The following is a 72,089-nucleotide window of genomic DNA, read 5'->3' as shown; positions in this document are numbered from 1 at the left end:
TTATCTATCAGAGTTATTTTAGAGTACTTTTGTTTTTGTTGTTATTGCATCTTTTAAAATGACTTTCCTGGGGCTGGCTAAAGGGGAAAAAAAATGCTTAATTAGATCCTGTTAGTTGTGGCTTGGAACAAGACTTTACAAACTTTTTCTAGAAACTTTGAAGAACGTAAAAAGTTCAGATCCCTGCCAAAACTGAGAAAGTGTCAATACAGGGGTCCCCAGAAATTGCATAATAGATAGATACCTCAGTCTCAATGGATAATGGGTAATATAATGAATTCAGCAATAAATTCACTAAATAAACCAGGTAAGGACATAGCAAGTTTATGGATATGACGTCTTTTAAACTTACATAGCACAGGTTTTTAGTAGGATATATGTTCTTCACAAATGGCTTTTCCCCCAAGCTACACAAATTTAATTCAATAATTAGTTATCTCATTTCATTTTCCTGCATCCCTCTCCCAAAAGTACTTCTAACACTTTATTTGCCTGCAGCCAAAATCTAAGGAAGATCATTGCAGCTGGTTCTTCTGATGACTGCAATTTAGGGAAATAGTGCTTCTGGAAATATAATTGTATTTCTTTGTATTCTTTGATAAGGTCTTTGGTGAACTAATTTGCAGTTGCAATGCAATGCCTTTTCTCAAAGTTAAAAATGAAAAGTTCTTGAAGATTTTATATATATATATATATATATATATATATATATATATATGTGTGTGTGTGTGTGTGTGTGTGTGTGTGTGTGTGTGTGTGTGTATGTGTGTGTGTGTGTGTGTGTGTGTGTGTGTGTGTGTGTGTGCTATATATTATATTGACTGTGAGGTTATCAAAAGAAATTGTTCATTTAAACACTATATAATATCATTCCAGATGTTTAAAATTATTTACAGAAACAAGGCACCTGAAACTCATCTTTATGATGTCACCTGTTTTCTAGTACATGATAGGCCTCCATGTGTTTTCTGCATGAAATTTTACATTGTGAGTGATTCACAGCTTCTTAAGCAAATGCCAGTCTACTTCCTCCTCGGTTGCTCTTGGTAAAATGCATAAAAATGACACAGGAAGTCGTTATGTTATTTATTTCAGTGCTTGATGAACAATCGATGATATACGGACAATTTCATCTTTTTTCTTTGCATCGTTAGCATAGAAAGAGACCAAGAAAATTCATAGAGACTTTAAATACGAGATTAGCTGAGACAAATGGCGCATGTACTAAATATAAATTTTGGAATCCATGAACAGAATCTATACTTACAAAGCTGAATGAGGACAACTAGTCTGTAGAAAAGACAAAATCAGAATTTGGTCCTTTTTTATATATTTTTATAAGATCCTATGAATGTGTTTATAAAAATATATGACACAATGTTATCCACCATATATTTGCAACCAGCTGACCTTTTGCATGCATTGTCTCCTTATTCAGGCATCTATACTAATACAGTAGAGGCTGGACAGGGTATATGTCACAGACTTTTAATGCTCAAAGTGTTGTCAAGTGAGCAGTTAACGTAAGAGTTTAGCATAATCTGATGACATGGCTGGTTTTGTTTCCCTACCAACCTGTTGTTATTTTCTGGTGAAGAGTGGGATAATACTTTTCTCTTTTTAAGACGGATTAATCCAATTTACAATGCCTCACCACCATAATCTAATTATTTGCAAATAAAAAAACCTGAGTAGTAGATATCAACATATATACTCTGTGAAGAGCAACAATATTTAATATAATAGTTAGCATCTGTTCTTTCAGTTTGTAAACTTTCATCTTTCATTTCATATTTTCACAATGGTCACTGTGATCAGACTATAACCAATGTTAATAGTTTTTTTTTTCTTTAATCTTAAATTCCAAAATGAAAAAAAATATTAACATGAACAATTTGACCAAATATTCACCTTGACATATATTTATAATGACAATGATACACAAGCATTCTACTACCCAAAGCCTATCTGTGTGTTTAAGTGAGCAGACTGCCTATATGAAGTCCTACAATGTGTCTTTTGATCTCATGGTCCTGCTTTTGATATCTTTTTGCTTGTTTGTGCTTCTTGGTAATGCCATGATTGAAGAGTTTGTTTCTACTCTACAAAGATATAAAGAACCCTTGCTCTAAGATAATACCACAAATGGAACATCACGAGTCCATTCAAGTACCTCTTATTCGGTATTGTAAAAAATATTTCTGAACACTGGCCTTTCTTTTTTTACTGCATGCCTTATCTCTCCTTTTCAATTATTCATAGCCTCCTAAGGACCACTTTCAGTATAAAATAACATCTATGGGAGGCAAAACCAGCAAGAAATGTATTTCTGAATGGATTATGGGGAATATCTATTTAGAAATTTAAATGTATGTGATCAACATACAAGATAAAGGCTCCAGTTTAGTAACTCTGTTAGCCTACAGTGCTCTACACACAGCCTATTTGAACCTTTTGATGTTCTTCCTAGGGCATTTATGTTTCTTTTTTTGCTTTTATTTCTTTTTATGTTCAACTTGCTTTTCCATTGTGAAATTTGATGTGAATTGGAAGAATTTATTTCTTAGTGTTTTACTTTGTACTGTATGTAGCAATATTTTGAAGTGATTTAGGATATGTATTGTTTCTGTTACCATTTGATGGCACTCCAAAGAGTGTACTCCTGCTCTGATGGTTATATTAGACCTAAAGATATTTTAATGCATTTCTAACTCGTCCTAGATTTTTTTAGATTATTTTATTTTTTTACATTTCAGTTGTTGTCTCTCCCTAGCTGCCCCCCACAGTCCCTCATCCCATTCCTCCTACCCCTTGCCTCCTCGAGAGGGTGCTCCCCCTCCCCCGACATTAGGCCTCCCCCTTCCTTAAGGCCTCAAGTCTCTCCAGGGTTAAGCACATCTTCTAGCACTGAGGTGAGACCATGCAAACCTCTATTACAAATGTGCCAAGAGACAAGGGCTACCCTCTGTATGCTCTTTTTGGTAGCTCAGTCTCTGGGACCACCCTGTGGTCTGGGATAGTTGAGACTGCCAGTCTTCCTCTGGGGGTTGCTCTCATGTTCAGCTCCTTCAATCCTTCTATTAATCCAACCTGACTTCAGTCCAATGGTTGGGTATAAGTGTCTGCTTCTTTCTCAGAAGCTGCTCATCGATCATCTCAGAGGAAAACTATCCCAGCCTCATGTCTGGAAGCATACCATAGCATAGTAGTATCAGGCCTTGGTATTCCCCATGACATGGATCCCTATTAGGCTGGTCTTTTCTCCATTTTTGCTCCTGCAGTTCTTTTAGACAGGAACCATTCAGGGTCAGGAATTTTGATTGTGGGTTAGTAACCATGTTACTACACTGAGGCCTGTATATCTACTGGAGGAGGACTTTTTGATTTCCCTTTCCCCAGTGTTGGGCATTTTGGCTCAGGTCACCCCCTTTGAGTACTGAGAGTTTCTGACCTCCAATCCACCAGATTTTTTATATGACACTTTTATTCATTTATACTTTCATTATCTACACTTACAACGTTCTATTTTTAATTTTAATCTATAAATTAGTTTTAGGACAAAAAATGATGGAAGGGACATAAAATGCTATATACCCAATGACTAGACGTTAGTTAAGTCGTATAAACCATATAATTGAAAAATTAGTCCAAAAATAAGTGTAATTCTGAATATTATAACAATCTTTTGAATTTTGGCAATTTTGTGTGAATCAATCAAATTTCTGTCTATAAAAAGAAATGAATTTTTTTAAGTAAAATTATTGAAAGAAGAAATAGAGAACAGTATAATGTAAGGTTGGTTGAATAAAACAATCTTCTGAGTATTTTGTATATATTTCAAAGCAGAATCTAACATGTATTTATGATAATAATCCTTGACTTGCTCAAAATGACGTCTTTCTTTTTTTATTGGATAATTTATTTACATTTCAATTGTTATTCCCTTTCCCAGTTTACCCTCCGTAAATGCTCTATTCTATCTGACCCTTGCTTCTATGAGGGTGCCCTCTAACAAACCTACCCCTCCCTCCTCCCCACACTGACATTCCACTACACTGGAGCATTAAGCCTTGGCAGGATAAAAGGCTTCTCTTCCTGTTGGTGCCCAACAATGCCATTCTGTACTACATGTGCAGCTGGAGTCATGGGTCTGTCCATTTATACTCTTTGGATAGTGGTTTACTCCCTGAGAGCTCTGATTGGTTGGTATTATGTTCTTCTGGGTTTGCAACACATTCAACTCCTTCAGTCTTTAACTCCTCTATTGGGGACCCCGTCGTCAGTGCAGTGGTTGGCTATGAGCCAATCATTTGTCAATGTCTGGCAGCACCTCTCAGGGGACAGATATATCAGGATCCTGTACAAGTACTTCTTGGAATCAGCAATATTATCGGGGTTTAGGTGTAGTATATGGACTGGATCTTTAGGTGAAGGAGTCTCTGGATGGTTTTGCTTCAGTCTCTTTTTCAGTCATTGTCTCCGTATTTCCTCTGTGGATATTTTTGTTCCCCAGTCTGAGAAAGATGAAAGCATCTGCACTTTGGTCTTCCTTCTTTTTTAACCTTCATGTGGTCTATCAATTGTGTCTTGGTTTATCCGAGCTTTTGGGCTAATGTCCACTTATAAGTGAGTGAATACCATATGTGACTTTTTGTGGTTGGATTAGCTCACTTAGGATGCTATTTTCTAGGTCCAACCATTTGCCTAAGAATTTCATGAAATCATTGTTTTTAAATAGCTAAGTAGTACTTCATTGTGTAAATATACAACATTTTCTTTTTTTTTTTACTTTATTTTAAAAAACAAAGATAAATGTACAAATTTTCACCATTTTTGTATAAAAGTATACAAATATATTTTTTAAGGTTGTAATTAAGTATTTGTGAATATATATACATACACATATGTATATATGTAACAAAAATATAGGAAAAGAGGCTATTAATTTGAGAGGATAAGAGAGAGACTAGGAGGGGCAGTATGGAGGAAAGGGGGATGTGATATATTTCTATTTTAATTAAAATATATATTTTTTGTTGAACTTCACACAGTCTGTGAGTTGTTTCTGGGCTGTTCAGAGCTTTCTGGGGTTAGGATCCCATTATCAGTTACTGCATATTATGTGTGTTCTTTTATGACTGGGTTATCTCACTCAGGATGATAATCTCTAAATGCATCCATTTTTCTAAGAATTTTGTTAAGTCATTGTTTCTGGTAGCTGAGTAGTACTCCATTGTGCAAATGTACCACAATTTTTGTATCCATTTATCTACTGAAGGACATCTAGGTTCTTTCCAGCTTCTGGCTATTATAAATAGGGCTGCTATGAACATTGTGGCACATGTGTCTTTGTTGTATGTTGGAGCGTCTCTGGGGTAAATGCCCAGAAGTGGAATAACTGGGTCTTGAGGTAGAACTATGTCCATTTTTCTGAGGAACCGCCAGTCAATATTTTCTAAATTCCTTCCGCTGTTTAAGAACATCTGGAATTTTTTGCAGCTCCTCGCTACTATAAATGAGGCTGCTATAAACATAGTGGAGCATGTGTACTTATTATATGTTAGAGCATATTTTGGGTATATGCCCAGGAATGGTATAACTATGTTATCAGATAGTACTATGTCCAATTTTCTGAACAACTGCAAGATTTTCATAGTAGTTGCAACAGTTTGCAACCCCACCAACAATGGAAGTGTGTTCCTATTTCTCCACATCCTAGTCAGCTTCTGCTGTCACCTGGATTTTTGGTCTTAGTCATTCTGACTTTCAATTAATTGAACCAGCATTATTTGTTGAAAGTGCAATCTGTTTTCCACTGGGTGGTTTTAGCTCCTTTGTCAAAGATCAAGTGACCATAGGTGTGTGTGTGGGTTCCTTCATGGGTCTTCAATTCTCTTCCATTGATCTACCTTCTCTGGACAAAGACAATACAGTTTTTATCACAATTGCTCTTTAATACAATTTAAAGTGAGGGGTGGTGATTCCCCCAGAAGTTCTTTTATTGTTGAGAATAGTTTTTGATATTTGTTTGTGTTAATTTTATATCCAGCCATATGGCTGAATTTGTTCATCAGTTGTAGGAGTTCTCTGGTGAAATTTTTGGGGTCACTTAAGTATAGAAACATATTATCTGCAAATAGTAATATTTTGAATTCATACTTTCCAGTTTGTATCTGTTTGACATCATTTTGTTGTCTAATTGCTCTGTCTATGACTTGAGTACTGTATTGAAGAGGAAGGAAGAGAGTGGGCAGCCTTGTCTAGTTCCTGATTTATTGGCTTTCTTCAAGTTTCTCGCCATTTACTTTGATGTTGTCTACTGGTTTGCTGTATAAAGTTTTACTATGTTTAAGTATGGGCCCTGAAATCCTATTTTTCCAAGACATTTAAAAAGATTGGATGTTGAATTTTGTCAAATGCTTTTTCAGCATCTAATGAGATGTTCTTCTGGTCTTTTTCTCTGAGTTTGTTTATATAGTGGATTACATTGATGGATTTCAGTATATTCAGTTCTCCGTGCATCCCTGGAATGAAACCTACTTGATTATGATGGATGACCATTTTGATATGTCCTTTGCTTTGGTTTATAAGAATTTATTGAGTAGTTTTGCATCACTATTAATAAGAGACTTTTGTCTGGAGATGTTTTTTGGTAGGATCTTTGCCTGGTTTAGGTGTGGTATAATTGTGGCTTCATAGAAGGAAGTGGGTAATTTTCCTTCTGTTTCCCTTTTGTGGATAAGGTTGGAGAATATTGATATTAGATACTCTGTGAAGGTCTCATAGAATTCTGCACTAAACCCCTTTCCTGGGCTGTTTTAGGTTGGGAGACTTTTGATGACTGCTTCTATTTCTTAGGGATTATAGAGAACTTTAGATGGTTTATCTGATCCTGATTTAACTCCTGTACCTGGTATTTGTTTACAAAATAGTCGATTTCATCTAGATTTTTGAATTTTCTTGAATATATGTTATTGTAATAGTATCTGATGATAGTTGAATTTCCTCAGTTTCTGTTGTTACATCTCCCTTATATTTCTGATTCTTAATTTGAATACTGTCTTGGTTTTCTCTGGTTACCCTGGCTCAAGGTTTATCTATCTTGTTGATTTTCTCAAAGTATCAATTCCAGGTTTTGTTAATTCTGTGTATAGTCCTTATTGTTTATACTTGGTTGATTACAGGCCCGAGTTTAGTTATTTCATGCAGTCTACTCCTCTTGGGTCTATTTGCTTCTTTTTGCTATAGAACCTTTAGGTGTGCAGTCAAGCTGCTAGTATGTGCTCTCTATAGATTCTTTTTGTAGGCACTCAGAGCTATTAGTTTTCCTATTAGCACTGCTTTCATCCTGCCTCATAAATTTGGATATGCTGTGCCTTCATTTTCATTATACTCTAAAAAGACTTTGATTACTGTCTTTATTTCTTCTTTGACAAAGTTGTCATTGAGTAGAGCATTGCACAACTTTCAGGTGTATGTGGGCCTCTGTCATTTTAGTTGTTATTGAAGAACAGTTTTTTTAACAACTTTATTTTACAAAACAAAGATAAATGTACAGATTTTAAGCACTTTTTGAATAAATTATACAATACATTTTTGTCAGTACTTTTTTTTTAAGGATTGATAGTGTGATAAAGATCCCACCAGTAACAATGAGCATAAAGTACATGTAAAATCAGGGACCCTACAAGGCTGCCCACTCTCCCCCTACCTATTCAACATAGTACTGGAAGTCCTGGCTGGAGCAATTAGACAGCAAAAGGAGATCAAGGGGATACAAATCAGAAAGGAAGAGATAAAAACATCACTCTTTGCCAATGACATGATACTGTACTTAAGTGACACCAAAAATTCCACCAGAGAACTCCTACAGCTGATAAACAAGTTCAGCAAAGTGGCCAGATACAAAATTAACTCAAACAAATCAGTAACCTTTCTATACTCAAAGGACAAAAATGTGGAGAAAGAAATTAGGGAAAAGGTACCCTTCAAAATCGTCACAAAAACTATGAAAACCTTGGTGTGACTCTAACTAAGCAAGTGAAGGACCTTTATGACAAGAACTTCAAACCTCTAAAGAAGGAAATTGAGGATGATCTCAGAAAATGGAAAGATCTCCAATGCTCATGGATTGGAAAGATCAACATTTTAAAAATGGCCATCCTACCAAAAGCAATCAACAGATTCAATGCAATCCCCATCAAAATACCAACCAAGTTCTTCATTGAATTGTAAAGATCAATGTGTAATTTCATCTGGAATAACAAAAGACCTAGAATAGCGAAATCAATAATCAACAACAAGAAAACATCTGCAGGAATCACTATCCCTGACATCAAGCTATATTACAAGGCAATTGTGCTGAAAACTGCATGGTACTGGTACAGAAATAGGCATGTGGATCAATGGAATAGAATAGAAGATCCAGAAATGAGTCCTCACATATTTGGTCACCTGATTTTTGAAAAAGGAGCTGCAAACATTCAATGGAAAAAAAGGACAGCCTATTCAACAAATGGTACTGGTCCAACTGGCACAAAGCATGCAAAAGAATGAAAATAGACCCTTTCTTATCTCATTGTAAAAAGCTCAAGTGTAAGTGGGTCAAAGATCTCCACATTAAACCAGATACACTGAAACTATTAGATGAGAGTGTAGAGAAAACCTTAGAACACATAGGCACAGGAGAAAATTTTCTGAACAAAATACCACTGGCTCAAGCTCTATGGTAAAAGATTAACAAATGGGACTTAATGAGATTGCAAAGTTTCTGTACGGCTAAAGACATTGTCAAGAAAGCAACATGGCAGCCAACAGAATGGGAAAAGGTCTTTACCAACTCCACATCAGATAGAGGCCTAATATCTAAGGTATACAAAGAACTCAAAAAGCTAGACACCAGAGAATCAAATAACCCTATTAAAAAATGGGGTACAGAGCTAAACAAAACGTTCTCAGCTGAGGGATATCGAATGGCCGAGAAATACCTGAGAAAGTGCTCGACATCCTTAGCCATCAGGGAAATGCAAATAAAAACAACCCAGAGATTCCACCTCACACCAGTCAGATTGACCAAGATCCAAAACTCAGATGACAACAGATGCTGGTGAGGTTGAGGAGAAAGAGGAACCCTTCTCCACTGTTGGTGGGGTTGCAAACTGAAACAACCACTCTGGAAATCAGTCTGGCGATACCTAAGAAAATTGGACATAATACTACCTGAAGACCCAGCTATTCCACTTCTGGGCATATACCCCAGAGACAGTCTAGTACACAACAAAGATATATGCACCACAATGTTCATAGAAGCTCTATTTATAATAGCCAGAAGTTGGAAAGAACCCAGATGTCCTTCAGAAGGTGAATGGATACAAAAATTGTGGTACATTTACACAATGCAGTACTACTCAGCTACCAGATACAATGACTTAAAGAAATTCTTAAGAAAATGGATGCATCTACAGAATATCATCCTGAGTGAGATAACCCAGTCATAAAAGAACAGATATAATATGCAGTCGCTGATAATGGGATACTAACCCCAGAAAGCACTGAACATTCCAGAAACAACTCACAGACTGTGTGAAGTTCAAGAAAAAAAAAAAGAAAGAAAGAAAAGAAAGAAAAGAAAAAAATCATTATGCTCAATCCTTATACACCAAGAAAACGTTAACTAATTCCGGGTTACATCCTGTTTTACATGTACTTTATGCTCATTGTAACTAGTAAGAAATTAATGCACACTATCAACCCTTTGGGAAAAAAAGCCAAAAAATTAACAAAAATGTATTTGTATAATTTTTTTGCAAAAATCCTTAAAATTTGTACATTTATCTTTTTTTCTTTAAAATAAAGTTGTTCAAAAAAAAAAAAAAAAAAGAGAGAGAGAGAGACAAATCAGTGCTCATGGCTTTGCTGTTGGGATTATCCTTTCCTTTTGTGGTACATTCAAAGAAATATGTTACTACAGGATTTTAAATTGAGAAGCTCAAAAATTCTACAAGAATGCAATGGACAATTCCATTCAATCTTGGAATGCTGATAGAAATGCAGAAAATGGAAGGCACAGGCAATTTTACAAGAGAGGAAAAATACTCTAAAGGTGTTAAGGCTATGTATATCCTAGCAACAAGTGTTATTATGTTCTGTGCATTAAAAATGGGTTGTGATTAATAAAAAAAGCTGTTGACAGAAAAAAAAAAGGAAACCAACATAATATTAGCCTCAAAAATGAGTTTGGTAGTATTCCATCTGATTCTATCGTTTTGATTAGTTTGAAGAGTATTGGTGTTATGTGCGCAATAAATGTCTGATAAAATTCTGCACTGAACTCATCTGGACCTGGGCTTTTTTTGGTTGGGAGGCTTTTGATGACTTCTTCTATTTCTTTAGGTGTTAGAAGGTTATTTCGATGGTTTACTTGTTTCTGGTTTAACTTTAGGATCTGGTATCTGTCTAGGAATTTGTCCATTTCCTCCAGATTTTCCAATTTTGTGGAGTATAAGTTTTTGTAGTAGGATCTGATGATTTCTTGAATTTCCTCAGTTTCAGTTGTTATGTTGCCACTTTCCTTTCTGATTTTGTTAATTTGTATACTCTCTCTTTCCCTCTAGTTAGTTTGGCTAGGGGTTTATCAATCTTGTTGATTTTCTCAAAGAACCAACTCTTGGTTTTTTTTGATTTTTTCAATGGTTCCTTTTGTTTCTATTTGGTCTCTTTCTGCCCTAATTTTGATTATTTCTTGCTGTCTACTCTTCTTGGGTATATCTGCCTCCTTTTGTTCTAGGGCTTTTAGCTGTGCTGTGAGGTTGCTGATGTAAGCTCTCTCCAGTTTCTTTTTGGAAGCCCTTAGGGCTATGAGTTTTCCTCTCAGTACTGCTTTCGTTGCATTCCATAGGTTTGGGTATGTTGTGTTTATGTTTTCGTTGAATTCTAGAAAATCCTTAATTACTTTCTTTATTTCTCCTTTGACCCTGCTATCCTTTATCAGAGCGTTGTTTAGTTTCCATGTGTATGTGGGCTTTTTGTTGACTTTGTTGTTGTTAAAGACCAGCCGTAGACCATGGTGATCTGAGAGGATGCATGGGAGTATTTCAATCTTCTTATATCGATTGAGGCTTGTTCTGTGTCCAATTATGTGGTCAATTTTCGAGAAGGTGCCATGGGGTGATGAGAAGAAGGTGTATTCTTCTACTTTAGGATAATATGTTCTGTATATATCTATTAATTCTAGTTGATTCAAAGTCTCTGCTAGTTTTGCAGTGTCCTTATTCAGTTTCTGTTTCGATGATCTGTCCATTGGTGAGAGTGGGGTATTAAAGTCTCCCACTATTATTGTGTGTGGTGAAATGTGTTTTTTGAGCTTTAGTAGGGTTTCTTTTATGAATGTGGGTGCTTTTTTATTTGGAGCATATATGTTAAGGATTGAGAGTTCCTCCGGACAGATTTCCCCTGTAATGAGTAAAAAGTGTCCTTCCTTATCTTTTTTGATAACTTTTTGTTGGAAATTTACTTTATTCGATATTAGAATAGCCACTTCAGCTTGCTTCTTGGGGCTTTTTGCTTGGAAGTTTTTTTCCCACCCTTTCACTCTGAGATAGTGTCTGTCTTTGTCTCTGAGATGAGTTTCCTGTAGGCAGCAAAAGGCTGGATTTTGTTTATTTATCCAGTCTGGTAGCCTATGTCTCTTTAATGGGGAGTTGAGTCCATTTATTTTAACAGATATCAAGGAATAGTTGATTCTGTTTCCTGCTATTATTGCTTTTGTGGGTTGAGTTGTGTTTGTGTCTTTTTCTTCTTTTGGTTTTCTTGTTTAGAAGTTTTCTTGTTTTTACTAGGCTGTATTTTCCCTCATTGTATTGGGTTTTCCACCTAAAATTCATTGTAGTGCTGGGTTTGTGGTCAGATATTGTGTAAATTTTGATTTGTCTTGAAATATCTTCATCTCTCCATTTATGGTGATTGATAGTTTTGCTGGGTATAGCAGACTGGGCTGGCACTTGTGCTCTCTTAGGGTGTGCATGATGTCTGTCCAGGCTCTTCTAGCTTTCATATTCTCTGTTGAGATATCGGGTATGATTCTGATTGGCCTGCCTTTATATGTTACCTGACCTTTTTCCCTTACTGCTCTTAGTATTCTTTCTTTGCTTTGCACACTTGGTGTTTTTACTATTATGTGTCGGGAGGTATTTCTTTTCTGGTCCAACCTATTTGGAGTTCTGAAGGCTTCTTTTATGCTGGTGGTCATCTCATTCTTGAGGGTAGGGAAGTTTTCTTTTATGATTTTGTTGAATATATTTACTGTGCCTCTTAGTTGATACTCTTCTCCCTCTTTTATTCCTATTATCTTTAAGTTCGGTCTTCTCATTGTGTCCTGGATTTCCTGGACATTTTGGGTTAGGAGCTTTTTGTTTTTTGCATCTTCTCTGGCTTTTTTGTCTATGTTTACAATGTTTTCTTCTGCCCTGGAGATTCTCTCTTCGATCTCTTTTAATCTATTGGAAATGCTTGCTTCTGTGACTCCTGATTTCTTTTTTAGGTGTTCTACCTCTAGGATTATCTCTTTTAGTGTTTTCTTTATTGTGTCAATTTCCATTTTAAATTCCCTCTTCCATTCCTTCATCTCTTTGTTTGTGTTTTCCTCTAGTTCTTTGAGTGTTTTTTTTTGTTTCCTCTTTAAAAGCTTCTGAATATTTTTGCTTTTCCTCCCGTTCTTATATAAGTATCTCTATCAGCATCTTGAGGTATGATTTCAGATCAGCATCTTCTTTTTCTGGAGTGTTTGGCATTCCAATGTTTGCTGTTATGGGAGAGCTGGGTTCTCGTGTTGCCAGGTTGTCTTGGTTTCCTTGGGATATACTCTTTCGCTTTCCCCTTGCCATTTTGTTGTCTGTGATATGTTCTTACCTTTCGCTTGTATCTGGTCTGTGTCCCTGGATCTCCAATGGTCCAGGTGGCAAATGGGCTGAGCCCTGTTCTATGCCTCAGAGTCGCTGGGTGGGAACAGAAGTTCCAAAGTTGTGTTCCTGGTCCCTGGATCAGGCAAGCCAGGGCGGGGGGGGGTGCACTTTCTGTGTGCACTCCGCAGAGATCTCTCTGCTCCCTGGCTGCCTAGATCTCCTACTCACCAGTTTTTCAACCTTTAGGAGCTGCCAGTCTGGGTGGCAGATGGGCCGGGCTCTGTTCTGTTCTGCCTGAAGAACAATTTCAATCTGTCATGATCACAAGGGATGCATTGGATTTTTTCCATCTTCTTGTATCTGCTGAGGCGTCTTTTGTGACTGAATATATGGTCAATTTAGGATAAGGTAGCATGAGGTGTTGAGAAGAAAGTATTTTCTTTTGTTTTAGGATTAAATGTTTTATTGGTATCTGTCAGATGCATTTGGTTCATAACTTCTGCTTATTTTCACTGTATGTTTGTTTAGTTTCAGTTTCCATTAACCTTCCATTGAGGAGAGTAGGGTGTTGAGGTCTCCCACTATTATTGTGTGAGATGGAATGCTTTTCTATTTGAGCTTTTGTAAGGTTTCTTTTATGAATGTAGTTGCCCTAGCAATATATATGTATAATTTTAAAATGGAGTATCCCACTTATTTTCCTGAGTCTTGAATGAACCTTGGTGTTATCATGGTTCAGTTTGTCCTGTAGTCTATACAAAAAGGGGAATATGTTGTACATGTTTCTTTCTGGAAAGGAATAATGATAACACAAGCTAGTATTAATTATGTGAGTTTATGATAATATGATTTTAAACTTTGTAAATGTGGATATTCAACCATTGCTTTTAAACAAAATAAGTTGAAAATATAAATGTAACCATGGCAAAAATATGTTTATAAGACCATACAGCTTGTTCTTAAAAGACAAAATGCAGTGGTTTAAAAACACTTGGCAAATGTACAATGTATTTGTTCATCGCAGAAATTGAAACTTAAACTACTGTGAGTTTTCATCTTATTGCAGTAAGAATGGCTAAGATTAATTTTCAAAGAAAAAAATAAGAAGAAAAGAAGGAAATAAAAATGGAAGCAAGAAAAGAAAGGGAGGGTTCATGGAATTGAGAAGACATGTTTGTTAGAGGTAGAACTGCAAACTGGTACAGGCACATTGAAAAACAGTATAGACTTTCTCAAAAAGCTGAAATTATGTTTCATATGATCTCCAACCACATTACTCTTGAATTACTCCACTAATAACAGCCATAAACTAGAAAATTCAAAATCATATAGAGGTATTTATAGCCAATGATATCACATATAATAATAAACAATATTATACAAAGAGTTGCAGAATTTTGAGTAATAAACAAAGAAGTTTTTCTGTTACATTTTCCATTAGGTTATATGCATCTTAACAAAGGATATATCATTTTCTATCTCATATTTTATAAATATGGATATATTCTTAATTAATCAATCCCCTTTAATCAGTTCATCACCAGATTTATTGTAGTTATGCTCACGTTAGAGAAATTTGGTTGTAAGAGACTGTAAGATTCATCTGATTCTATTAAATTCTACACTCTGCCTTGCCTTAGATTTGGTCAAAATTCCAAGTCTTGGAGATTTCAAATCTCTTTGTGAACAAGAATTCTATGTTCTCCAATGACTTGGTCAGAGTATTTTAAAATTATAAATAAAGTTGTATAAAATTATAAATAAGAAGATGAGTTTTAACAATCTACTTTTCTTGCCAATATGTTCAAAATAAATATTTCTCTAAACAGAAGGACACATTTTCCTCTACCATTATCAATGTATATATTCATAAACCATCAAAAAATAAATGGCTCTTTTTTTTTTAACCTCGAGTATGGTTCAGGCATAAAGGAATTTTATTTTATACCTCAGAACTTTGCTATTCCTCACAATAAAAACAATTAAAACACCTATCAATTAAAGGGCATTATGACCCACAGAATTGTTAGCTTGCTTTTGGTCTAAGCTAAGACATTTACAGTACAATAAATGTATTCTGGGAAATACTTGAAAGGTCTAGATTTCAGGGCAAAGAGCTCTCTCGATATTGGCTATATGTCAGAGCTTTCTTTGTTGGGATTGACAAACTGTCACTAGTGGCTGTGTGGCTTAGAACTATGAGACTCTGACCATTTGTCACCAACAGCAATACACTCACAGAGAACAGTAAAAGAAATGCCTATTAAAAAAAAAAAGTATTTGTTTTTGTAATGCATCTCCATACTCCATCTTTTAGTATAGTGATACAATTAAGGGATACATTTTATTTTTGATTTCCAACCCTAGATAACTGGAAACTGACATTGCCAATCATAAGCATAACATGGATATAAAGCAAGTATTAATTACTTCTCCTAGGTTCCCAACTCCTATAGTGAAGCAATTGACATTTATTAATTTTACATTAATTTCAACCAATTTAATGTATCTCTATTTTTTCCAACATATATAGTTTAAAAATAGTGTTTTATGATTTTATTCTTGATCGCAAACTGTTAATAAAGAACATAAGTTGAGAGAAGAGACAGAAAGAGACACAGAGAGAAAGAGACACAGACAGAGAGAGAGACAGAGACAGAGACATAGACACACACACACACACACACAGAGAGAGAGAGAGAGAGAACATGAAGAGTAAAAAGAAGGGAGAGGAGGAGGAGAAGGAGGAGGAGGAGAAGGAGAAGGAGAAGGAGACGGAGACGGAGAAGGAGAAGGAGAAGAAGAAGAAGGAGGAGGAGGAGGAGGAGGAGGAAGAAGGAGAAGAACAAGAATAAGAAGAAGAAGAAGAAGAAGAAGAAGAAGAAGAAGAAGAAGAAGAAGAAGAAGAAGAAGAAGAAGAAGAAGAAGAAGAAGAAGAAGAAGAAGAAGAAGAAGAAGAAGAAGAAACAGTTGGAGCAAAGAAGGAGACGAATATCCTCAATGCTTGAGAGCATAAAAAGCATGTTTTATTTTAGCATTGAGTGGACATGTGTACCTCGTGATTTTCTTGTGGTTCTTTTTTTGTATTTTTTTGTTTTGTTTTGTTCTATTCCAATATGTTTTTTTTTTGTTTCATCTTATTGTATTATAATTTTTAGATGACAATTTTTTTTTCTAACTAGAGACAGAAAGATTGTAGATTCCAATGGGAGAGAATCAGTGGAGGATCTAGGAGGAGTCAGAGAGAGTAAAAACCATTATCTTAATTGTGGAAAAACTCTATTTTCAATAAAGAGAAGAAAAAAAGAATAAGGAAAGGGTCTTATCACTGTCCCTCTTGACCTAACATTGCATGGTGGCAACTTTGTTAAAAAATGTGCAAGAGTTTCAGAGAGCATTCTATGTAATGTCCTAAACTCAATAATAAATTAAAATGCAAGTGAGAGAGAGAGAGAGAGAGAGAGAGAGAGAGAGAGAGAGAGAGAGAGAGAGAGAGAGAGAGAACTTTAAGGTTGGCTTAAAAAACTTTCTTATATGAAAGTGAAGCAGACATACAAGTCACTGCTGGAAACTTCATTTACTCATCAATAACCAACAGCTAATCTAAGAAGTGACTGCCCTTGTTTTATTCTTTATAATCAGCCAAACTGGGTATTTGAAGAATAAGATAAAACCAAATAACTCTTCCCTTGTCCAATTACAAAATTAAAGTAGTAAATTTATTCACCCTTCTGAGAAAGAGAAATTGAATTAAAAGATAGTGAGTCAGAGGACTGCCAGAATACCTCATTTTATGATCTCTTGCTTACAAATTCATTCTAATAAGAGAAGCTTCCCTTTATATATTTCTAATAAATCTTTTTCAAAATGTGCCTTAGGTAAGTTTTAATTATTTTGTTCCTATCCATTCACAATGTGTATGTTCATGTGTGATGATGTTAACAGATGACTAAGTTAGTGAATCTTAAATGCATTATATTTACTCTCTCTCTCTCTCTCTCTCTCTCTCTCACACACACACACACACACATAAACAACACACACACATACACACACACACACATACACACACATACACACACATACACATACACACACATACACACACACATACAAACACAGATACATACATACACACACACATTAACACATACATAGAGACACACACACACACACACAGAGGCACAGGCACTCATGCATGCACACACACCATATACACACAGTCCCCAGGCACGTTCACACAGATACAATGGTGGTTGTGATAACACATACACACATATATATGTATGTATACACACTCATACATGAGCACAAACACACATATTAATATGCAAACATATAGTATAATTACATTATTCTGCCTGCCTATAACCTTCCTTCTTTTCCTATTAAGCAAAATATTCTATAGAACAGCTATTGTTGCCCAGAGTGTTCACTTCATCTCAGTAAGTTCTCTGCTGAAATGCAAAACCCGCCTGTTCCTATTTTGGGAAACTGAACACAGGCTACCAGTGAATTTGACTCATGAAATGTAAATGTCAACTCCCATACTCATCTCGTCTGGCATAATTGAGTTAGTTAACATTGACACATACATGTTAGTACATCTACTTTTTATAAATTATTGGATATATTTTATTTACATTCTTTATCATTTCTTTGCATATCCTCTCTATTTACATTTCAGATGTTATCCCCTTTTCACCCACTCTCATCCCCTTGCTTCCATGAAGATGATCCTTTTCCCAATGACCCACTTGGCTCAGCTCCTTGGCATTTTCCTACACTGGGAAAATGGGCCTTTACTGGACCAAGGGCCTCTCCTCCCATTGATGCAGGACAATGCTATCATCTGCTACATGTGAAACTGGAGTCATAGGTCTCCCCATGTGTACTCATTGGTTGGTATTTTAGTTCTTGGGAGCTCTGGGGGGCTTGGTTGGTTGATAATGTTGTTCTTCCCATGGGGTTGCAAACCTTTTCAGTTCCTTCATTCTTTCTCTAGTTCCTCCATTGGGGTTCCCGTTCTCAGTCTGATGGTTAGCTGCAAGTATCTTCAACTGTATCTATATGACTCTGGCAGAGCCTCTGAGGAGGCATCCATTTCAGGCTCCTGCCAGTAAGCACTTCATTGCATTGGCAATAGAGCTTGGGTTTGGTGGATGCATATGGGATGGATCCACAGGTGAGGCAGTCTCAGGATGATCTTTTCTCAGCCCCTGCTGCTTTATTTGTTCCTGTGTTTACTCAATTGTTTTCCAGGTTTCCCCTCCATAAACCCCTATCATGGATTGGCAGGATTAGCATAGTAAAACTTACCATCTTGCAAAAGCAATCTATAGATTCAATACAATCCTCATCAAAATTCTGACTTGATTCTTTAGATATTTAAAAACAACCAATCACAAAAGAGCAGACATAATATGCAGTCATTGATAATTGGATAATAGCCCTAGAAAGCTCTGGGCACCCCAAAAACAACTCACAGGCCATATGAATCTCAAGAATAACAAAGGTCAAATAGTGAAAGCCTCAGTCCTACTTAGGAAAAAAAATAAGTGTATAGCACCTTCTCAGAGTGTGGTACACCTAAACCTTAAATCATTAATAATCCAAGAGCTAGGAATATAGCCTTGTGGCAATTTTTGGTATTCAAAGGTCATTATGTTTAATCTATACACACCATTTAAACTCTGACTGTTTCCATGTTACATTCTGTTCTACATGTACTTTTGCTTATGGTAACTAGTGGGATTTCAATGCATACTATCAAACCTTTAAAAGAATTGCCAAAATGCTTTTAAAAATCTGTACATGTATCTCTCTTCTTTAAATAATATTGTAAGAAAAAAAACAACCATTTGCAAATTCATTTGGAATAACAAAAACAAAAACAAAAAGACAGGATAGCAAAAGCAATTCTTAATAATCAAAGAACCTCTGAGGAAATCACCATCTCTGACCTCAGGCTGTATCACAAACCAATAGTGATAAAAACTGTATGGTATCAGTACAGAGACAGGAAGGTAGGTCAATAGAATAGAATGGAAAAAGCAGAAATGTACCCACACACCTATGGTCACTTGATCTTTGACAAAAGAGCTAAAACTATCCAATGAAAAAAGGATAGCATTTTCAACAAATTGTGCTGGTTTAGCTGGCAGTCGGCATGTAGAATGCAAATTGATCCATTCTTCCTTTGCAAAGCTCAAGTCTGACTGGCTCAAGGTCCTTCACATAAAACATGCGAACTAATAGAAGAAAAAGAGCTTCCAACACATGGGCACTGGGAATAGTTTTCTGAACAGAACACCAATGGCTTATGATCTGAGATCAAGAATTGATAAATGGGACCCCATAAAATTGCAAAGCTTCTGTCAGGAAAAGGCAAAGGACACTGTTATTTGGGCAAAATGCCAAACAACAGATTGGGAAAAGATCTTTGCCAATTCTAAATTGGATGCTGGCCTAATATCTAATGTATACAAAGGACATCTACTTTTTAATGGATCCCGAAAGAGCAGTTTTCTCCTTTGCTTCTGATAATATGTGTCCTGTGTCTTCTCAAATATCCGTGTTGAATTTATTGTGTATTCTGAATTTCTTAGTTTGGAGGACCATTAAGAACATTCTCTACAGCTCTGGAATGTGTGTGTGTTCACTTTCTCTTTTATATGCCTCAGCCTCAGAACTGAAATTATCTTTTAATAACTTTCTGGGAGGGTTTCCTTGAAAATCCTTAGACCCAGTTACTGCCAAAAAAACACACATTATTTCTTTTTTAGTCCTGCCTAAAATGGCACAGGTGAGGCATGCACACTATAGGACAAAACCAGTTTCTTCTAAACCTTGCCTCTATTGTCCCATTTCTCAGTTATTTGTGTGCCCATTTCTTCTGTGCATTTCATGAGGACAATCATTGTTGGCTTTGGAAAATATCATCATTATATTATTCCACTTAATTTGTGTCACAAAAACATAGTAACCTAGTCTCTATAGCCCTCATGTCTGTGAAGTTCAAGATCACTGTGCTAATACATTCATGCTTTCTCTAAATATCAGGTAAGCACACTATGTCAATAGGGGCAAACCATCTTCTCTTTTACTCTTCCATGAAGTACTTAATCATGTTTAGAGTGACTCTGTCCTATAATCACCTCAGAATGAGCCTATCATGTGAATAATATCATGTGGAGATCAGATCCAGTATGCAAATTTTTAGGGAAATGCAATTATTCCAGTCTTAAGGAGAAAAAAAATCTCTGATGATAATTCAATCAGAAGGTTCTGAAAAACATCTGTAAAAAATGCTTGACCAAAAATCTAAACAAAAACCAAAAGAAGCAAAAAAGGAAAGAAAGAGAAAGAAAAATGAGAGAGAAGTCAGACTACAAGGAACAAGCATGATACCTGCTTTTATCAGATACATCTGGAAAGATGTGTGTGCATGAACAGAGACAAAACAATAAACATGAACTATAGCATGAATGCATAGGTGCTCTTATATAACGTCCGAGTGTCATGAGTGTAAAATAATATTAAAGAAAATAACTTCATTTAGGCATATGCTTGCAATTAGTTTATTAAGTTTTAGGGAAATGGCCCTATTCTTCATAAAGCACTTTACTTTTTCTCAGAGGTTCACTGGTTAAAGCTACCTTTGTTTAAAATTTATTAACATTAATATTATGTGAGTATGCAGAAATGCTTAAAATCTGTACATTTATCTTTGTTTTTTTTTAAATAAAGTTGTTCAATTTAAAAAATAAAAAGAAAAAAAAGAAAGAAAAATAAAGACTATTATTGTATAATAATTACTCAGAAAGTCAAATCCCATGTGAGGCTGGCATCCAAATAAAGCAAGGAAAATAAATAAATAAATAAAAATTCGTCTATTTACAGCATAATCACAGAAAAACTCCCTCCCCTCTCCCAGTCCCACTCTTAAAACCTGATCCAATCCTCCAAATTCCCTTCTCCTCAGAGAAGAGGAACACCCCACCTTATGTACCCACCCACCCTGGTACATGTAGTCACAGCAAGAATAAGCAACCCTCTCACATTTTGGCCTTACAAGGCAGCCCGGCTATGGAGAAAAGATCCAAAGGCAGACAAAAGTGACAGCCTCTGCTCTAGATGTTAGAGAACCTACATGAAGAACAACCTGCAGATCTGCTATAGATGTGTAGAGTGTTGAGGTCAAGCTAATGTGTGCTCTTTGGTTGGTGGGTCAGTATCTGTGAGCACCCTGGTGTTAAGGCTTATTTACTCTGGAGGCATTCTTGTGGTGTTCTTGGCTAATATGGCTCCCTCATTCCTTCCTTGAACTCTTCCCCAGTACTCTGGGTCGATGCATTTGTTTTCATCAGCTGCTGAATGAAGCCTCTCAGAAGAAAGATATTCTGCCTACATTCCTCCATCACTATTCCAGCTTTACCCTGCTCTTCTTGTAGGGAAGACAAATTCTGAGTGGAAAGTTTCGTGGGTGGGTTGGTGTTCCCTTTCTTCGACTGGAAGTCCCACATGGGCAGAGGACATGACCTTTTCAGGCTCCATATCCCAGGCAACTGGTATTCTTAGGTGGGATTCTCCCCTAAAGCAACACATGATTCTCTTCCATCACAGCATTGTACTCCTACTAATAAATGCTCACATCCTAGGCTTCCCAGGGACCGCAGGTATCACAGGCTTCTCTTACCTGATTTCCACCAATATTCTCTCACTACCCCGTCACTCATGGAGTTATTTTGTTTATGACCCAGTGATCACTGAGTTGTTCAGTGTTGAGCAGTTTGGAGGCTTTCTTTCCTTCTGTTCTTACTGAATTCCAGCTATAATCCATGGTGGTCTGATAAGGTAAAAGGAGTTATTTCAATGCTTTTATATCTGCTGAAGCTTGGTGCCAACCATTTTGTCAGTTTTGTAGAAATTTGTGAGAGGTGTTGAGAAGATATAATCTTTTGCATTTGGTTAAATGTTCTATAGATATCTAGAAGGTCCATTTGATTCATAAGGTCAGTTAATTTCATTATTTCTCTGTTTAGTTCCTTTGTCAATGACCTATTCATTGATGAGTATAGAATACTGAAGTCACCCTCTATTAATGTGTGGTATATGATATATGATACACATTTTATAAATGTTTCTTTTATAAATGTGGGTGTCCTTGCATTTGTGGCACAAATATTCATATTTGAGACATTACTCTTAGTAGATTTTTCCTTTGATGAGTCATTCTTTATCTCTTTTGATTAATTTTGGTTAGATATTAAAATAGCTTTTACAGCATGGCTCATGTTTCTACTTTTTTGGAAGACTTTTTCCAGCCCTGTTCTGAGGTAATGCCTATCTTTCTTCCGTGAATGTGTTTCTTGTATACATCAAAATGTTAGATTCTGATATTGTAACCATTCTTTTAGCCTGTGTCTTTTTTTTTTTTTTTTTTTTTTTTTTTTTTTTTTTTTGAAAGCTGGAGTACACTTGTATTGAGAAATATTAATTACCAATAACTTTTAATTTTTCCTGTTTTCATGGTGGTAAGTGTGTGTGTGTGAGACAGAGGGGGGAGGAAGGGAGGGGAAAGAGAGATGGGAGGGAGGGGGAGAGAGAGAGAGAAAGAAAGAGAGAGGGAGGGAGGGGGAAGGAGGTGGAGGGAAAGAGGGAGGGAGGGGGGGAGAGAGAGAGAAGGAAAGAGAGAGAGAGGAGGGAGGGGAAGGGAGGCAGTAAGGGACGGAGGGAGAAGGAGGGATGGAGCTAGGGTGGGAGGCAGGGAGAAAGAGAGAGAGAGAGAGAGAGAGAGAGAGAGAGAGAGAGAGAGAAAGAGAGAGAGAGAGAGTTTTCCTTCTTTTGATTTTGCTATTGTATTTTAATTTTGTTAGTCTACAGTAAGATTTTGCTGAGCAGTGGTTTGGGATGGCATCTGTTTTCACTTAGAGACTTTAAGACATTTACCCAAGCCTTTGTTGCACCCTTGTGGCAATTCTTTATATTTAAAAATCATTATGTTTAATCTTTTTTTCTTAAAGATTTATTTAATATATGCATGTGAGTACATTGTAGCTGTCTTCAGACACATGAGAAGAGGGCATCAGATCTCATTACAAATGGTTGTGAGCCACCATGTGGTTGCTAGGAATTGAACTCAGGACCTCTGAAAGGGCAGTTAGTGTCTTAACTGCTAAGATATCTCTCTAGGCCATTATGTTTCATCTTTACACATCAAGAAAACTTTGACTATTTCCACATTACGTTTTGTTTTATATGTACTTTGTCCTCATTTCAACTAGTAAGTTTTCAATGTATACTATCAACCTTAAAAAAAATCAGGTACTGACAAAAATATATTCATATAGTTGTATGCAAAAATGTTTTTAAAATTTACATTTATCTTTTTTTAAAATAAAGTTGTTTAATTTAAAAAAAAAGAAAAGAAAAATAGGGAAAAAAATAAGAGAGTCTCTGGTGAGAAGTCCAGGTGTGCCTTTTCTGTTACTTTGTTTTTTTCCATTGCAGCTTTAAATATTCTTTCTTTGTTCTGCACATTTAGGTTTTGAATATTACATGACAGAGTTTATTTTCCAGTGCTCTGTAGGCTTTTTGTACACTTATAATCGTCTTTCCTTAAGTTTGTAAAATTTTCTTCTACAATTTTGTTGAAAATATTTCGGAGTCTCTGAGCTGAAAAAAAATCTTCTCATTTTTTCTGTTCATATTATTCTTAGATGTTTTCATAGTATCTCAAATATTCCGATGCTTTTGTGTTAAAAACAGTTTAGGTTTAACATTGTCTTTTATCTTCTTGTGTTTTCTTTATAGATTCTATCTTTCTTTTCAGGTCTTTAACAGTTTTATTCATTTCCATCACCTGTTAAATTGTATTTTCCTGTATTTCTTTATAGAATGTATTCATTTCCTCTTTAAGAGCCTCTTATCATCTTTATAAGATGGTATTTAAAGTAATTTTCTTCTGCTTCAGATATGTTAGATTATTCAGGGCTGAAGTAGTGAGATAAATGGGGTGGGGTAGGAGCCATATTTCCCTGGCTCTGGGTGAATGTGTTCTTACAGTGGCCTTTAGTCACCTGCTTGTCTTTAGTGTTGTCAGCACTGATAGTCCTTGGTAGCAGCAGACTTATGGTGGTTCCCGATGGGGACTGACCTATGTGAATGCAGGTAGAGCTTTGCAGTCTGTTGTTTGGCTTACCTGGAGGGGAACTGGCAGGCAGAGAATTTTGCAATTTGCAGAAGGGACTCATCTGTTATCCCCTGATAGCAGCAGATCACTGGAAATGCAGGTAGAACATAGAGAAATTCATCACTGCTGGGCTTACCCAGAGAGGACACAGAAGACACTGAATTGTGTCAAGAGGTCTCACCTGGTAGTGCCAGAAGTCAGCAGGCCTCTGGGACTACAGGATGAGTTATGATCCAGGCAATAGAAGGCACAGGAACAGGAAGGAGCCATTTGCTGCAGGGTTTATCCAAAGGGTGTGAGTTTTTAATATACGTAGATAGTAATTTTTCTTTTCGCATGCAATTTATCTATATAGTTATATAAATCTTTTTAATTATGTAAGATGGTATAAGAGAGAAAGTATTGTAACATTGAAAATGTTAAAAAGTATTTTTAAGCTTTGATCTTCATTCCAAAGTAAATCCCCAATATAGATTAATTTGAATTTCCCTATGAATATATGAGATGTTTTAATATCCACCTTGACTCTAGGCATTACTAAATTTTTAATACTTTTCTCTGCATTATGATTACACCTTAAATATTTTAAACCTAGACATTCAAAGTAGTCAACATGTAGTTTTATAGCATAACCAAATCATTTTCATTCTATATTTAAAAACTAATTAATGGCTGTCATATTAAATCCTCATTGTCATATCAAATCTGCACTCATTATCTTTTCTGTTCATGGAGAATCCTGGCAACCTTATTTCTTGAATTTAGACAGATCATGAAAAGAAACAAAGTAGTATAGAGAATATAAGATGAACCATCTTAACTAAAAATGTTAAAAATTGAAAAATAAACTATACACATCATTTTTTGCAATTTCATCTAAATTGTAGTGGCAACTCTCAGACATTAACTTATGACTTGGAATCTCAATGCATTCAGGAGTTGATCAATCTACCTGAGATCATAAACAACTTACACACACACACACACACACACACACACAGAGAGAGAGAGAGAGAGAGAAACAGAGACAGAGACAGAGAGACAGAGACAGAGAGACAGAGAGACAGAGAGACAGAGAGACAGAGACAGAGAGAGACTATATTAGAACTTCAGAGACTTGGGCAATGTCTTAATCATACAGGACACTGAAAATTATGTTACGGTGTAGTTTTTGATTTTGTGATGTACTCAAAGTTCTCTGGATAGTGGTCAGAGCCTAGTGAAATGGTTTTTCATAAGGTTTCAATGATAACTTGCTGATAAGAGACAGATCCAGAAAGCGATGATGGAAGCAGAGTACATGTGAGGTGATGGAGGCAGAGTTGGCTAAAGGTGTGTGATTCTGAAGGAAATCATCTTTCTGAGAGAGACTACAGTGCCTAACTCAATGTAATCACACTTGCAGTACATATCATACAGAATATTTTACTTTCTTTGATTTTGACATTAAAATATCATAATGGGAAGCCCAGAGGCAATTATATCTAATTACAATGAATATGCAGCGACATTTATTAACCACCTACATATATGAGCTTAATAAACCCGCTATGTATTCATATTTCAATAGTTGGCTAATAACATAACTGTTATGATGCATTCAGCCACGATTGGGAACACAACTTTCCATTGCATGGAATAACAGAGTCATTATGATGTACCATCTACTACTACACAGTGAAATCACAGTAGCATTGAATATAATCTTACAAATTCTTTCATTATATTTTAAATGAGTACATCCACATGATTAGGGTGGATCACAGAATGGACTGATAAATGAATGAAATTCTCCACCAACTCCAAATTTTCTCATTATTCTCAAGTACTTTTGAGGCCTCTAAGCACTGTGTACTCTTTGTAATCATAGGATAATTATCCCTGTACAAGGTTTAGTTTTCAAGTTTACTAATATTGAATAAAAGGCCTTATGATCATTCCAATACATAAGATACTCCTTGAAAATATTTATGATTATAAGATGCTTCAAAATATTACTGTTAATAAGATATCATTAAAAGTCACTTTGCAGGTGGACCAATGTTTTCTCGAGGGAAGAAAAGAATTTAGCTATTTGTTGAATCTCTGACTTTTCTAATGAGGAAGTGAGTCATACCCAAAAAGAAACTAAGAAAAACAAATGGAAGAAGTTCTTGGCTAAGTCAAGTAAATCTGATGCAAACTCTTTGTTTCATCGTTTTATTTAGGTTTTATGTTCAGTCACTTTTCTCCTTCTTTGTCAAGCAAATTAATAAATAAATGGTCCAGGTGGCAATAATAGAAGCATTGCATCAGCTCAGTAAGAGACAGAATGTCTCAGAATATACTCAGAATGTGTGATCTGGTTAAATTATAACAATTTCTAATCCTATGTCACTTCCTCATATTCTAAGCTCTGATTATGAAAGCTGGTTAATTATACTAAAGGCCCGAGCTTCTACCGACTGTAGAAGCAGCAGTAGTTTTCTTTAGTGAAAACAGAGATTATAGATGCATGAGTCCTTCTCACATTCTCGGGATGTAGTACTTCTGCAAAAGTATACATACAACACCCGCAACCATCACATTTTCTGCAGCAGCAAATCTAATTCATGAACCCATCTTACAAGAAATAATGCCTGCAATTCTTCCATGCTTGTGAAATTCACCAGGATTCTTAAATTCTCGGTCATGCAGAAAGTTAACATAGTAGAATTGTGGAATAGTCTTGAACATTTAATTACTGTTCCTACTTGGTGGTAACACCTTACTGGGCAGGGATGAAATTGGGTAATATGCAAGATATGATGCTGTTTAGCACGTAGCATATTATTCTCTGCTTGCCCAAGGCTTAGTCAGGGATCTGAAAACTAGGATGTGTGAAATAATAGGAATGGATCCTTTACTTAATAACCCAAAGATCTGGTAATAAATTCTTGTTTCTTCTCTTCATGACTATATTCCATGTGGTTGAGATTTATGGAGATAAGAAGTTTTATCTGGGGAAATAAGATGAAAGAAAACTAGAAATTAGACAGCTATCAGGTCACATTTCATTAGAAAGAAGCTGAACAAACTCATACATTTACAATGGAAGACGTAGTACAGACATAAAAAAAAAAAATAGTCCATGTAATTTGTTCCTACAATCTACTCAGGAAATAAACAAAGAAATAACTAAACTAACTGACTGCATGACACAAATAGCCTTAATATATAACTATAGAACTGTAGGGAGCCGCTTGTGCCACACCCAAACATGGCGCCGGCTTCCCGCCGAGAACTCAGCAAACAGAGCTGTTGCCCAGCCAAGAGACTTAATGCGCATGCGCCACATACATCATAGCCTGCTCTCGGGGCATACTATTGAGTTACTGGAGGGTGCACCAATCAGGTAGCAACACAAGACTCCTAGGCATATATAGCAGTGCATTTCTCCCCCACAGAGAGGAAGATAGTGGAGAGGAAGATAGTGGAGAGATTGTGGGAGACCCCACGGGGAGGGATGGCAGAGAGATACCATGTGGAGAGAGACCCGATAGGAGAGATTGCAGGAGATCCCACGTGGAGAGAGACTGGACAGAGAGATCGCACATGGGAGACTGCGCGTGAGAGGTCGCCTAGACAGTAGAAATCGGTAGGGAGTCCGCGGCTCAGAGAGAAGTTTCCTGCTCAAGAAGTCCCCTGCTCAAAGTGCGGTACAATAAAGGTTATCCGTAGAAGAATCTGTTTGTTTGTTGCACGCCTGTTCCTATCAGCGGGAAGCTTGGGCGCGTGACAATAGAACATTTCACCCCAAAATATAAAAAAGATATGTTCTCCTCAGTAACACAGGGAACCATCTCAAAACTGACCACATGGTCAGTCACAAAGCAAACCTCAACAGATGTAAAAAAATTGAAGTAACTCTTTGTACATTACCAGCCCACTATGAATGGAATAAAGGTGCATTAAAAAAGAACCATATTATTAAAATATCATTATGTTAAATCTATACACATCAAAAAAAACTTTGACTATTTCCATGTTACATTTTGTTGTACATGTACTTTATGCGTATTGTAACTAGTAAGATTTCAATGCATACTATCAATCCTTTAAAAAATCAAGTACTAACAAAAATATATTCTTATAGTTTTATGACAAAATTCCTTTAAAAAGTCTGTATATGTATCTCTGTTATTTTTAAATAAACTTGTAAGGAAAAAGAATAAAAAAGAAAGAACCATACATATGTGTGTATATATATATATATATATATATATATATATATATATATATCATATATATACATGTATATATCATATATGTGTGTATGTGTGATACATATATATGCATATATATTGGTTGTATACACACAAAGATATATATATATATATATATATATAACCAATGCATATGTGAGCATATTTGACCTTCTGCTCACATTATTATATCATGAGACATGTTACTAGTTTATATCTCATCTTGTTGTTTGGTTAAATTATAACAATTTCTAATCTTATGTCATTTCCTTATATTCTAAGCTCTGATTATGAGAGCTGGTTAATTATACTAAAGGGATGTTTAACCCTTTTTTTGGGTTGATTTTTCATAACATATGCAGAAGTCAACATCAAAACCACTATCTAGAAAAAAAATTTAAAGGAAAATGGAACAGAATTCTTCTGAAGAGGATGAAAAAGTCTGGTTTTATGTGGGAAATTTAAAGCATGATAGAAGAAGAGATGGTTTTTCTCTCTCATGATACATGCATGCAGTTACCAAGTTTTCAACCAAGGAGATATATGTTTAATAGACTATACTGAATTTCTCAGAAATTTTCCATTGATGCCTCTGATCAAAGTGGAGTATAAAAAATTCTTGTAAGATGTAAAAATTATATATATATATATATATATATATATATATATATCACCATATATATGGTGTTCGAAATAGCACAATCCAATTAAATGAATCATGAGTATCTAAACCAAGAAATGACAAATATATCTATGTCTCAATGTTTGTGGGAGCAGTGAAGAAGAGACATTTTACATACAAAAATATTATTTCAAAACAAAGGATAAATTTTAACATTTTAAACTAATAAAACATTGAAAACTCTCACGAACAATAGTCATAAAAAGGAAAAACATAAGTCTAGAAACTATATTGTTACTCAGTAAACACCCACCTATAAATAATCCTTAAAATGGCCAACCAACAACTGGCCCAACTTGAGACCTATGCCATTGGCACCAATCCTTGATATTATTAATGATACACTTAAAGCCTAGCAGAGAAGTCCAATGAGTGATTCTAGAAACAGTGACTGAAACAGATGCAGATACCTACACCCAGACATTGGATTTAGGTCAGAAACCACTATAAAAGAGTTGTGGGAATGATTGAAGAAACTGAAGGGGATTGCCTCCTGTCTTAGTTGTGATTTCTGTTCCCGCACAAATATCATGACCAAGATGGGGAGGAAAGAGTTTATTCAGCTTACCCTTCCATATTGCTGTTCATCATCAAAGGAAGTCAGGACTGGAACTCAAGGAGGTCAGTGAGCAGGAGCTGATGCAGAGACCATGGAGGGATGTCACTCACTGGCTTGCTCTCCCTGGCATGCTCATCCAGCTTTCTTATAGAACCCATGTCTACCAGCCCAGGAATGGCACCACCCACAACGGGCTGGCCCCTTCTCCCTTGATCACTATTTGAGAAAATGTCTTACAGCTGGATCTCATGGAGGCATTTCCTCAACTGAAGCTCCTTTCTCTGTGATAACTCTAGCTGTGTCAAGTTGACACAAACCAGCCAGTATAGCACCACACAGAAAGACCAACAATGTCAAATAATGTGGACACCTAGGAGCTCTCAGATACTGCAACACCAAGAATGAACATACAGGGGCTGAACTGAGATACCAGGCACCTATATGTCAGAAGGCTGTCCTGTCTATCCTCACCTTCTCAGAGTCAAAGGGAAAGGTAAGAACTGGGGAGGGATTCTGTGAGGAGGAGACCTTGAGGAAGCAGCATTTGGAACATAATTAATTAAAAAAAAATAGTCCTTGGAAATGTTTGCATGCACATGGTATATTCACCTCTCCCTCCTCTCTGAGGACTCTCTCTAGAGAAGGCCATCATTCTGACTTCCTGCTCTCCTTTATTATTTGTTTATTTATTTATGTCTACCCAACAGTCCAAATACTGTTCCTCATATGAGTGTCACTGAGTGATCCTCTGAAGTAAACCTCAAGTTCTTACAGAAAGAACCTGTTTCTCTGTCTTGGAAGCTGGCTCAGCAAATAAAGTTATCCTGCTGAGAAGACTGTCAACCCCTGTTATTTCCTGGGAATGACAATATCTGAAAAGCAAGAACTGACTCCTGAGTTTTCTTTAACTTCCATAAAAGGACTGTGATGTGCATTTGCCCCACACACCCAAATTCACACACATACAGTACATGAAAATGAACATAACAGGTTTTCAGGCTTATACACACATTTTCATTAAAAAAATATTGATGGTTAGGCATAAAAATTATTACAGTTTATTTGCAATCTAGCTTGGCATCTAAGAGTCATTCAGTATTTCTGGTCTTTACTCAGTATCATTTTTATGGTCATTGTGATGAAATGATGCACACATTGGTAATATCCCTTTGAAAAAATTCGAGAATCAAAAATTATAAATTTCATTTGTACATTTTGTTTCACAACAAAATATACTAATGATTTGATTGTGGTGTGTTTATTTATTGAATTTTACTAGCTAAAAGTGTTTTGATAATTTATGTTAAATCAAATATTTAACAAAGCAGCATATTAAATGCATATAATTTTTATGTAACTTTATCAATTATCCAAAATGTTTATATTTATTATGTGTGTTTATCACTCAGTTTAGAGGAACAATGTCTTTGAAGAAATTTTACGAATTAAAAATTGAGTAATATTGCATGGTGCTGGTACAGAGATAGACACATGGATCAATGGAATAGAATAGAATATCCAGAAATAAACCCTCATATATGTGGTCACTTGATTTTTGACAAGGGAGCTGTAAACATTCAATGGATAAAGAACAGCTTCTTCAACAAATGGTGTTGGTCCAACTGCCACTCAGTATGCAGAAGAATGAAAATAGACTCTATCTTATCTCCTTGTACAAAGCTCAAGAACAAGTGGATCAAAGATCTCCACATTAAACCAGGTACACTGAAATTATTAGAAGAGAAAATAGGGAAAATCTTAGAACACATAGGTACAGGAGAAAATTTCCTGAAAAGAACACCAATGGCTCAAGCTCTAAGGTCAAAGATTAACAAATGGAACTTAATGAGATTGCAAAGTTTCTGTAAGGCTAAAGAAATTGTCAAGAAAACAAAACAGCAGCCAACAGATTGGGAAAAGATCTTTACCAACCCCACATCTGATAGAGGCCTAATATCCAAGGTATACAAAGAACTCAAGAAGTAAGACAACAGAGAATAAAACAACCCTATTAAAATGGGGTACAGTGCTAAACAAAAAGTTATCAACTGAGGAATATTGAATGGCTGAGAGACATCTAAGAAAGTGTTCTACATCCTTAGTTATCAGGGAAATGTAAATCAAAACATCCCTCAGATTTTACCTCACACCAGTCAGAATGACTAAGATCAAATATTCAGATGACATCAGATGCTGGCAAGGATGTGGAGAAAGAGGAACACTTCTCCACTGTTGGTGGGGTTGTAAACTGGTACAACCACTCTGAAAATCATTCTCGAGTTTCTTCAGAAAATTGGACATAGTACTACATAAAGACCCAGTTATTCCACTTCTGGGCACATACCCCAGAGAAGCTCCAACATACAACAAAGACACATGTACCACAGTGTTCATAGCAGCCCTAATTATAATAGCCAGAAACAAGAAAGAACCCAGATGCCCTTCAGTAGATGAATGGATACAATAATTGTGGTATATTTACACAATAGAGTACTACTCTGCAATCAGAAACAATGACTTTATACAATTCCTAAGAAGATGGATGCATCTAGAGATTATCATCCAGAGTGAGCTATCCCAGTCACAAAAGAACAGACATAATATGCAGTCACTTGTAATTGGATAATAACCCCAGAAAGCTCTGAACACCCCAGAAACAACTCACAGACTATAAGAAGCTCAAGAAAAACAAAGGCATAAAAAAAGAAAGCCTCAGTCCTCCTTAGGGGAAAAAATATATATAGCACCCTCGCAGAGTGTGGTACACCTCCACCTCAAATCATTAACAATCCAAGCACTAAGATAATAGCATTGTGCAATTTTTGGTATTCATTGATTATTATGCTTAATCTATACCCTATAAGAAATCTGTTTCCATGTTATGTTCTCTCCTACATATACTTCATGCTTATGGTTACTAGTGGCATTTCTATGCATGCTATCAAACCTCTAAAATAATTAAGTACTGAAAGAATTATTCATATAATGTTATGCCAAAATGCCTTTACAAATCTGTAACTGAATCCCTCTTTTTTAAAAATAAAGCAGTAAGGATTAATAAAAAAAAGGATTATCCCAATTTGATGAATGTTAGTTAAATGAATAAAGTGGACTATGTTTCAGCCAGGAACAACTTTATTGAGATTACATATTGAATGGAAAAGAAAGATGATTATGATATATTGCAGAATGGAACAAGATAACTGAATGGCAGATAATGAGATAGGAAGAACAATGTAATCCTGCATTCTAGAAGTGCAAATATGTGTATATATATATGACATATATTACATAAATGTATATATATGTGTGTGTGTGTGCATATATAATGTATATGTGCATGTATATAAAACAATATACACAAACATCAAAAAATTGAGTAATATATGGAAATGAGTGTATCTCAAGTATTTCTAAATATATTATTTAATAATATATGTATTGGCCCACATGATGCCAGATTGGTGCAGGTATTAGCTTCTTTCTTTTAGTTTAATTATTCATTACATTTGTTTATATTTCATATGATACCCTACTTTCTAGTTACCTCCCCATGAAACCCCTATGACACCTCCACCTTCCCCATCACCTTTGCATGTATGAGCATGCCCCTCCACAACCCAACTGCTCCAGCATTCCCCTACACTAGTGCATCAAGACTCCCAGGGACCAAGGGCCTCCATGAAGAAGCTGCTTCGAGCACATATATGATATAATTAATGGGCAACACTTATGAATTCTAAAACAACAAAATTTCAATAAGTAGCCTTTCATCTACATCAATTTCTGGTGATATATCTACATATCTTAAAAGACATCTCCATGGTACTTTACCAGTTCACTTGAAATCTGCCTATGCTTAATCAGCAGATGACTGGGTCCTAGGATTTCACTTATTTTAGCCTCTGCACAGAAGGTAGTGTCTGGCCTATAGTTAGCCTTAATAATCTTACATTAATAAACTGGCTGAATAATAAACTCCCAAGTGTTTCTTCAAGCCAAACAGAAAGAAGCCTTCTTAAAATTATTTTCACTATCACTTCTTTAGCATAAATTTTTAAAATTATGATTTTTTCTTTACTACAAAATAACAAATATTTTATTTTCTGCTAAGCAAAATAAACTAACCTAAACATTAAGTTATTTAGGTAGTGAATTATTTTTAAATGAAGGTTAGCTATTTGTCTGTAGAGATGAAACTAAATTGTAAATCTACACAAAAAATTTCTTTGTATCTTTAAAATTACATTTAATGGCAAAATCTGAAATATTTAAGTGCACAAAACATACTGATTCTGTTGTACCATTTTAGTGAGATAGTGTCAAGTGGATAATTATTATAACAAAAATTCTATGTGCCATCCTTTGAGAGGAGGTAGAAAGGTTCAAGATAAATGTTCTGAAATTTGTTCATCCAAGGGTTTGCTTTTTATTGGGGGGGGGGATAATTGCTTCTACTCTTTTTTTGCAATCATTTATTTTTATTTAGTATACATTCAGATTATAGCCATGCTCCCTCCTATTTTCCCAGTCATACACAAATAAATTCCTCCCCTCTTGGCCCCTCTCCTTATTCTCAGAGTAGGGGGAGCCCTCAATAAGTACCACCCTTTCCTGGGACATCTAGTCCTAGCAAGAAGAGGTACATCCTGAGGATCCTCTTGCTTTTCTCCCACATGGCAAAAAGTGGAAGCTGGCAAAACCTCATGTGAATGGTCTTTTATCAACATGCTAACTCCATTAGCCAAGGCAGACTCCAAATGACCTAATCAAATGCTAGCAGCTCTTTCTTTGAATGATCTCATATTGGCAATGCTTGAGTTTAAGAGAACTGTCATTCAAACTACAGAAAATAGCATAGCAGCACACACCTTCATAGCTATAAATGCATTGAGCAATATAGCAACCTAAAATGTTTTAATAAATGTCTGAAAATGCCATGACTGTTAGACTTCTTTAAAAAAAATGATTCCATGTATTGTGGACTAGGTATCTGATATTAATACACAACATGTCTTTGAAAGATTTGCATTTGACCTCTTGATTACACTTTTAAAATAACTTATTTGTCTTATGTCAAACTTAGTATAAATTTCTGAAAGTTCATGAGTTACGTATTTCTTTGCCCTAAAGTTATCTTTTCAATAACAAGAATTTTACTCTGTAAGAGCTACAATTGATCACATAATATCTCCCCCATTAACCCGAATGTTCACAATGCTCTCAAGTGTTACATATGGATATAAGCAAGCAAATATAGCATAAAGACTCAAAATGTATAACTTTAATACATCAGTCTGATCTGTTTTCCTTTAAAGATACAATACGCATTCACATGGAACATTTTATTTAAACTCAAGTCTACATGATCAGAATTATATACATAGATGAAGTTTTATAGTTTGTGTACATTTAATAAAGGTGAATGTGCGGCCCTTATTTGCTTTCAAGTTTAGTACCTCCCAAGGATTTTTTTTTAATTGAGTAATGTAAGCTCAAAGTATTAAATGTGATTTAATAGAGGTAAATACCCAGGAATCAACACAGAGAGAGACTGAGAGACAGAGACAGGGACATAATGAGAAAGAGAGAGACAGAGATAGAGAGACAGAGAGAAATGTGTCATCAAATGCAACAGCAGAAGGAAATATTGATGTGGTTTAGGATGTTGTCCAGTAAAGCTTAAAGTTGAAAGGTTGGGTAAGGAGAAGTTCCATGGGTTAAAGTTCATGGCGGCTGCATAGTAAGAACTATTTCAGAGGGGTTCAGGGGGAGAAACAGACAGACAGGCAGGCAGGCAGGCAGGTAGGCAGACAAGGAAACCCTGTCAGAGGTTGGGGTGTAGCAGATATAGAAATGGAGATAGAGCTGTGTTAAATATTTGCTGACTAAAGAAAGTAAATGAATACAAGAGGAAAACAATGTGAATAATGAAATTATTTTTCAAAAGTAAAAGAAACATGATGGCAGTCTATATTTTGAATTTTAAATTTTTGAAACAAACAAACCAAAATCCAAAAATTATACCTTCTCACGTAGGAGCAAATAAGAATTAAAGGCCGTTTTATGCTAAATATCAACCCTCTGAATATATACATATACATATACATACACATATACATCATATACACATACATATCTGTTTATATGTATGTGCATATATATTATATATTTGAAGGTATAATTATAAAATATAAAGTAGGTTTATTGATTTATTGGTAGAGATATATGGATATATACATGTATTATGAATCATATAGAAGATGAATGGATACAAAAATTGTGGTACATTTACACAATGGAATACTACTCAGCCACCAGAAACAATGACTTAACCAAATTCTTAAGAAAATGGCTGCATCTAGCGAATATCATCCTGAGTGAGATAATCCAGTCACAAAAGAACAGACATAATATGCAGTCACTGATAGTGGGATGCTAACCCCAGAGGCTTGCACTGCCCCAGAAACAACTCACAGACTGTATGAAGTCCAAGAAAAAAAAGAAAACAAAACAAACAAAAAAAAAATAGCCATGCTCAATCCTTACCCACCAAGAACACATTGACAAATTCCGGGTTGTACCATGTATTACAGGTACTGTCTGCTCATTGTTTAAAAAAAAAAAAAAAAAAAAAAAAAAAAAATCTTTACACACCAAGAAAACTTTGACTATTTCCAGGTTGCATCTTGTTTTACATGTACTTTTTGCTCATTGTAACTGGTGGGATCTTGATCACACTATCAAACCTAAAAAACAAAAAGTACTGACAAAAATGTATTATATACTTTTATGCAAAAAATGCTTAAAATTTGTACATTTATCTTTGTTCTTTAAAATAAAGTTATAAAAAATCTTATAGAAGATAGAAGAAATGGAAATGAAGACAAAGCCAAAAAACAGAAAGAACAGCACTGTAGGTTTCAGCTTATGTTTTGAGGAAAGCAATGAATGTTAATTCATTGCATATGAAAAAGAATGAAGTAAGGAATTTAATTCTTTAATATATTTGTTCAGTTTAATCATTCAAAGTGGTGCAGGTATGACATCTCACTACTCAGGTGACTGAGACAAAGAATTTAGAATTAAGCAGAGTCTCTGTGTTGACAGAAAGCTTTCCCATGCTCTAAACAACTTCCTACTCCCTAAATTGGTGATTTTTTTTTTTTAGGCTCTGCTTGCCCTAATCTTTCAAGCAACTTCAGAGCCAGTTTTGAAGGTAAACAAGGAATGAAACAAACTGTGCAGCAGCAGGCATTCAGTACAGAATGAAAAATGGCATTCTCCAGTCAGCACAAAGCAGTTGTTCTGCACGTGTATTAGAATGATGTGAGACTGTAAGGCATATGGAGAAAATTCAGATCATGGAAACCAGGCCAGGAATGTATTAGACATGTTGGTTTCTGTTATTTTAATTATTTCCATTTCAAATGTTATTACCTTTTCTAGTTTTCCTTCTGAAAATGAAATATCCCCATTCTATCCCCTCCCCTGCCTCCACTAGGATGCTCTCCCACCCAACTACCCACTCCTACCCCACTACCCTAGCATTCACCTACATTGTTGCATCAAACCTTCAGAGAACAGGGCTTTCCCTCCCATTGATTCAGGACAAGGCTATAAAAGCTGTAGAGAACATATCCAGAGGTTAATCCCAGGCCCTGCTGAAAAATGAGGACACCCACACTTCACAAAATTTTAACCTAGAATGGCTCCTGTCAAAAGGAAATACTGGAAAAAAAAGAGTGAAGCAGAGACTGAAGGAAAGGCCAGCCAGAGACTTCCCCACCTGGGTATCTATCCCATATGCAGCCACCAAACCCAGACACTTGCTGATGCCAAGAAGTGCTTGCTGACAGGATACTGATGCGGATATCTCCTGGGAAGTTCTGCCAGAGCCTTATGGATACAAGTATGTATGCTTGAAGCCAACCATCAGACAGCGCGTGGACCTAATGGAGGAGTTAGAGGAAGGACTAAAGGAGCTGAAGGGTTTTGCAGCCCCATAGGAAGAATAACAATATCAGCCAACCAGACACCCCAGAGCTTCCAGGGACTAAACCACCAACCAAAGAGTACACATGGGGAGACCCATGGCTCCAACTGCATATGCAATAGAGGATGGCTTGATTGACTTAAAGATGCAGATTCCACTTACCTTTCTATGAGACTACTTCTAAAACCACTTGAGCTATTCAGTAGCCTCTTTACCTTCATTGATTCTACAGCCACGCATATTTACTGTGTCCAGAGTAATGTGAGCCTCAGTAATTGGCTTGTGAGATGGTAGGTTCCAGATGACCCACCCTTTCTCTAGGTTACCCATTCCCCATCTCTTTGATTTACACCATAATTCTTTGTTCCTTCCTGATTAAACCTCTCTACTTCCAAGTATTCTATACTTCCACTTCAGTTTCTCTCTAATTCAGTCTTGCTCCTCCCTAATATACTTCCCCCAAGGCTCTATTTCTAGTTTCCTGGCATTGATTAGTGTTCTAAGTTAATCATACAAACAGGATATTTGAAACTGGAATCAGCATGTAAGAGAACATTTAGTGCTTGTCTTTTTAACCATGTGTGAGCTCACTCAGTCAAAATACACATCATCTTCCATAAGCTGGCCATAAATTTAAACGTTTAGACTTGTTTGTTTTTGTTTGTTTGAACTAGAATCCTCTACAGAGACCTGGAGAAAAGAGGTCATGCATGGTGGAAGGGTGACAAGAGAGGAGTGTTTAATGGGTGGGGACACTGTGGAAAGAGAAAATCAATAGTTAGGAAGGCAAGGCTTAAATTGGAATAGCAATAGTTTCAATGGGAGTATGATATTTTGAAGCACAATTAACCGAAAATAGAATATTTGAAGAAGTTGCATGTACATGTACCACTTTATAATCTCACTTTAAAATAATTAACAACAGCAACAACAACAACAAAAACGAATTTGAACTGTGATACCACACATGAATAATTCTGAGTTCAGAAGACAAGAGTGTTACAATCACAAGGCCAACTTTCAAATATGTCCCTAGAAATATGCCCCAGATGTTTTAGACAAACAACACCAACACATACATTAATATATTTCTGATGACAATTAGATGATAAAATATTCATAGGATCTCACAAACCTTGATGTAGATAAACAATGGTGGTCCTGAGCCTGAAAGCCTGTATTCCACCAATCAGCCATCACAATGACAGAAATTATTGGGAAAGCCAAGACAGAGACAGTCTTGAAAGCTTTTGACCTTTTCTGTTATAATTCTAACTTTTGATTTGCATGATGCTGCTAACTGATACAATAGTTGTATGATTTTTATAGAAGTAACCGATTGATTCCTAATAGGATCTGAGGTCTTCTCTAAAGAAGGGAGCTCATGAATAATAATTTAGATCTAGTCTTTGAAGGCCTGTGAGAGACAGTAGAAATGAGCCTAATACTTCAGTTATTTAACTCGACATGGTGTCAAGTAGCCCCATGAATGATTGTTTATACCCATAGAGTAGTGTCATGTTTGTTGGTTTGTTTGTATTTGGCTTGTTCATTAACTTCGAATAAGCTAGACATTCCTAGGAATAGAATACTCAGTTGAGAAAATGCCTCCATCAGATCACCAATAGGTCTTTTCATCACTTCATGATTGATGTGGGAGGCCCTGCCCCTAGGAAGGAGGTCCTGGAAGGTGTAAGACAGGGAACTGACTGAGGGAGGATAAGGAGAATTAGCATCAAGCAGGACACCTTCACAGCATCTATGTCAGGTCCTACCTCCATGCCCCTTCCTTGTGCTTCTTTCTAATTTCCCTCCATGATGGTTTGTTACCAGGATGTGTAATCAGAAATAAACCTCCTCAACAAATCCATTTCAGTCATGTTCTTTATCACATCAACTGAAAACTGACTTAACTGACCAGTGCAGTTGGTCAAGGAAACCTCTCTTTTCAGCAAATAATGGTTATAGTAGAAAATGATTAGTTGGAGTGCTTAGAACAAGTGACTTATGAGTATTCAGGCTTAACTGAAACAACCCTGACACTGCCTCCAACATTCAGAGGACATCACAGTTGGGGAAGTTCAAAAAATGCACTTGCCTAATGATGGGAATGAAAGGGGTTCCGTTTGGTTTCTGCACTGCTAGATCCTTATTTATCTCCTAAAATAATAAGTTTTGTCTTGATATTTTATAATAAAAATAAAAATGAAACTAGGACAAACACAAAACAGAAGGTAATAACTATAGAGAAAAGATTAGTGAATAAAAAGGGATGTTGGCAAGGGTGGTAGAAAATATCAAAAGTTATAAAAGATGTGTCCGGAATGCAAGACACACAAACACACACACACACCCACACACACACACACACACACACACACACACACACACACACACACCACACACACACACACACACACACACATGTGCACACACATAAATATATATATATATGTATATATGTATATGTGTATATGTGTATATATGTATATATATATGTGTATATATGTGTGTGTATATGTATATATGTGTATATGGTGTATATATATCTATATCTATATCTATATCTATATCTATATCTATATCTATATCTATATCTATATCTATATCTATATCTATATCTATATCTATATCTATATCTATATCTATATCTATATCTATATCTATATATATTCTCCCTCTCTACCCCATAGCATGTTGAAAGGTACATTCTCATTGTGTACAGAGACAGATGGCTGCAAGATAAGTGGGAGAGAGAGGGCAATGTAATCTGATAGCTTGCACAGTTCTCCCAGAAATCTGTAAACTAGAGGATCACTTTAGATGAGAGTTTTAAAATTTTGAGTAAAAAAAACAATTCAAAACTTTTTAAATTTATAAAAACTGCAGCAAAATAAAGTGCTTTACTTTAAATCTAAATAATCTTTTCACACACAACATGCTAAAAGAAAAATTGAAAAGGTTTCATTCTTTCAAATGTCATAATAGCTCTAGAAAGAGAATGGTCAGTGCACAGGTGCTAAGTAAGGTTACATGGAAAAATTATTGGAGACATAAAGCTAGGAAGTGGGCAGAGATGGCCAGGGAGAGGGAGTAAGAGGAGGAGGGATAGATAACACTATGGATATTTGAAAATATATATAGAATCATTAATTTGTGTTTATCTACAGTACATGTGGTATAAGTGTTTATTTGCTAGCATAGATAGTTTAAAGAAGTTATCAAACTTAGGTGGTAATGCTATCCAAAGGCCTATGAACCCTCTAATAAAAATCTCCGATACCAATAGAACCACAAAGCAATACAGGTTACTACTGTTGCTTTGGAAGACTCCTGGAAGATGAAGGTAAGACCTGACTACTATACCTAGTAATCCAGGCACAGTATTCAGAAGAAAGGAGCTAGAACTTCCCTGGAGGCCTTCTAAGTAGTGGCTCTCAGAGAACCAGGAGGGGCTCTCTCCAAGCTGTCAAGGGAGAGAAAATATCTGCATCCAACCCAGCAGTAAACCCTATGAACCACAATGACTGTACTGACAAGATATCAACAATGGAGAGGTAGTGGGGTAACAAAAGGCTGTATCAATTTATTTACAGTCTACACAAATGGAGATTTAAGACTGATGCTGTAAACCTGGCTAGCTGCCTAGAGAAGTTAGAGATCTAACTCAGCAGGAAAACCTACTGGTGCTGTTCCCTACAGCAATATAATTTCTGTCTTCTATTTATTACCCAAACTCACCCAGATGAGTATAGATCTCAACCCTCATTGAAGAAGCTCTTCTTTGCAACAACTTGAAACTATGACTGAAATGCACAATTGGTAAACGTTCAGAGAACAAGTCATTGTGAATTGTCCAACCCCCACTGATATATCTGTACTTTAACCCCTAAATCTAAGGTTTGCAGAGCAGAAAATTTGTAAAAGCCAGGGCTTCCGGTTGTCTGTTGAGAGACCATGTTCTGTAAACAGCAGTGATAATGCACCCATGAATTCTCAACAGTATAATTGAATGAACACAGTGACCAAAATAGCATCAATTGGTGCAACAATGAAGGCAGAGAAAATTCCATGAGTACCAACCCATAAGAGAAGAGATACATGGCATCAATGTTGATAAAGGGAGCAGGTGCCTTCTGTAACTAATTAATACACAGGTTTTCTATTGCAGTATAGTCAACCATCACTCCTGAACACATAAACATTCAAACCATGCTAATAAACTCAACGTGTGTGTGTGTGTGTGTGTGTGTGTGTGTGTGTGTGTGTGTGTAAAACAATAGTAATTGAAGAAGAGATTGTGAATTTGGGAGTAGTGTGAGGCAAGGCATTATAGAAGTGTGTGTGATATAGATGCATGAAAATCCCCCAAAAATCAAAAAGTAAAAAAAGAAGGAAATAGATTCAAAATCATCATGACATATTACTAAAGCAAATAGCATGAAATTTATTCTCAAAAGAATTAAGGGCACAGTCAGTTTCTTCAAGGGGATAAATTCATAATTTCATAAGGCCTTGTCATTGACCTTTTGTCTTGGAGAAAATCTGTACAAACAGTAGCTTAGAACAAAAAAAATGACAGGTACAACAGTCATGTGCAGAAAATTAAAAACTCATACCTGTAGTCCTCATTATAGGTGATGTATGTTTCATGGAGTAACAGTAAATTGGAATGTTAATTGCTGATCCATTAAATGCATGCCCTATGTTTTCCAATACCATTCAAATGTTTTTCAAGTTTTTAAAACTTTTCAAGAGCAATAAATAAGATTAATTGAATACTATTTCTAATAATGATAATAAGCAATCTAAAGATTTTTCTAAAAATAATTGTAAGAATTGAATTCAGTTTTCAATATTCAATTTCAATATTTTCCTTAACATGACCTAATATAGTCTAGCCTTGATCACTAAAAAATTTAAAATAAAGTTTTAATGAATTAAATTACTTATTGAAAAATTATTTCTATTAAGCATGGTGCTCCCCAACTATCAGTGAATGTAACTGCTATTGAAATTTCCAAAGACAAAATGATTAAAGAGGGTAATAGAGTCAAGTAAACATTAAAATGTGATTTCGGGAAAACAGAGGCTGAGATTTTGCTCTTATCGTGTGACTACATGGAGATGTTGTCGTATGTCCAGAATATCAATTTTCTATTCAAAATATTCAACCAGATGCTATGTTAATCTGTGCATCTGTATAAATTTGAAACTAAGTATTGCATCAGTTATGCTAAAAGGGAGCCTCAAAGATCTGTTGTATTTAATCAAAAAAAAAAAATTTAGTGTTATATGTATCTACCACAATTTCATTCTTTGAGAATTTCATCCAGTATATTTTTATTAAAAACTTTACTATTCCTAAACTCCTTCCAGGTATTCCCCCTCCTAATATACCAAATTTTATGTTCTTCCTGCCTTAGAATAAAAAAAAAAACAATTTTAATAGTAGAAAATCACTAAGTGCATGGAGTCTTGTTTGCGTTGGGCATCCAGTCCTGAGCATTGGTCCTCTCCTGGAGTGTGGTTGATATCCACAGTGACATTCTATTGCAGATAATTAATTTCCCTCCTCCTAGCATTTATACTTTCTGACTAACTTATTGGTTGGATGTAAGACTCTGCACTCATGGACCCTCCTTTAGGCTAGGACTTTTGACTGACTTGCCTTTGTACAGGTCTTATGCAGGTTGCTATAGTACATGTACCAGCATATGTGAATATTTGCCAGTAATCAATTGCCTCAGGTTCTTAAATTTTTCCTACCCTCTCTTCTTCACAAGTCCCTGAACCCTGTTGGTAGGGGTGTGACAAAGACATCCCACTGGAGGCTTAGTACTCCAAAGTCTCTCATCCTCTGCATGTTTTCTAGATGTTGATGTGTTTAATTACCCTGCACTTCATGAAGGTTCTCTGCTGTGAGATGGGTCTATGATTACTGAATATGTCCTTATTGGGCATTAATTTCTATGTTGTTTCAGCAGAATAATATTAATAGGCAGTAGTAGGTTTTTCCTGGGACAATGATTGGTCTAGTCCCAGGTTCTTGTCCTCAAAAACATTATCTATGGGCTTCATGTCATGGATTTGACCTTAAACCCAATCAAAAAGTGCTCAGTTTTTCCATTAATATGTATACCACTATTGCTCCAGTGGGCATATCTTTCAGCTAAGTTTTTATAGCTCAAATGGTTCATAGTTGGGTGAAATTAATGAAAAATTTTCTTATGGTGTCATATGTGCATTACCTCAGGCACTGTTAATGCTAGCCCTAGCCCGTAAGGGTGAAGCTTCCAGTTGAGTACCCATACAATTTCTCTATATTTTATGCCTTTAATCATTGTGCGTCTTTAGTTTCAAATGAGAGAAATGCAATTTTATTTATGAATCTATTGGTCTGATTTTAGAGAAGAAAAATAACAAAATTTCAGGGAAAAAAATTAGGACACAATTTGATTTTCCCCAAATTGATATAGCAAAGCTGATCAGAGAGATTGCCATAGGATAATAAGGCTTAAGGAAAACAAATCATCACAGTTGTTTTTTTCTTGTGTGTGTGTATGTGTGTGTGTGTGTGTGTGTGTGTGTGTGCTGTTGTTTATTTCCATTATTATAAAAAAGGCATTGTGTGTAATTTTTTTTCAAAGTGAGGTAGAACATTGTGGCTTGCTTTGTGCACATTTTTCAGGAACAAATATGGTCACTTATAGAAAAATGACACAGAAGAAATGAGACAACTTGGGTTGTGCTCTGCTTTGTTTAGACAATATTACACAATATCAGAAAACAAAGCCATTTCTTTAAATTGTAAACTTTTGAAAGAAAGCTGCTTTTGTATGGACTGTACAGAAATACAAATGATTAAGTTGAAAGGGCAAATGGACTCTGGAGAAAGGAGGTTCTTTTTTATTTTCTCAAGAGTCTGTTTCCTTTTTCTTTATTTTTGTATCAAACTAGATTGGTACTAGCAATCCTTCATGTTCTCTGTGTTAAAGAGTTGTGAGCCGTCTTACTGTTGGGTAGTCAGCCAAAAGCTGTACAGACTGGATTCTACTGAGAAACTCCTTCCTCAATCTTAATCAGAGATAAGGTTTTCACAAGTGTGGGCTGACATCAATATTTACCCTAACATCTGTACAATCGTCTCAGTTAACCAACTTGTAAGTACAGCTTTTGAACCAATGCAGAGTACTTAAAATCAGACCAGAAAGAAAAGATGTCTAGACTCTCACTGTGGGAATCACAAAACACATAAATTATATTTCACAGAGCACAGCTGGAAATGTTTGAACAAGTCAAGAGAAGTGCATATCCTGTGCTCACAGAAATGGACGACTAAACAGATAGGCTGTTCGTGGGAGGGATATGTGTAGGCTTACAGATACAGACAGATATGTGTCTGTGAATTCATGAGGCATTTATTGTGAGTTTAGTTTCTGATCTATTTTTTTCTGAATTATTTAAAGTACCACAAACTGTGCTGACATGAATTAATAAGTAAAAATAACATTCAAAATCAAATTGTCCCCATCTTTTGTCCCTTATATATGATACCTACATTGTCCAAACAAGATTTCAGAAATCAACATATGTTTTATATTTGGATTTTAAATTAGGGATAACAGTTTAATTGCCAGTTTATGATGATACTGAATAAAGTATGATTTATGATATTTCTCTCTCTGTGACCTACAATGAAATGATATATTTTAATGAGAACTTGCTTTCTTTTTAATTTTTCTATATTATTTTTTATTTTTTTTATAGTCCAGTTTTTATCACACTCCCAGCCTGTTCTGTGACTCTTTCTCAGCTAATTCTTCCTCTTCCCGTCTCCAAGAAAATGTCCTCAACCCCCACTTCTACCCCATCAGACCACCCCACTTCATGTGACCTCAAGACTCTCAAGGGTAGGTCCATCTTCTCTCATTGAGGCCAGAACACATGGTCTCTGCTGTATATAGGTTGGTGGGCTTCATATCAGTTGGTATATACCTCCTGATTGGAGGTGCACTGTTTTAAAGATCTCAGGGGGCCACAAGGAACAGTGGAGATCCAGGGAAGCAGGCCTGGTGAGACTGAGGTGCAAGTAGCCAGGCACAGAGAGGTCTGGACCAAGCACTCAGAAAGAACCCCCATTGGTTCAGGGGAACAGGAACTCTGCCATGGGGACTCGGTTTTCACCCAGAGGGCCCATGCACGCAGACCAAATGCTCAGGCCATCTGCCACGAAAAACAGTGAGATCCAGGGACACAGGCCTGGTGAGACTGCGCTCTTTGTAGCTGCTGCACAGAGAGGACTAGGCCAAGCACACCCCCCAAATGATTGGTTCAGAGGAGCAGGAACTCTGCCATAGGGAATCAATTTCCACCCAGAGGGCCTGTGTGTGCAGGACAAATGCTCAGGCCATCTACCACCAAGAACAGCAGAGACCCAGGGACACAGGCAAGATACATGGGAGAGACAGGAACCAACCACTGACAACAAGATCATGTATAATCACAGAAAACAAGACGGCAAGAGGAAAGTGAAAGAACTTACCCAATGGAAAGCAAGACAATCTGGCAACACCAGAACTCAGCTCTCCCATCACAGAAAACAGTAGAATAACAAACACTCCTGAAAAAAAAGACTCAGACCCAAAATCATACCTCAAGATGATGATAGAGATATTTAAACAAGAATGGGAGGAAAAGCATAAAGAAATAGAACCTTTTAAAGAGGAAACATGAAAAACACTCAAATAAATCAGAGAACTAGAGGAAAACAAAATCAAAGAGATGAAGGAATTGAAGAAGGAATTGGAAATGGAAACAATAAAGAATACACTAAGAGACAACGCTGGAGGTAGAAAACCTAAAAATAAAATCAAGAGTCAAAGATGCAAGCATCTCCAACAGACTACAAGAAATGTAAGAGAGAATTTCAGGGGCCAAAGACAACAATGAAAACATAGACAAAAAGCTCCTAAGCCAAAATATCCGGGAGATCCAGGACACAATTAGAAGACCAAACATAAGGATAATAGGAATAAAAGAGGGAGAAGAATATCAACTAAGACACACAGTAAATATCTTCAACAAAATCATAGAAGAAAACTTCCCTACCCTTAAGAATGAGATGACCATGAGCATAAAAGAAGTCTACAGAAATCCAAATAGAGTGGACCAGAAAAGAAATTCCTCCTGACACATAATAGTCAAAACACCAAGTGTCCAAAGAAAAGAAAAGATACTAAAAGCAGTAAGGGAAAAATACCATGTAACATAGAAAGGCAGATCAATCAGAATCATACCAGACTTCTCAGCAGAGACTATGAAAGCTAGAAGATCCTGGACAGACATAATGCAGACCTTAAGAGAACAAAAGTGTCAGCCCAAGCTGCTATACCCACCAAAAGTATCAATCACCATAGATGGAAAGACCAAGATATTCCAGGAAAAAACTAAATTTACAAAATATCTGATCACAAATCCATCACTAAAATAAATTATAGGTAAAAAACCCAATTCAAAGAGGAAAACTACATTCTAGTAAAAACAAGAAAATACCTAATCAAGGAAACCAAAAGAAGAAAGACACACAGGCACAATTTTACCGCTAAAAGCAAAAAGAGCAGGAAACAGCAACCACTATTCCTTAATATCTGTTAACATAAATGGACTTAATTCCCCCCAAAAAAGACATAGGTTACCAGACTGGATACGTAAGCAGAATCCAGCATTTTGCTGCATACAGAAACCCATCTCAGAGACAAAGATAGACACCATCTAACAGTAAAAGGTTGGAGAAAAAAACTTTCATGCAAACATCCCCAAGAAGCAAGCTCGAGTGGACATTCTATTATCCAATTAAGTAAATTTTGAACCAATAGTTATTTTAAAAAAAGATTAAAAAGGACACTTTTTACTCATTATAGGGAAATTAGTGAGTAGGAACTCTCAATCCTGAACATATATGCTCCAAATACAAGAGCATTAATATTCATAAAACAAACCCTACTAAAGCTCAAAAAATGCATTGCAACAAACACAATAATAGTGAGGGACCTCAAGACCCCAGTCTCATCAATGGAGAGATCATGGAAACAGAAACTGAACAAAGACTCACTAAAACTACCAGAGGTATGAAACAATTGGAATTAATAGACATCTACAGAATATTTCATTCTAAAACAAAAAATACAGCTCTTCTTAGCACCTCATGGCACCTTCTCCAAAACTGACCATATAATTGGTCACAGAACAAGCCTCAATAGAAATAAGAAGATTGAAATATTCCTATGCATCCTACCAGATCACCATGGTCCAAGGCTGGTCTTTAATTACAACAAAGACAACAAAAAGCCCATATACACATGGAAACTAAACAATGAACTATTAAATGATGACATGATCAAAGAAGAAATAAAAAAAGAAATAAAGAATTTTCTAGAATTTAATGAAAACCAAAGCAACATACCCAAACCTATGGGATGGAATGAAAGCCGTACTGAAAATAAAACTCATAACTGTGAGTGCTTCCAAAAAGAAACTGGAGAGGGCATACACTAGCAACTTCACAGCACAGGTGAAAGCTCTAGAACAAAGGAAGCAGGTACACCCAAGAGGAGTAGAAGGCAAGAAATAATCTAACTCAGAGCAGAAATTGACCAAATAGAAACAAAAAGAACCATTCAAAGAATCAACAAGACCAAGAGATTGCTCTTTGAGAACATTTACAAGATGGATAAACCCTTAGACAATATAACTAGAGGGCAAAGAGAGAGTATGCAAGTTAACAAAATGAGAAAGGGAAGTGGAGACATAGCAACTGAAAATGAGGAAATTCAAGAAATCATCAAATCCTACTACAAGAGCCTATACGTAACAGAGCTGGAAATGGATAAATTCCTAGACATATATCAGATATTAAAGTTAAAACAGGACCAAATAAATGACCTATATAATCCCATAACACCTAAAGAAATAAAAGTAGCCATCAAAAGCCTCTCAACAAAAAAAAAAAAAAAAAAAAAAAAACAGTTCCAGGAAGGTTCAGTGCAGAATTCTATCAGACATTTATTGACGACCTAATACCAATACTTTCCAAACTATTCCACAAAATAGAGTCAGATGGAACACTACCTAACTCATTTTTGAGGCTACAATAACCCTCATTCCTAAACCACACAAAGACCCAACAAGGAAAGAGAACATCAGACCAATCTCACTTATGAACATTATTGCAAAATACTCAAACAAATCTTTGCAAACCAAATCCTAGAACACATCAAAATGATCATTCACCATGATCAAGTAGGCTTCATCCCTAGGGTATACGGATGGATTAATATATGAAAATTTATCAATGTAATTCACCATATAAACAATCCCAAAGAAAAAATCCACATGGTCATCTCCCTAGATGCTGGGAAAGCATTTGACAAAATTCAAGACCCCTTCATGCTAAAAGTCTTTGAAAGAACAGGAATCCAAGGCCCATACCTAAACATGATAAAAGCAATATAAGCCAATAGCCAACATCAATCTTAATGGTGAGAAAGTTGAAGCATTCCCACTAAAATCAGAGATTAAACAGATGCCCACTCTCCCCCTACCTATTCAACATAGTACTGGAGTCCTGGCCAGAGCAATTAGACAGCAAAAGAAAATCAAAGAAATACAAATTGGAAAGGAAGAAGTAAAAACATCACTGTTTGTAGATGACATGATAGTGTACCTTCCTGGCCACCAATATTCCACCAGAGAACTTCAACAGGTGAAAACCAAGTTCAGCAAAATGGGTGGATATAAAATTGAATCAAACAAGTCAGTAGCCTTCCTCTACTCAAAGGACACACATGCAGAGAAAGAAATTAGCGAAAAGATACCCTTTAGAATAGATATAACTTAGTGTGACTCTAACTAAGCAAATGAAGGATCTGTATAGCAAGAACTACAATTCTCTAAAGAAGCAAAACAAGAAAGATCTCAGAAAATGGAAAGATCTCCCATTCTCATGGATTGGAAGGATCAACATTGAAAAAAATGGCCATCTTACCAAAAGTAATCTACAGATTCAATGCAATCCCCATCAAAATTCCAACCCAAATCTTCACAGAGTTGGAAAGAGCAATGTGCAAATTCATCTGGAATAATTAATGGCCTAGAATAGTTAAATTTATCCTCAACAACAAGAAAATATCTGAGGGAATCACCATCCCTGACCTCAAGCTATATTACAAGTCTCTTGTGTTAATAACTGCAGGGCACTGGTACAGAGATAGGCATGTGAATCAATGGAATAGAATAGAAGATCCAGAAATGAGCCCTAATGTATATGGTCACTTAACTTTTGAGAAGAGAGCTGTAAACATTCAGTGGGAAAAAGACAGCCACTTCAACAAATGGTGTTGCTCTAACTGGCACTCAGCATGCAGAAAAATGAAAATAGACCCTTTCTTTTCTCCTTGGACAAAGCTCCAGTGAAGTGGATCAAAGATCTTTCCATTAAACCAGGTACACTGAAACTATTAGATGAGAAAGTGGGTAAAACCTTAGAACACATAGGCACAGGAGAAAATTTCCTGAACAGAACACCAATGGCTTCTGCTCTAAGGTCAAAGCTTGACAAATGGGACTTAATGAGATTGCAAAGTTTCTGTGAGGCTAAGGACACTGTCAAGAAAACATAAAGAAAGCCAACAGATTTGGAAAAGATCTTTACCAAACCCACATCTGATAGAGGACTAATATCCAAGGTATACAAAAAACTCAAGAAGTTAGACACCAGAGGATCAAACAGTCCTATTAAAAATGGGGTACAGAGCTAAACAAAAAGTTCTCAATTGAGGAATATCGAATAGCTGAGAAGCATCTAAGAAAGTGCTGGACATCCTAAGTCATCAGGGAAATGCAAATCAAAACAACCCTGAGATTCTACCTCACTCACACCAGTCAGAATGTCTAAGATCAAAATTTCAGATGACAGCAGATGCTGGCGAGGATGCAGAGAAAGATGAATAATTCTCCTCTGTTGGTGGGGTTGTAAACTGGTACAAACAATCTGGATATCAGTCTGGAGATTCCTCAGAAAATTGGACATAGTACTACCTGAAGACCCAGTTATTCCACTTCTGGGAATATATCCCAGAGAAGCTCCAACATTCAACTAAGACACATGTACCACAATGTTCATAGCAGCCCTATTTATAATAGCCAGAAGCTGGAAATAACCCAGATTTCCTTCAGTACATGAGTGGATGCAAAAAAAAAATATGGTATGTTTACACAATGGAGTACTTCTCAGCTATCAGAAACAATGACTTTATGAAATTCCTAAGAAAACGGATGCATCTGGACAGTATCATCATAAGTGAGTTACAAAAGAACAGACATAATATGCAGTCACTGCTAATTGAATACTAACCCCAGAAAGCTCTGAACACCGCAGAATCAACTCAGACTATATGAAGTTCAAGAAAAACAAAGGCCAAAAAAAAAAGAAAAAGAAAAAAGAAAAATCATTATGCTTAATCTTTAAAGACCAAGAAAACTTTGACTATTTCCTGGTTTCATCTTGTTTTACATGTACTTTATGCTCATTGTAACTAGTAAGATTTTAAGGAATACTATCAATTCTTTAAAAAATCAAGTACTGACAAAAATGTATTCATATACTTTTATGCAAAAATGATTTTAAAATCTGTACATTTATGTTTTTTAAATAAATTGGTTTTATTAAAAAAGAAATTAAAAAAGAAAGATTTCAGGGGTTTAGCTTAGTTGAGACTGCTGGTCCTCCTATGGGGCAACCCTGTAGGTCAACATTCAAAGAGAAAAATTGTTTTGTTTTTATTTTTTTTAAATTGAAAATGACATCATAGATACTACTTTACGTATAATAATAAAATTGAAATAGACTTCTATTATCTATAATAATATGTATCCACCATGGTATAATTTCTATAATGTGGTACAGTATATATTCTTTTTAATAGTGTAACATTTATGATAGACAATAAAGACATTCTTTAATATTTAAATATGATTACATCATAAAATTACTCCTTCAAAGTTTTCTGTATTTAATATCTTTGTTTTAAAAGTTTTGATTAATTAAATGATTTCCTTCTCATAAATATCTCATAAATATTATATTTCATTAATCTGCTTTATTAAATTTATTGACATGATTTAATCATTATTTTATAATGCATTCACGTTACAATTTTAATATTTTGCTATTGGATTTACATTTCCACACACTTCTTTCTAGGTATCCCCAAATTCTAGAAAAGGACAAACTTACTAGAAAAATGAATGAGAGGAAGACAAATGTGCCAGAAAGTCATTTTTTCCACTTAAACATGAGAACCTTATTATAATCACTAGAGTGGACAGAGAGGTTTTTTTTTTTTTTTTTTTTTTTTTTTTTGCTGTATCAAAATCTAAAATATGCAGAAGCATGTTTTGCTCTTCATAGAGAAAATGAAAGAAGTGCTACTTACTAAATTCCAATTTCCCCTCACTAAGCAGCATGTGGTAGATGTCCCTCTATAATTCAGAGGAAAATCTGTTTACTGAAGGGCAAACTTCTGTGCTGAAGTGTCAGATCGCTTCTATTTGAAACACACGAGCAATATCTCACTGGAAGCTTAACATTTCCATAATACAAAGCACAATATTTTCCTCAAGTAAGAGTAGAAAGTATTAACTATCAGTATTCCAGATTGCTTTACCCTGGTTCCTTCCTTCCTTTCCTCCTTCCTTCCTTCCTTCCTTCCTTCCTTCCTTCCTTCCTATATTTCTGGATATTTTCTTGATTTGAATTATTTTAATTGTCATCCCTTTCATTTCTCCTGCTTCTATAAGGGTGCTGCCTCACCCACCAACCTAGTCTCTCTGCCCTCACCATCCTGGGATTCCCCTATAATGAAGCTTTCAAAGGATCAAGGGCCTTTTCTCCCATTGATACTTACCCAGCAACACCATCCTCTCCTACATATGCAACTGGATCCATGGATCTCTCAATGTGTATTCTTTGGTTGGTAGTTTAGTCCCTGGGAACTCTAGGGGGTCTGGTTGGTTGATATTTTTTCCCCCTTTGGGGTTTTGAACTGGCTAGTTTTGTGACAACTTAACACAAGCTGGAGTTATCACAGAGAAAGGAGCCTCAATTGAGGAAATGCCTCCATGAGATCCAGCTGTAAGGCATTTTCTCAATTAGTGATCAGAAGGAGAGGACAGAACTCATTGTGGGTGGTAACATCCCTGGTCTGTTAAACCTGGGTTCTGTAAGACAGCAAGCTGAGCAAGCCAGGGGAACCAAGCCAGTAAGTAACATCCCTCCATGGCCTCTGCATCAGCTCCTATGCCCTGACCTGATTGAGCTCCAGTCCTGACTGTCTTTGGTAATAAACAGCAATGTGGAAGTGTAAGCTGAATAAACCCTTTCTTCCTCAACTTGCTTCTTGGTCATGATGTTTTGTGCAGAAATAGAAACCCTGACTAAGACAGGTTGCAAACTCCTTCAGCTCCTTCACTCCCTTCTTTTACTCCATTGGGGACCCCATTCTCAGTCCAATAGTTGGCTCCTTGTATCAACCTCTGTATTTGTCAGGTTCTGGCATAGCCTCTTAGGAGACAGCTATATCAGGCTCCTGCCTGTCAAAAAGCACTGCATGACATTGTAATGGTGTCTTGGTTTGGTGTCTATACGTGGGATGGATCCATAGGTGGGGCAGTCTCTGGATGGCCTTTCCTTTAGTCTCTTCCCCACACTTTGTCTCCATATTCTCTGCTGTGGGTATTTTGTTGGTCCTTCTAATAACTGAAGCATCTACACTTTGCTCTGTCTCCTTCTTGAGGATCCTGTGTGTTGTGAATTGTATGTTTAGGTGTTTTTAGCATAAAACAAAATTAAAAAATGACTTTTAAAACTCATGTAACCAGGATGTGCTTGTACACACCTATAATTTACCCATTCTTGGGGCTCTTTTTCAAATAATTCCCTACTGTGTAAATATAGCTCATTCTTTTTACAATGATGATTACTTCCTGTGTAGAATTTTATGACTATTTAAAGAGATTAAATAACTTACTAAAGAACAAAAAGAAAAAAATTAGTATCAGAACCATTACATGTTAGTTTTAAATAATGTATATCAATGGAGAGTAATTATAGAAAGTTAATTTTAACAATTTAATCTCAAATATACTATTGACTAGGAAGATATTGACAATTAGCTTTGAACTTAAGAGGAAAAGCAACTCATAATTTCATCTTTGTGTCTATGTGTGTATAATCATATTCTGGGTAAAACTTTTTAAAAATATTCTTGAAATTTCTTGGACTTTTATCTTACAAAAAGTGATGTATTCAAAGTATTATTACATACATATGTCTGTTAGTTAAATCTAACTTTGTTTTAGCCAAATGGTTTACAACAGAAGTAAGTAGTGGTTGCCTGACCTTTTCATCATGAGGTACTTATCCTCAATATAAGGATAAAAAACTTGTGTCTTCAAGTCTCAAGCTCCTAGTTGTTGGACCAGGATCATATGTGATAGAACATTATAATGCAGAACTCTTGAATACTGATAATTCTGGCTTGGCAACGATTATTGTTTAACTAATCTGAAATGTGTTCCTTTTTGGACAGTAGTAGTCTGTAGATGAAATAGGCAGTTTCTGCTCAGTGGCTGTCTAGCCACAAGATATAAACTCACCTGGAAGTAGAGATGATCAATATTTTCATCAAATCCACCAAAGGTGAAATGTTAGGAGCAGATATGTCTCAACAAAAGATAAATAACAATAAATATCATAATTTGTGGATTTCTGACATTTTTAAAAATCATCTCTCTCTATATACATACATATACATATGCATACACATACGCATCTATATACATATATATGGTAATCTGAACTGTTATCTGTTAACTATTCTCAGCTATTTCTGATGAGAATATTTTTAAAACACTCTAACAGTGGACTAAGAGCCATGAATTTGTTATTTGGCCCCTTATTCCAATGTTTAATCAACTGCGAAGTTATCAATAGAAGGACTTGGTCAAAACCTTGTACTTTAAAAATTTTTGTAACAAATAAGTTTCTTTTTATAAATTGAACAACTTTATTTTTTTAAAAAAAGATAAATGTACAGATTTTAAGTATTTTTTGCATAAAAGTATATGAATACATTTATGTCAGTACTTGATTTTTTTAAAGGTTTGATAACATGCATTAAAATCTTACTAGTTACAATGAGCATAAAATACATGTAAAACAAGATGTAACCTGGAAATAGTCAAAGTTTTCTTGGTGTGTAAAGATTAAGCATAATGGTTTTTCTTTTTTTTTTCTTTTTTTTTTTTTTTTTGGCCTTTTTTGTTTTTCTTGAACTTCATATATTCTGTGACCAATGTAAAGATATGATTTTAGCTTAGTTACCAAACAAAAGTATGGCAGTACAAATCAATCTGGCTAATTCTGCTCATTTAAATTATGACCAATTCTAAATTCCTCATTAAAAAAAAAACAAAAACAACAACAAAAAAACAAAAAAACAAAAAAAAAAACTTTACAAGAACTAACTTAAGTCCCATCCTCCTCTAAATTTCAGGAAATGTGATGACTCTTCACAGGCTTCTTCAAGCTGCATATGGGCTCTGAGATATCTAGAAGGGGAGAGGGTATGAGGAAGCCGGCCAGGCCTCAAGAAGAAAGGCTACACCAGTGATTACTGTACCCTTTAATATCTGTTCTGGCTGGACAGTCCCTGAGATTATGAATCTAAGCAGGCCAGTTCAACATTTGTATGAAGAGCTTCACCAAAGGTGCACATTCTACAACATATAAATCTCAAAAGAAATATTTTTTATATTTATATTATATTTAGATTTATAATATATTAAATCTAGTTTGTCATGTTGTCTCCCTCTACCAAATCTGATTTTTATAATTCTGGAGTACATCCAGAGCCGATATATACTTTTTGAAAAACACAAAGACAAAACCTTTCTCCCAAAGTAGTGTGTTCTTTAGTGGACAACCAGAAAAGCTTGTATATTGGATTATCTCCCAGAAAATAATATGACGTAACCAAAATCTTAAGAAAATGGCTGCATCTAGAGAATATCATCCTGAGTGAGATAACCCAGTCACAAAAGAACAGACATAATATGCAGTCACTGATAGTGGGATGCTAACCCCAGAGGCTTGCACTCCCCCAGAAACAACTCACAGACTGTATGAAGTCCAAGAAATAAAGAAAACAAAACAAAACAAAACAAAAATTTAGAAAACAAGAAAACTTTAACTATTTCCATGTTACATTTTGTTTTACATGTACTTTATGCTCATTGTAACTATTAAGTTTTCAAGGCATACAACCAAACCTTTAAAAAAAATCAAGTACTGACTAAAAAAATATATTCATATAGTTTTATGTAAAAATTATTTTAAAATCTGAAAAAAAGTACTGACAAAAATGTACAATTTTAAGCAAAAATGTTTAAAATCTGTACATTTATCTTTGTTTTGTAAAATAAAGTTGTTTAAAAAAATGCAACAACAATCTTATAGCATACTATTAAAATCATAGGTACAGGAATGCATTCCAGTTATCACAGGGAATTCAATAGATATAACTAGAAAAAATGAAGCAAATAATCATTTTATAATGAGAGAAGAATTCAGTGAACATCAAGGTTGACAAATCAAGAAGAAAACAAAAAAGAAAAAGAAAAATATGTACCTGAAAAATGCAATGATTAATAATGTATGTATTTAAGAGATAATTGACAACTTAGAAAAGTAACATTATTTTAAAATTTCCAAAATATTAGAAAATACAGGAGAAAAGAATTAGACTTTAAAAATAAGCAAGATTTGTAATTGTTATTGCATAGTGGTTATATGTGACCTCAATATGTTTAAATGTACAAAAAAAAAAAAAAAACCAAAGAACACAAAGGAAATAGAATTATCCAGCTGTTATGTAGCCATTCTCTACAAGATTGAAGCATTCATTCCTACGGAGAAGCTCCTTTAGCAGGGAGGCAAATAACTCAAAATAGCTTCAGAATCTCTCTAATAATGACAGATTCAATATGCCCCTTCCTTTCAGAGTAAGCAATAGAGCAGCAAAGAAGATTCAGACCAGCCATTCTAAACAAACACCCTCTGAGGCCAAAATAAAACAGCCTTCAACTAGAAAAGACCAGTTCAGCTTCCGGGAAGGAGTTTAAGAAAAATGACCCTGGAAAGGAACACATCCCAGCTTGTTGACCTGCCTGTAGTCTGAATATTCCATATTGCCAACTTTTGTGAGCAGTCACCTCTGTTGGTGTGAGCTTTGGTCATACAGATGTCCTTGAGTTATTACTGGTCATATAACCAACACTTTCACCCATATTACAACAATAAAACTCATTGTCTCACCAATTTGGACTTCAGTGATATCTGTACTTGACACTGGCAATTCTATCTTGAAAGAATGAACTCATGTGCTATATATGAGATAACAACCATATGTCTTTAGTCTGATGAATGGATTGAACTAAAACCTAAACAAAGATTATAAGTACAATTTATAAAAATAAACTATTTGGTTTGGTTCATGTTAACACATTAAAAAAATAAAATAATACTGAAAATATGTCCAAACAATTGGCAATGAGACAAAAACTGAACTTCAGAGTTGGTGGGATGCATTGATTTTTATTTTTACTCCGAAGTATATACTATGAAAACTTTATAACACAAATATTGCAAAATATATCTTAGTTGTATATCAGTTGTGCTGCACCTGGAATTTCGCTTGTGTATTTTTTATATTTTTATCCTGTTTATTTGTATGTTTCTTTTTCACTGTGATCTAGAAATTTATTTATCAAGAGTAGGCCTATAGGCTTCTCTATGCTAAGAGGGAAGAATAAAATCTGCTGGTAAGTTATTGCACTATACATTATTTATGTATTTCCTCTTATGTTCCCAATAAGAGCTAGCACAAAATACCAACAACTACTGTAAAGAAGCAGTGTCTGTGTTTGCAACAAATCATACAAAATCCTGTCATTTGGAAGGACATAATACAACAAGTATTTTTAATAGAATGACTTCTTTTATATTACTTTCAGTAACATACCTTCACAATATAAATAGAATGATACATATGTCTTCAGAACTAAAATGAAATAAAAATCTATTAGAAGGATCTGTTCAAAGTTTTAATTGACAGGAGAAATAACTCAAAAGAAATTATTTTTAATAATAAAATAGAAAAAATGGTAAAAGTAATGGAAGGGAGCTCTAAAGTTTGAAGTACCTTACACAAAGAATTAGCCTGTGCCTGATGGTGGTAAGTGAAAAGAGCATATGAAAACCTTATGTAGAAATGAAGGCTAAGGTGCCTCCCAGTTTGTTGCAAAGGGAAATGCACATTAAGAAAATCAACAAACTCCAGTTATGCTGCATTAAAAATAGCCACTTATGAACATAATACAAAATCACTGAAAGACAAGGGTAAACAAACATATTTTAAATAAGTAATAATGATGAAGACAACATTTGTAAGGGAGTCATATGTGCAAATTATGAGACATATTCATTATACAATAAAACTTCACAGTCACAGTGGGCAAGGGGAAATATGTCCTAAAAGACAAACAGAACAGATTCCAGAGTTCGTTATTCTGAAGTACGTTAGAGTGGCTAGGATTCTTTTGATGATGACCATTAAGTGACTATAAAGTAATCGTGAGGGAATGTCTTTTAAGGTCCAATACCCATCTGAGACACATTTCTACATCTAAAATGATCTGATCCAAATAAATCACTCTCAGTTGGAGCAAGGCCATATAATTATTTCCCAAATCTCTGGGCTTTCAGGAGAGGTCTGAGAGGCTGACCAAAAATCCATCCCTCAAATGCACAAGCACAGTAGAGATGGATGCATGGAGTCAGCTGTGACAACTCTCCAAGTTTCCAAGAACATGGCAACTATGCTTGCCCTAGGGTATTTGGTACTGCGGCCAAGTCAATGAATCTGGGGGTGTGAAGACTGGAGGAGAGACTCTATAACTTCTGGCAATGATGCAGATCAAGTTCCTGTTGGTGAATAAGTTCTTGGATCAGAATATAACACAGAAAAAAGCTGCATATCATAAAAAGCAGGAACTTCTTTACTGTGTGTGAAGAGGCATGCAAAACTAATGTTGTTTAAGAGGAGTAAAGTGAACAAGGAAATCAGAGCTATCACTTACAAACTGTGCAAACTGAAGGTGTAAGGATCTCTAAGGACAAATAAACTGTAAGTAAATTTCCTCCCTTCCCTATTATTTAGGAAGTTGTGAAAAGCAGGATATCACCTCTGCCCACCATTAATATAAAACCCTGCTTGTCATGCATATGCTGAAGGTAATGTAAAGGTATCAGTGGAGAGATAAGCCGCACTTAAAGAGGAAATTCTGGCTGTGACAATAGTCCTAAAGTTTTAGAAGAATAATCTGATTATAAATTAGAGCTATGAAAATTGGTTGTTCCAAAGAGATGGCTGACTTACATTTCTTGTCTGATCTTAATTATTGACAACATAAATCCTAGTATTAATAGGTTCCAGACTGCTGAATTTCTATGAATATATTGTCATAACAGAAATAAATAAGCCATAAAGATCAACAAGGACTATTTATAAAGACTTGAAAGCTGTCTTGAGGTACTTTCTCAAATCGACAGTGGAAAAGTTTGAGGAAAACTAGAGTATACAGTTGATTAAAATATTTTAATCTGTTTTAATGGTATTGGTTTTATTTGGAAATTGATAAAATCACATTTTATGAGTTTTAAATATGTAAAAATTAGAACCAAGACATTATTATGAATGGATTTAACAGAGAGCAACTAAATACTGCTTATTTTTTGATTGAAGTGAATAATTATGAATTTTGTTTTCTAGAAAGAAGGGATGAGCAGGGGAAAGAAGAAACAGAGAGAATGAGTGGGTTTCTTTAATACAGCACTATAGTTTAAATATTACCAATATGTACAATACAGAAACATAATTCAACAATTTTAAGAGGTGAAATGCTCAAAATGTTAGGTCATAAATATATAAACAAGAAGAATGTACTGGGTCTCCATATGGTATTTTGGATCGTTTGTAGTTCTCAAAATGAGGTGTTCGGGTAAAATTGGATGGATTCAAGACAACTTTCCTATCTTTTTAGTTGAGAATGTATTTATTACTTGAAAGTTTTATAAATGCATGTAATGTGTGTTGATCTACTGTACCTCTTGTCTAACACCCTCATCTCCTACAACCACTTTTCCCCCACAACTATCCCCAGAATTATAACAAGTCTTAAAGTTACTCACGAGATGCAGGTGTCAGGTTTCCTAAATTCGTCATCTCCAGATCTGAGTACAGTAAATATCCACTGTTACAAATTTCTCAGTCAGCTAAGTCTGTCATCACCTCACAAGATGGACTGAAAGAGGAAGATACTGATTACGTCTTCAGAGAATTTCCAATTTAAAAATAACAAAAAAAGGGGACCCACTTGACAGTTCTTCAATCCAGAAATGAGAGAAAAACAACTTTCTAACACTGAGAACTCTTTATCACGATCATTCGGTAAACTTTGATGGATATACGTATAGTAGGTTTGATCATGTTAATACACATTCTGTTGCTGGGTGGTAGCTCAGAGGTTAAGACCACTGACTGCTGTTACCTAGGATCTGGGAAGGATTCCTAATACTCCAGCAGGTGAATCACAATGACTAGCAACCATACTTCCAGGATAACTCCTGAGCTTTACAGGCACATGCCTTTTGCACATACAAATGAACAGTCATACCCATGAACATGAATAAAATACAAAGCAAAAAAATTAAGTTTTCCATAGTTTGCTCTCAACAGAAGGAAAAAATTTTTAAGATTGGTTAATGAATTCTCAAAATGTTAGGTGGATCAGAGCCTATATTTGTTACACTTTATTCTTTAAATACATCATTATAATAAAGCTTAATTTATATATTATTAGCAATAGTATCTAATAGTTGATCAATTATAGCAGCACTATCTAATATAATTGAATAATTTTGAACATTTTTATTTTATTTTGATTTTTCATTCCAGATCATTGAACCATGATTGATTATAAAACAGTTTCACTTAATGTAACACTACTCTATATGATTCTGGTATTTCCTAGAAACACTTTGAGTTTAAATATAAGAAAATCATCAAAGAACTGATAATTACAGGAAACAGTAAATTACTCCATGTGCACAAAGTATATTACCTTTTAACATGTTTGATTAAAAAAAGAAACCTGAAATTCTTTTAATCCAGTACTGTCCCCACATGTACAGGTATCTACTATTTTGTTTACTAAGTGTACTGGCTGATTGTGTGTCAACTTGACACAGCTGGAGTTATCACAGAGAAAGGAGCCTCAGTTAAGGAAATGGCTCCATGAGATGCAGCTGTAAAGCATTTTCTCAACTAGTGATCAAGGAAGGAGAGCCCATCCCTTTATGGGTGGTGCCATCCCTGGGCTGGTAGACCTGGGTTCTACAAGAAAGCAAGCTGAGCAAGCCAGGGGAAACAAGCCAGTAAGTGATATCTCTCCATGGCCTCTATATCAGCTCCTGCTTCCTGACCTGCTTGAGTTCCAGTCCTGACTTCCTCTGGTGATGTAGGGCAATATGAAAATATAAGCTGAATAAACCTCTCCCTCCCCAACTTGCTCCTTGGTCAGGATGTCTGTGCAGTAATAGAAATGCTGACTAAGACACTGAGTATAAACTGTAGTTGAATGATTGAAATTCCTGGCTTCTGAGTGGTGGTTTATGCCAGAACCAATAACATGATGTTTGGCCTTTAATTCTAAGGTAAGACCTTCATTGACTTCTTTGGTGTATGAAATGCAGCAGGGGGTAATAATGTAGATTGTGCTTCATATTGAAAATGGAGTGGGTCCTTGTTAAGATGCAGCTTTTATTAGAGGGTTGTGTGTGTTACTTATTTAAGCATAGACCAATAATAAAGACAGGAAGAATCACATTTGTAAATTCACAAACGTATGGATAAATAATCGTTGCTTAAATGATGACCAAGTAGATTGTCTAGGTCTTGGTTTATTTTGTTTTAATGTGAGATTATGTCTGGTACTTCTTTTCAATACTACAAGAAAGGATATTGAGAGGGTGCATACTAGGGGGGTATTTAACTTTTCTTGTCAGAATGCTTGATAATTTGTCAATAATGTTTGAGACCTCCCCTGGTGTAGTGTACATAAAATTTCACTGAATAGTCTCAGTTTCTTTTGTGAGAGGAGAGAATTAAATTAGGACAGTGCTAACTCCAGTGTAAACTTTTATTTATCTTTTTGGAAAGCATGAATGAATATAAGCACTATTGTAATTAGACAAGTCTTTGAGCAACATTTTCTGGATAATAGCATGACACGTGTAAGTAACATACAAAATGAGTTAGTATACAAAACTGAATTGAAGAATATACACAGGTATGTAGATGAATAAGAGAGGCATGCTAGTTAATGAACAGGACAGCAATGACCAACTGAGATAGCATGTAGTTTTATATACTAAACAATTCTGTTTGTAAATTTGACCAAGCTGTACTTTGTATAAGAGTTCATTTAAAATGCCATAAGATCATCCCAGACTTAAATAATTTTGATTATAATATGAAAATTCAGGTTTAAAGGGATTGAATATACTTTTTCTCCTAGAAATTATATACTATAGTTAAATAGAACATATACATAATGCTAAGTACATGATCAATGGAAAGGTGATCATGTTGTAATTTTTTTAAAATTAGGTATCATTGCACAATATATAAAATGATATAAAAGATTCAGAATAAAGATAGGTTTACATTCGCATAAATATTTGAGGACTACAATCTTATCTGCTTCCATTGGTTCTCAGTGTTTTCTCTACAGGAGAAATTTGTTTAAAACTTATTCACTTCCTGTTTTTTTTCTTAATATTTTTGATGGCACAAAATTTAAAATTGCTCTGGCAATTGCAAATTTTCAATGTTTCAGAAGTTAAGTTCTAAGAAATTAATTACTATTCTAATTATTTGATTAGTTCAACTTACCTAAATGAAAATAATTGTCATGTAATCATTTAGTTTTTTTTCTATTTTTTATGGAAAATATTTTTTATACAATATATTCTAATTATCCTTTCCCCTCCTCCAACTCCTTCATGTCCTTCTCAATTGCCCTCCTCTCCGAATTCCTGCCTATTGATTTTATCTCTCCCTATAAAACAAATAGCCATCGAAATAATAAAACATGGTCAAAACACACAAAACAATCATGGAACAAGACAAAACAAAGGAAAAACAAAAACAAAAAAGAAATCCACAATACAGACATGGAGGCACACACATTTGCAAACACAGAAATCTCACAAAAAATAAAAATAAAAATAAAACATGACACAGAAAGAACCAGTAATAATAACAAAAAGATAAAAACAATGACTTTATGAAATTCTCAGGCAAATGGATGGAACTTGAAAATATCCTGAGTGAGGTAATCCGGTCACAAAAGAATACACATGGTATGCACTCACTGAAAAGTGGATATTAGCCAAAAAGAAGATTAGAATACCCACAATACAACTAATAGACCATATGAGACACAAGAAGAATGAAGAACACACCAAAGTATGGTTGCCACAGTCCTACTCAGAAGGAGAAAGAAAATATCTTTGGTAAGTAGAGGGAGAGAGGGATCTGGGGGAGAGAGAGAACAGGAGAGAAAGGGGAGATAGCTCAGATAGAGGAGAATATGGGGGAGAAGTACAGAGGTTCAGGAATTTGAAAGTAGGTTTGGCACTGAGGAAGGGGAACTTTGGGGTAGCCACTGGGAAATCCCAGAGGCCAGGGGATCAAAACATTCTCAGGATTGAACAGGGAGGACAATAGCCAAAATACCCAACAAAGATGATATTGAACCTGTACACACTATATTCAGTAGACAGGAATGTTCCCCAGTTGAGGGATGGGGCCATCCACCCACCTAAAAAATATTAATCTAGAAACCCTCCTTTCAAAAGGAAATGCAAGGACAAAGAGTGGAGCAAAAACTGGAGGAAACACCTTCTAGAGACTGTCCCACCTGGGAATCTATCTCATCTGCAGACACCACACCCAGACACTATTGCTGATGCCAAGAAGTGCCTACTGACAGAAGCCTGATTCAGATGTCTCCTGAGAGGCTCTGCCAGAGCTGGCCCAATACAGATGCAGATGTACCCAGCCAAACATCCTACTAATCACAAGGACACCAATGGAGAAGTTAGGGCAAGGTCTGTAGGATATGAAGGTTTTGCAACCCCATAGGAAGAACAACATCAACCAACCAGATCCCTCAAAGCTCCCAGAGACAAAACCACCAACCAAATCGTACATAGAGAGACCCATCTCTCCAACTGGATATATAGCAAACGGTTGCCTTAGGGAGAGGAGCTCCTTTGTACTGTGGAGACTTGATGACCCAGGATAGGGGAATGGTAGGATGCTGAGGCATGAGTGAATGGGCAGGTGAGGGCTCAACTTCATAGAAACAGGGGTAGGGGGAAAAATTGGCGGCTTATAGAGAGGAAACTGGGAAGAAGGATAACATCTTAAATATAAATAAATAAAACATCCAATAAAAATAAAACAAATAAGGAACACAAAAATCAAACAAACCAAAGAACACTGACAAAACACTATGATATCTATAAAGATGGTTTTGATGAATTTCTTTTGTGTTGATCATTTACTGCCTGATATGAGGGCTACCATTAATGGGGTTTGTATACCTAGTGTAACTTTGGGGAAAACTAATATTTTCTTAGCAAGCTGTTGCCGGTTCAAGATCACTTGCAGATGGTCTCAGGTTTAGGTTGCTCTATGCATAAAGTTATTTTTCTCAGTACTTACATTGCATTTTGTTTACTTATGTTACTGTTACGAATTGCAATGTAAATATCTGTGGGTTTTGATGGTCTAAGGCAATGTCTGTGAAAGAGTCTTTTGACCCTTGAAAGGGTTTGTAGAGGAATTCAGCAATGTAGCTGTACTAGCGAAAACTTTCTAGGTCTGATCCAGATGTGATGCAGACACACCTTTAATACCAGGAGGCAGAGGCAGGAAGATCTCTGAGTTCTAGTTAGCCAGTTGGGTTGAGTCACTGAGTTGACAGGCAGTGCAATGAAGTGGGTTTTGTGGCAGTTCAATTTGTGGAGTGCAGAGGCAGTTTTTACAGAACAGTATACATATACAGATTATTAAAAGCATTTTAGCATAAATATATATGTGAATATATTTGTGTCAGTACTTGATTTTTTTTAAAGGTTTGGTAGTATGCATTGAAATCTTACTATTTACAAAGATCATAAAATATATGTAAAACAAAACGTAAGATGGAAATATTCAAAGATTTTTTTGGTGTGTAAAGATTAAACATAATGATTTTTAACTACAAAAAATACCAGAAGGCTATCTTTCTAGCTCTTGAGTTATTAATGATTTAAGGTCTGGGTGTACCCTACTCTGAGAAGGTGCTATACACTTATTTTTTTTTTCTAAAAAGGACTGAGGTTTCCACTTTTTGCCCTTTCCCCCTGCTTTTTATTTGAGCTTCATAAGTTCTGTGGGTTGTTTCTGGGGTGTTCAGAGCATTCTGAGGCTAGTATCCAATTATCAATGATTGCATATTGTGTCTGCTCTTTTGTAACTGGGTTACCACACACAGGATGATATTCTCTAGATACATCCATTTTCTTAAGAATTTCATAAGTCATTGTTTCTGAGAGCTGAGTAGTACTCCATTGTGTAAATGTACCTCAATTTCTGTATCCATTCATTTATTGAAGAATATATTGGTTCTTTCCAGCTTCTGGTTATTATAAATAGAGCTGCTATGAACATTGTGGTGCATGTGTCTTTGTTGTATGTTGGAGCACCTCTGGGGTATATGCGCAGAAGTGGAGTAACTGGATCTTCAGGTAGTAGTATGTCCAATTTTCTGAGGAAAAGACAGACTGAGTTCTAGAATGGTTGTACCAGCCTACAACCCCACCAACAATGGAGGAGTGTTCCTCTTTCTTCGCATCCTCACCAGCATGTGCTGTCATCTGCTCAACATCCCTAGTCATCAGTGAAATGCAAATCAAAACAACCCTGAGATTCCACCTCACACCAGTCAGAGTGGCTAAGATCAAAAACTCAGAGGACAGCACATGCTGGCGAGGCTTCAGTTTTATAGAGACAGGTTGCAGAGAGAACAAAAGATGCTTCACCATTCCACAAAACAACTTGCTCAACTATGTTCCTAGTGGTTTTCTTTGTAGTAGCAAAAAGCTGGAAACAACTTAGATGTCTCTCAATTGAAAACAAACAAACAAACAAAACTATGTTATATTTACATGATGGGGTAGTATTCTGCAATTAAAACCAAATAAATGAATTTTGTAGGCAAAAGGATACAGCTTGAGAATATCAACCTGAGTGAGATAACCCAGGACAAGAAAGACATGAGTGGTATGTACTTTCTTATAGGTGGATATTAGCCAAATATCACAAGATAAGCACTCTATAATCCACAAACCCAAAGAAGGTAAAAGTGAGATCCCAATGGAGGATGCATGAATCTCCCTCTGAAGCAGAAACTAAAAAGTCACAGGAAGAGGATGGAGAGAGTTTGCTGGGAAGGAGCAGAGGTATGGAGGGTAACACTATGGCTATCTGGTGTGGGGGGCAGTGGCTTGGTGGAGAACACTGAGAGTGAGAATGGAAACTCTGCAGGAGGTGGGAAATCTAACTGATGCCCTAAATAGGAGAGGATAAGGTGAGTCTGTGGAGTAGCCAACTTACATTCCTACCAAAGTGGGATATAGAAACTGATATATATGTACACCTCTTGTAGACGGGAAGGACTTACAGAGGACAGACAGGGACATCGGCCCACCCACAAAACCTTAAACACCAAGTTTGTCTTGCCTACAAGATGTGCAGAGATAAAGATGGAGCAGAGGCTGAGGGAACACCCAACCAATGGCTCTCCCAAATTGAGACCCATCTCAAGTGAAAGAGCCAACCCCTGATACTATTAACGACACTTTTCTATGCTTACAGAAAGGATCCTAGCCCAACACTATCCTGAGGGGCTTCACCCAGCAGCTGATGGAAGCAGATGCAGAGACCCATAGCCAAAGATCTGGTAGAGGCCCAGGGAGTCCTGTGGAAGAGCCGGGGAATAGTGAGTAACTCCAGCTTGTCAAGAAGAACACAAGAAGACCCACAGAGTCAACAAACTTGAGGCCGTGGGGGCTCCCAGAACCTGTGCCACCAACAAGGAAGCTGGACCTAGACTCCCGACATATTTGTAACAAATGTTCAGCTTGGTCTTCGTGTGATTTCCCTAAAAGGTGAATCAGGCTTTACCCTGTTCTGGGTGGTAACAAAAGGATGCTCCCTTCTCTGAGGAGAAGAGGTGGCAGCAATGAGGGGAAAGATTTGTAAGAATGGGCCTGGAAATTGAGGAAGGAGAAGTCTGTAATTGGGATGCAAACTGAGTAAGAAAAATTTAAACACAACAAAAATGTTAAAGACTAAATGAGTTCTTACAATATGTAAGAGTAACTTTTTAAATAAGAGCCAGCCACTGCTGCATCAAAACTGAATGACTAGGGATTGTGATTAGGAAGCTCCATTAGGATTAGTTGTTTAGTTAATAACTTTTATGAGGCAATCTTCAAAGTCACAATGAAGCTTAGCAAGAGGATAACCTTGAAATTTTGATGACCCTGCTTCTGTCTCAAGTGCACTGAAAAGACAGACATGCATCAACCTATGTGGCTTCACAGCTGTTGAAATGTCAAGCAAGCACTCTACAAAATAAGCCAAATCTCAGTCACGACGACAATTATTTTACTAAATTGAATCTAATCAAAACGGTGTAAGAACATGGATTATAAAAGGAGAGATGGAGAGACATATAATCAGAGACAGACATTCAGAGGAAGGAGGATTGGGAAAGAGATTAGGAGAGAAAGAGGGACTGGGAGAGGGAGAGAACCCTTAGCTCTGAGTTTACCTAAATGATAGAAAAAGAAAAGCGGGGTTCGTGAAAACAGATACTTGACATAAGGCAAAAAGTAGAAAACAAAACAACCAAGAACAACAACAAAAACCACCAAAGAGTTGATATAGTGATAAAATCTAGATGCAAATTTACATTGTAATATTAAAACAAGCTCTTTATTTTATAGCCATTATAATGCTAATAAAATATTGGACAGTAATTTCTCTGAAAAAGTTTCTATTTTCAGAATATCTGATGCCAGATAAGATTGTACATGCATCATCGACTTTCCCTCCTCTTCACAAATATGTGCACGTTTTTCATGTAAAACAAATAAAAGTGAGTAGGGATTGATACTTCCCTAGCACGTGAAGGGGCCTGGAGTTAATTTTCAATATAAAACAAAGTATGTAGAATAATAATTCAATATAAAAGTAACTAGATCTTATTGCCTTTTTAAAGGCTATGGAAGCAATTCTCGCTTTCTGAAGTAGAAAACTAATACAGAATAAATAATCTCCAAGTCCAATATCCAAATGACAAAACTATAGAAGTTGGAATATACTAAAAATTAGAGGGGAAATCACTAAGACTCCAGTGATAGGGAGTTTTACACAGAAGCAGACATTCCCTTTATCTGTCAGTGATTCAAGCAGTCAGCACAGGAATGCCTCAGTAAATGAGTCATCTCATTTCTCAGCTGCTCGAACCAAGTTGCTTTTTCATCGGATGTAGTTCCTTCAAGATTTTACCAGTGCTCCATGTTACTGTGAGTTCTCACTGCACAGCCCAGGGCAGACTGGAGTAGCACAGTATGTCTTGAACACATAATCCTCCTGCCTTCAATTGCTGTGACTATTGATGGACCACTTAGCCCCAAAAAAACACAAACTCTTAGATATGCCCTTTATAATTAACTCATTGGATCCTAGCCCATAGGTCCATCTCCTCTAAGCTTGAATGCAGAGTAGCGATTATTTGTTTTTGTTTTCCTTATGAGACCTCTTTTCAATTAAAAACTTAAATCATTGGACTGGTACTATAGGAGATTTCCTATATGCTTGAGTCTGCAACTCTATGGTTGCTTAATAAATTCCTGGGAATTTGCATAAGCTAAAAAGTCTAGCATTGTTGAATAGCATCTATCCTCGTGAAAAAAATTTACCTAAGTTTTAAAAATATCCAGGTATGATTCAGAGGTAATAACCCAAGTACAAGATGCAAAGAATATTTGACTACTTTCCCTCTTGTGTTAGGAAAAATCTAAAGAATGAAAGTACTTATATATGAAACATTAAAAGTATAACCCATATGTAAATGGCAATGGTACTTTAAAAGAGGATGGATAATATCTTAGATAATCAAATAATACTTAAATAAGTCTCTTCAAGCCAAAAGTCCACTACATAATAACGTATGGAGTCTGTAACTCAGTACTGCAGACTCTACACACCACCTGTAGCCATAGGTTTTTAAAACTTTGTTTGTTTATTTTTCTTGTTATTAGCAAAGTATGTGGAGTATTTTGTTTGTTTTATGGGTTTTTTTTATTTTTTGATGTTTTCTTTACATTTCAAATGTTTTCCCTTTCCTTGTTTCCTTTCTTGAAATCCCCATCCCCTTCCCCCTTGCTTAGCTTCTATGAGGCTGCTCCACAATCCACCCATCTACTCCAGTCTCCCTGCTTTAGCATTCCCCTGCACAGAGGCATCAAGCCTTAACAGTTCCAAGGGCCACTCCTCCCACTGATGCCAAACAAATCTATCCTCTGCAATGCTGCTGCAGCCATGGTCTATCCATGTGTACTCTTTAGATGGTGGTTTAGTCCCTGGGAGCTCTGGGGGTGGTGTGTGTCAGGTTGGTTGATATTGTTGTTCTTCCTATGGGATTACAAACCCCTTCAATTCCTTCTGTTCTTTCTCTAACTTCTCCACTGGGATCCCTGTGCTCAGCCCAATGGTTGGCTATAAGCATACTCCACCATATTTGTTAGCCTCATGCAGAGCCTCTCAGTGGACAGATATATCAGGCTCCTGTCTGCAAAGATTCATTAGCCTCCTCAATACTATCTGGGTTTGGTGTCTGTATATGAGATAGGTCCTCAGGTAGAGCAGTCTCTGGATGGCCTTTCCTTCAGTCTCTGGTCTACACTCTGTCCCCGTATTTCCTTTAGACAGGAGCAATCCTGGATTAAAAAATTTGGAAATAAGTGGGTGGCCCCATCCCTCAAATGAAAGCCTTGCCTAATCTCTGAATATGGTCTCTACAGTTTCTCCATTCCCTTTCTTGAGTATTTTAGCTAATTTCATCTCTGTTGGGTGATGGGAGCCTGAGTGTTTTATCTTAGTCATTCTGACTGGTTTGAGTTGGAATCTCAGGGTTCTTTTGATTTGCATTTCCCTCATGATAGAGAATGTTGAATATTTCTTTAGGTGCTTCTTGACTCTTTGATATTCCTCAGGTGAGGATTTGTTTAGTTCTGTATCCCATTTTTAATAGAGTTATTCGGTTCTCTGGAGTCTAACTTCTTAAGTTCATTGTATATATTGAATATTAGTCCTCTATCAGATGTAGGATTGGTAAAGATCTTTTTCCAATCTATTGGTTGCCATTTTGTCCCATAGACAGCCATAAGGGTTTGATGGGCATCTTGTCACGTTGAAAATCATTTTGTTGTAAAAATATAAATAGGCATATGTACACTAAAATATGCAGTGATGATCTGAATTTTATCACTGAACTTTTTTAGGAAAAGAAAAAAAATTGAAAGAATAAAAAAGAGAATGTTTCTCCCTCTGTATCTGTCCATCTAACTACATTGGGAAGGAAGAAGCCTAGACTTTGATCTTAGTAGACTGTACATCAAGTGAATATTCTCCAATCTTTAAATTTTTCTTCTAAACTAGCTAGAAGTAAACATTTTATAAACTATTTTTATTTCTTTGTGGTCTGTTATCTAGTTAGTTTCCCATGTTATTTTTGGAATCACTAATAGGCTATTGATAATAAGGGAATAATCAGCCCACATAGAATGAAGTCTGACTGTGGTAAATACAGGTTTTGGTTTCTGCTGTATTTAATTCAATACTTTATTTTCCTCTTTAATAAATGTTTAATTATTTTTATGAAAAGAAATCAACTTGATTCATTAGAAACCTTAACATTTTACTCAATCCAGTGACTATAAGATTTTGATGTTCAGAATAAATGCCTCTTCATTTCACAACTTGCACTGAGGTAGCTGATTTGCTTTATTTTTTTCTCCTGGAAATTTCTATTTAGAAGGCTTTTACATAGAAAAATTTATTCTCATACTTATTATTTTAAAAAGCTTTAAATTCTAATGTTTCGTGCAACATTTTGCAATTTTTGTCTTCTATCTTTAAGCAGTATTAAAAACACGTTTTGTTTTCAAAAATATGAAAGGTTTTGTACTTTTAAAAATTTGGCCTTTTATTTATTTTTCAGTTACACCACAGTCTAAGACTGCTAGAAAAATGCTAAGTATCAGGCACAGTGAACCATGCTTGTTCATCTTTTTGACAGTAATGGAACATTTTATCTCCATAATACTTCTGTGGATTTATTCTATTCCTAGGAATACAAATCTGTGGAGTGCTTCTTCTATTTTTAGCTTCCTAAGTCTTTATTCAAGAACAGACTGTGAAATTTAATCAACGGTTTTGTCATCTATTGAGAATAATACATAGAGCTGAGAAATGAATAGTTGTAACAATCTATGACCTGAGCTAGATATGATTTTCTGGTAGATTATGTAGACTTTGCCATTTCTATAAATTGTGACCAAAGATGCCAAGCACCCTTTCTGCTTTTTCTCATAGTTACAATAATCGTGTGTGTGCACACCAATGTTAAGTGTTGAACATAGCTCTTTGTGGCATGTGTGCCCCCTTGCATGTACTTGATGGTACTTGTTCACATAGAGCCTGCTTACTGATGCCACGGATCTTGCTTAATCACTCTCCACCTTTTTTTTTTTTTTTTTTTTTTTTTTTTTTTTTTTTTTTGAGACAGGGTATCTCACTGAAACTGGATCTCATTCATTTGGCCACACTTGCTGGCTCATAAGCTGTGGGATCTACCTGTCTCTATATTTATGGAGTTATGAACACATGTTACTGCTTCTGTGTTTGATGTGGCTCCTAAGGATCTGAACCCAGGTCCTCATGTCTGTACTACATTTTATCAACGGAGGCATCTACTCACTCCATTCATTATTCATTATTTATCATTCTAAAATAACATGGCTGGTGACCAAAAAAAAAATCACCAATTTTTGCCCTTTCCTATTTATTTATCTATTTATTCATTCATTCGTTCATTTATTCATTCACCTTATATTCTGATTATAGCCCTCCCTCATGTCCCTCTCTCCCATGGCCCTTCCCCTTCTCCACT

The sequence above is a fragment of the Micromys minutus genome (genome assembly GCF_963924665.1).
Source record: "Micromys minutus genome assembly, chromosome: 20".
Classification (NCBI taxonomy): domain Eukaryota; kingdom Metazoa; phylum Chordata; class Mammalia; order Rodentia; family Muridae; genus Micromys; species Micromys minutus.
This window is presented reverse-complemented; position numbering follows the sequence as displayed.